Source organism: Scomber scombrus, chromosome 17 (assembly GCF_963691925.1).
Source record: "Scomber scombrus chromosome 17, fScoSco1.1, whole genome shotgun sequence".
Lineage (NCBI taxonomy): Eukaryota > Metazoa > Chordata > Actinopteri > Scombriformes > Scombridae > Scomber > Scomber scombrus.
In genome coordinates this window covers 10,211,392-10,261,890 of record NC_084986.1, presented here as the reverse complement: position 1 = coordinate 10,261,890, position 50,499 = coordinate 10,211,392, and the positions used below count along the sequence as shown (strand labels likewise).

Below are 50,499 nucleotides of genomic sequence, written 5' to 3'. Positions count from 1 at the left end.
TCACATAGACTTACACTGTGAAAGAAACATCTGTAAATCAGCGAATACATTTTTAGAGCGTTCTAGCCCCCGCAAAATGACTTGTTTCACTATCAGAGTTTGATTCATTCAGTCTGATTACATTCAAAAGTCTAGAATAGACACACGATTTAATTGTTTTACGGCCATTTAAGTTAGTCAGAGGGCTAAACTGGAAGTACGCAGTCTCAGCTGGCGGAAAACTCCTCTGAGCATGCTTCATAGACGCCGGATGTTTTTAATTCAGTTATTTATTTACAGCAGGAAGTGGCTTTTTTGGCTTCATGTGCCATTGAGCAACTTTCATAGGCTGTATTCAATTTTCATTACATGTACATGGTGACAACCCCCAAAACTATGAAAAAAGTCATAATGTCAGCAGAACAGAGCAGTGAATTTTCACCCTGTGCATGGAAAAGATGACCATAAAGAAATCTGTCACGAGCTGATGTCAGCTCAAGCTGATAGTTGAAAAAACTGTTATAAACTGAGTGTTCAGAGCAGTGTGAAGACGCTGCTTTTTGCTCACAGGGATTAATTTACTTACAACTACATTGGCCACTTTTTAACATGAACATCCAACATTACATATAACATTATATAGGAATGAAAATAAGGAAAACTATAGTAGGTCCCCTTTAAATTAAAATAGTAACTTAGGCTAACCAGTTAACCTGTTGTAAACCATTGTTTTCTTTTGGTCCCCTTTTGACCTTTAGGTTCATTTATAATGTAGCTGGATACAGAAAACACACTAATACACAAATATGTCGTTTTAGCTGTGCTTAATATATTAGCTTACATCATTGCTATGTTATCATTAAAACACTATAACAAGGGAGTAATATTAAGTAACGTTAAGCAAATATTTAGTATCCTATTGTGAGCTAATTTAGGAGTGAGGCTACTACAGTGTGTGGCATAACAGTGTTAGCAGTACCACCACCTTGGCTTTTGGTTGTTGTCCACTTCCTCTAATGTTCCTCCTCCTCTCCTCTACCTGCCTGAACGTGGGCGTGTTTAACTATCAGAGGAGTCACGTTCGTTTCAACACAGGACATTTCCAGGAATAACTCAACAGCAGGAAACTTTGAGCCAAGGTAAGAGCGGTTTCTTGACTTTCACGCAACTGCGGCGGGAAAACTGATAACGTTACTTTTACCAGCAGGATTTTCGTGTCCCTGATTTTTTTTTTAAAGAAAAAAAGAAAAACACAGCATATGATTGGTGATAATCTAGTTGGGTTATGTGTCTGTGATAGGCCTACACAATATAGAGTTCATCGGTTGTACTTTATTGTATTATCATTGTAAAGCTTTTAGCCTACTGATTAATATCAATTTTAACAGCAATGTTACGTATGACTCAAAAGTAAAGGCCTAGTTCTACACTGAGTTATATCAGTGTCATAGTGTTATATAGTTTTGGCCATTGGCCAATGGTCATACCAACTCAGGACATTTATGATTTGTGCTTTTGGCCACTGTCATGTTGTAGTTGGTTAGGGTTAGGGTTAGAAGTCTTATCTCAGTTCTGCTTGCCTTCTTGAAAGTCCACTCTTTCAGTTCAGGTTTCAATGGAAATAAAGCCTCCTTAACACAATTCACATACCTTTTAAAGATTTGGAGTATCGGGGCTCTGTAAAGCATTTTTAAGAGGGTTAGGGTTAGGTTAGTCTCTATTGGATTTTTCTGTGTACTAATGGCTGTTTGGATTGCAATGAGCCCCAAATTACATCACCGCTCCTTCTATCTTTTTTATGGTGTTTTGTGGAGCTATAGTGTTATTTTGTAATAATTTGTGAGTCAGTTCATCACACTCTAACACATCTCAACAAGCCTTCTTCCCTCAGCAGAAATGCAAGCTCAAACTTTTAACTGCACCCTGCAGCTGCTTGGGAGGGACCAGCACAAAGAAAGCAGAGTGTGTTCATTAAATCTTGCCTCCTGGCACTGCTTCACACAGCATATACTCTTCCACTGTACTACCAGGGACAAGCGATGAGACATATGTAGCCACAGTGTTTCTGTTGACAGCCCCAGTCTAGACTAATCTAGAATGAATTTGCATCTCTTTTTTCGCCAAATTTTCAAATGTTGAATGAAGGGAGATTGGTGCAGTATGTGGAGATTGTTGTCTTAACGTGGGCTCTCCTGCACCAGATTCGTGTCCCTGCTCGTCACACATTCCACAGCTACCACCCCCCTCATCCTACTTATCCTCCTCCTCCCCTCCTCTATCCTTTCCTACCTGACTGATGCCTTTTAATCCCTTCCACTCTTTGTCAAAATTTTAATGCAACAATCCTCCACCGTACCTGTGCCTTTCTGTGAGCCCTACAGCTGTGTCGTGTCTGCTGTGTTTACTGTTTGCTGTGTAGTCCCATCTCTTTTTCCTGCTGGCACCAGCCGGTGCATCTGCTAGCCTGTGTGCTTGCTGATATCTTATTTATAAATGTATTGGCTGAGAGGAGTACTTAGGGGGCTGCAGTATCATTGCAGAGACACTGCAGAGGAAGCAATGTGAAAATGATTTCCATTTGTGGCCACTTACAAAAGAAACATTGAGCAATATGTGTTTGTTAACTGCTGGCCATGTTAATTTGGATGTTCCCACGGGATGTAGATGAGAAGCACTTGATCTGCTGACTCATGTTTTAATCCCAGATGTTTCCTAATCTTCAAAACAAAGGAAAGCAAGAAAGGAATCAACATATTTTAGTGGAATTTCCCCACAATGTGTCTAATTAGAGACAGTAGGTTTTTCTCTCTGATATTGATTGCAGTGTTCCTTTGGGGATGGGGATATCAAAACCTAGTTTTTTTAATCTATCTACTGCCTCACCTCTATTTTTTGTGACAGGGCCATGATCACAGCTGCAGAGTATGGAGACACATCATGGGAGCTGTCCGTGCATGTGGATCAAAAAGATGGAGATGAATCTATGAGATTTAAACTGAGGGTGAAGGGCGATTTGCACATTGGGGGCCTCATGCTTAAGCTGGTGGAGAAGATCAGTAAGTACAAATATTTCCTTGTGCAGCCTGTCTACAGTGTGTATCCTTTCATTTAAGTATCCTTGAGTATGGCACCAAAACTATAAAGCTTACATTAAAAGGAATCCATTACGGTTTGATTACCTGGTAAAAAAAATCTTTAATCTATCTGACTTTGTTTTGTACTTGGAACTCCCTCTGCTGCATAGCGAGTCTGTAATTTAGTCAAGCCACACCCTTGTTTGCCTGGCAGTTTTCTGCACTGCAGTGCCATTGTTTCACTACATGTGTTGCTCCAGGGGCCAAAGTTCAAAAAGTGCCTGATGCAATTCGCCGACAACCTGGAGGAGTTAATCTGAAGGCAGCAAGGACATAATAGATGACTAAATAGCTTGTCATCAACAGACAGATTTCAGCCCAGTATAACAACATGATGTCAGGTAGACTCATAAAACCACACTTGAATCATGCTCAGCCACCCACACAGTGTGTACACAAAGTCTCGGTAGCAGTAGTTGTTGTAGAATTATGAAGAAATATGAATAAGAAAGAATGCTCTAACTTAAGGCCCTTTAAACTTAATATGGGCAATAACATTGGGTGTGAACTACTCTTCAAACTTGCCATATTGCAGTAATATAGTAGTTATATGTTTTACTTAATCTGTCTGTCTGCAGAGGCCCCTCAGGACTGGTCAGATCATGCCCTGTGGTGGGAACAGAGGAAATGCTGGCTGCTGAAGACCCACTGGACATTGGACAAATATGGAGTTCAGGTATTATGGATGCTAAATTGATCATTTCAACATCCAAAACATACACAGTTTCCCATTAAATGTATTCCTAGAAAGATGGAAATTGATTTAAGTTCACATAGCACAGTAGCATTCTCCAGTCAAAGCCATAATAATTAAATTCAGAGTTTAATTCTGGCTGATTGTGTGTGTCACCCTAGCAAGGTGCTATGTAAAATCATATCCTCACCCTAGCAGACTGTTATTTGTTATTTATTAACCTCCTCAGCCCATCCAGAAACATCTATTGTGTCTATCATTCAAATGCAAAAATGCAAGTTGTACAACCAGGCATTGTTCTAGTCTGAAGAACGGTTTTGGGTTTTTTTAAATTCTGCTGAAGATCTCACTGTTACAAACCAAATTCTTTGTGCAGACTAATTAGGGAGACTAAATTAGAGCAATGCAGTTACTATTTAGAGTAGTGGTTCAGCCAGTGTTGACATACTGTTGCCTATTTCCTCATATGAAGAAAACAAATAGCTGTGGGTTGGGTTTACTTTAAATAGAGACACAAGTATTTTAATGTGTCAAAATTCCCCCTGTAAAATAGGCTTACTTCTATTGTAGGTGTACATTATCTACAGCGTATGTGCATTATTGGTAAGACATGATATATCACTTTACACTTCATATACCCTTTGTGCATACATTTCACAAATCATTCCTACATGATACCAAATGAAAAACAACTAGCATAAAGTGACAGGGAAAGCCAGCACAAACCAGCACAATAAAGAAGTGTAGTTCATATGATTTAAAAACAATTTCCTACACAGGCGGACGCTGACCTGCGCTACACACCCCAGCACAAACCCCTGTTGCTGCAGCTCCCCAATATGAAAACCATCAAGATGACTGTCAGCTTCTCCTGTGTCGTCTTCAAGACCGTGGCAGAGATCTGTCAAATACTCAGTAAGTGTCTCCTGTTCCACTTGATTACAGTGCCCCATCTGCCCTTGCTGCTGTTGTTATGACTTTGTGTGAAATATCCTTGATATGTCCATCCTGATCGCTCGCACTTTCTCATATTTGTTCCATCTCAGACATCAGGAGGCCAGAGGAACTGTCCCTACTGAAGCCTCCAGATGATCCCTCCAAGAAGAAGAAGAAGAAAGACAAGAACTCTGTACAGCATGACATATGGGACATCGAATTGCCCGGAGGATCAGGTACTATGAAATACATACCTGTTTCTTAACATGACCACAAAAAAAATTCACAGCACAGCAGCACCTAATAATATGTCAAAAGCAATCTGTGGCATCTCCGAAAAGATTCAGGCTAATACTCAAATGCTGACAAGAAATAATGCATTTGATGGAGCGCAACATGATGAGAAATCCATATCAGTAATAAAAACTAAGGTATCAGTTCTTCTATTACAAGGTAAACTGTCAAATCACAGTTTGCATTGTATTGATTGCTGGATCATAGGCATTGTTAAGGTTATTAGTCCCTCCTGTGCTTCTCCTGCTATGATAAGTCAAATTGTCTGCTGTGAAAATGTTCGAATAATCTAATTCATTTAGAAATACTTTGAAGCTAGCAAGGCTATTGATGTTAAAGCATGATAGAAATGCTTTGGGCTTGACAATATGACCTAACATTTATCTCACAGTACATTTGAATGATAAACTGTTTTTTAATACATCACTGCGTAATATTTCCTTCTTCATGTTGGTTCAGTTCTGATTTCTTTGTGCTGATGAATCACAGTATAATGAGTTAAAGATTCTACTGGACTGGACTGTGGGCTGATTGGGTGTTTAAACTTCTAGCTTAATATAACTGATTGTTGTTGACGTTCTCAGTTTAATTACGTTTTTGTTATTAATGAGATTTGCTGAATTTATTTATTGAAAAGTGTGATGTGAGTAAATCACTGTCAGTAGGAGATTCATAACATCAGTAATTCAGTGAATTCATTTTATTATCCAGCCTTAATGGGTATCCCCATTAGGGCTGGATATAGCAGTTACTTTTGCTGGAGCAGGAGGAGAAGAAATGAGGAGCATCTACATATCATGCTCCTGAGATATGACAGACCAAAGTTTTCATCAATGAGATCTGAAAGAATTGTTCAGTATGCTGCCATGTTCTTAAGGATTTCCCTAACACACTCTTTTGTGCACTCGCACTCACACGCGCACACAACCACATCCACACTTCTTTGCCCTGTGAATATCCAGTGCAAATACCACACCAGCATTTATTCTAATTAAAAATGTGATATCTGCCTTCTTTAATGGCAAGTTATAATTTGGAGCTGTTTGTTTTCAAGAGTTTTAACTTTTCTGTCAAACTTCTCATGTATCTGTTGCCTCTTTTCAGACTCTGACTCCTCCTATGCCATTTTACAGGAGACTTATCTTTGAAATGCATTTCCACTTACAGTATCTTACAATTCCATGTTAATATGAAGATATGCTGAATCTTTTTGGGAAACTCTATTTTAATGACAAATCCTTCATTATTCACAAACAAGCCATGTACAGTAAGACCATGACAGCAACCTACGACCCTGAGAACGGGATGCCAGTGTCTGCCACGAGCCTTTGGTTTGGAGAAAACCCTTTAGCTGAATGCCTGCCCAACTTACCACCTGCTGAGCTGGCCAAGATATACCAGCCGCTGTCACTGGTGGACAAAGCAATCAACAATGCAGGGTAGATGTTGAAATTAACTTTATTTACTCTTGATTAATAGCTGGCAGCTGTATACTTTTTGGATGATATTTCTATCCACAGCTCATCTGTCTGGTTGTGATTTACAGGTGGTTGGACTCATCTCGTTCTCTTATGGAGCAAGACATTCAATATGAAGACAAGCTATTGTTGCGCTTTAAGTACAATGTCTTCTTCGACCTCAACCCTAAAGTAAGACACACAAAATTGATCCTTGACAAAAAAAAATCTTCACTTTAAAGCCTATGAAATAACTGCAGGCCTGGTTGGAAGCTGTTGAACTAAATCTGAGTGTATGTGGACTTTGTTTTGTGTGTTTTAGTATGATGGTGTCAGGATAACCCAGCTGTATGAACAAGCTCGCTGGTCCGTCCTGCTTGAGGAGATAGATTGCACTGATGAAGAAATGCTGATGTTTGCTTCACTACAGGTAAACATCACACTTATGAAAGGCATATAAGGTGCTGTATGTGTTTCAGATGGAGACATGGTTTTCTAGATAATCTGTAGATATATCTGTCTTATAAACAATAGTTCCATACCTTTATATTATGTTTTAAGTGTAACACAAGAACCAGCAGAAGCCACTTCACTTCACTAAGGCCTTCCTGCTATGCTGTGTCAGGGCTAACCACTAACCCACTGTTTCATCTAATCATAACTCTACAAAGTCCATTATAAATGTATAACTGGAGAACTGTTATAAACTGGCCTTTCAGAACGATGAAACTGGTGACACATATGTAAATCATGAATTTACATTTAATACACATTGTGATGAAAGCTAAACAATTTTCAGGACTAAACTTGCTTATGGTACTAATTATAAAAATCCTGATTTAAACTGTCTTGTAATCATGAACCACAATTCTCTGGGGGAAGAGTAATGTGGACCATTTTAGCTTTAAGTATACAGTATCTGTGTCTGGAAGCTCAGAATATTATCCATCCAGGCAAGAAGGTTTGGTGTTTAAATCCATATGAGGACGTGTCAGGACACGAGGAAAATCCCCATGGAGAGGGAGGATGGGGAAGTATAGGCGGAGTCATAGAAAGACAGGTATTAGGAGAAAGACTGACTAGAGGGAAAAGCAGTATTGTAAGAATTCAAGCTCCCCATCTGATAAATTTACCGAAAGGAAGTAATGATAATGGCTGGAAAGTTTCAGCTGAGGCATTTCATCTCTGGACATTCATCTGTTATTTAGCAACCGTTGGGTCAGTGATTCAGAAGTCCCAGTGATTCAAAAGGAGATTAGTGTTACACTCACCTACACATTGGGTGCGATGGCTGGCACACAGGACTGTGCTCAAACCTTCCTGTGACGCATCCCACCCTTGCATAACCTCTTAAGTCATTTTGGAGAACATCATTATGACTTATACTATTTACTTGCAAAACTAAATATTTGATCATTGCTATTAGGAAATTAAGTTGAGAGTTTTCTTTATCATTTTTTTTTTCAGTATCACATTTGTAAACTGACAATGTCAAGTGAGCCACTGGACCACTCTAACGAACCAGAAATAGATGAAGTAGAGGCTGCCCTATCCAACCTGGAGGTGACACTTGAAGGCGGACTCACAGACAGAATTCTGGTAAACATATTTTTTGGACTGAATATTGACTGTAATTTTAAAGGTTTTCAGGCCTGTTACAGTAGAACACCTGTTTTTAAGTTGGAGTTGATAAGTAGGCCTCTGCTGATTGCATGTCTCAACATGGTGATGTCACGAGAGGACATGGGATAATTGACAGTTGTTTGTCCCGCCCCCAGGAAGACATTACAGACATTCCAGAGCTGGCAGATTCCCTCCGGCTGTTTAGGTAAACCCACCTTTGTGCATTATACTGTATCTATCCTATTAAGTCAGAATATGCTATTGTTAATTACAATTGGTGTACAGACACTAAACTTTTGCCTAATTTAGTGGTTTGCGAAATCATTTTAATGATTTATGGGAGAGGGGAGAAACATTCTTCTATACAAATAGATTGTTATTTGTACTGTGTGTCTGGTTTTTGCTTTTTATCTTACTACAGCCTCTAGGCTAGCTGATATTTAATCATAAGAGACAACCCGAAAAGGCAAAATATTCTTGTGTTGAGCAGCTCACACTCTGAATATGTAGCCTGTGCTTTTTTTTCAATTTGCCTCATAACCCCCCTTGTCGCCTGCCCTATACTCAGATAAGATCACAGACTGCATTGCAAACAAAAACAATGATTGTTTTTTTTCCTTTTTTTTCTGTCTTAACTCAGACCGAAAAGACTAACACTCCGGCCTTACAAAGAGTACTGGTTTGTATTCAAGGACACCACCATCTCCTACTACAAGAACAAGGAGGTGTCCAACGGGGAACCCATAGAGCAGTTTCACCTTCGAGGTCAGGGACTGATGTGAAAAACACTGTTTAATGTGTGCTGCATTACTGAAGAATAACACTAAATTTAAGCATTCCCATGATGTTTTATTATGTCTTTGAGCGGCTCAGTGAGCATGAGCCATTCTCTACAAACTACAGAAAACAAGATATTATTGTAATAAAGGGAATGTTATATGAATGTACATTTAGATATGGAGGTGCATATGCAAACTTTAAACATAATACTGTAAATAGGTGAGACAAACTGCTCCCTCGTGTTATTGGTCATTAGGAAAAAGCATTATCCAAACTAGCATCAAATTCAGTTGTGTTCTTGTTTAAGCTACAATATCACAATAATAACTTTCTGTGGTAATACCAGCAGATCTACTGTATCTTGCTGCAGTGCTTCTGATGCTCAAGTCACTTATAGTATTATCCTCCTGTTCACTTGACAGGCTGTGAGGTAGTCCCTGACGTCAATGTCACAGATAAGAAGTTTGGCATCAAGCTCCTGCTCCCAGTTGCTGATGGGATGAATGAGGTGTACATCCGATGTGACAATGTAAGGCCCATCTACTCATCTGCATGCTTATGTGTATTCTCCTGTTCTAACAAGCAATTTTTCCTCCTTTCAATTTCCTCAAATGTATGCGCAGGGCTAATTTCTTACTGCACTGTGATTTTATTTTTCTGCAGGAAACACAGTATGCAAAGTGGAAGGCAGCATGTATCCTAGCCTCCAAAGGTAAAACAATGGCCTACAGCTCCTACAAGTCAGAAGTGAAAAACATCCAGTCGTTCCTGCAAATGAAGAGCTTGGCACCCCCTCCTGGCCAAGCAGCACCCGACCTTGATGCTATGGAGATGAATGCTGAATGTTTTGTTTCTCCACGCTACGCCAAGAAGCACAAGACCAAACAGGTCTGTCGAAAGGCTACGTGCAAACATACTTGACATTGCCAACAGCATCAGTGTTACATCACTAAATATATTCTCTAAATCTGCCCCTGGTGATTTTTTAAAAGCTGACAGCACGAATCCTGGAGGCCCATCAGAACATTGCACGGCTGTCCCTAATGGAGGCCAAGATGCGCTTCATTCAGGCCTGGCAGTCACTCCCAGAGTTTGGTATCAACTACTACATTGTCAGGTATGTTGCATATATTTAAATATAATACATGTACAACTGGTGAATCACCACCATATTATTCATGAATTTTGAGAGGTTCTCTCTTTTTATGTGTTCCAGATTTAAAGGCGGTAAGAAGGATGAGATTCTTGGGATCTCATATAACCGTCTGATTCGTCTTGACATGTCCTCTGGCCTGCCTGTCACCACATGGAGGTTCGCCAATATGAAACAGTGGAACGTCAACTGGGAGATAAGACAGGTGAGGGATTATTGCGCTATATGTTATGATGTCAGCTGTCTTCTCCTTCTTCTTTGTTCAGATATTACGGTGGATTGGATGAGAAACAACATTGTTTCTGTGTTATCTATTACAGTTTTAGTGATTTATCTGTTGTGTTTTATTTCAGGTGACCATAGAGTTCGACCAGAATGTGACAATAGCCTTCTGCTGTTTGAGCTGTGACTGCAAGGTGGTCCATGAGTTCATTGGCGGTTACATCTTTCTCTCCACACGATCTAAAGACCAGAACGAGACGCTAGATGACGAACTTTTCCATAAACTTACTGGAGGCCAAGAATGAGCTAACACATGAGCTTGTGCTTCTTATAGCATTTCTGTCTTTTTTTTTTACATGCATGTTACAATGTGAAAGAACAACATTCATCTACTGTCGCAGGCTTAACCCAAAACACTGAGCAAATCACTGCCGAAGAAAATGTGATGATCCACAATCACAGAAATTCTGCATTATCACTCAAACAACAATATCATCAATATTTTTGTCATTATTTATCTTACTGTAAACCGTTATACCAGTGTAATCTGCACTAAAACCAAAGTCATAGTGTTGATGTAAATATGAAGTCAAGATCTCTCAAAACATGAATCAAATGAACATGTATGAATTTGTAAAAGAATTACACTTTTTTACACAAAAAAGTTTTTTACAATTACACAAGGTGAAAAGATGTCTCACACTGAAAAGCCTTTTGTAAAAAATAAAGGGTGTTTTTATATTTCACACATTGTCTTACATTTGTTCATCTGCTGTAACACAAACAGCACTGAGTTTTAACACATGGTAAAAAAAACTGACTTTAAAGGAGTTTAGCTTTGTTGCTTGCAAGGATGAAATTTAATGTCAAAAATATTATATTCTACGCTTGAAGAACACAAAATTCATGGTAAACATACAGTGTTTATTTATGTGACATGGAAATGTTATACTTGACTGCTACTTTATAGAATTCTTATACAGCCTTTCATACGTTATACAGCACCCTTGAGGATGTCTTGGATTCATGAAGGACTTAAAAAAATACTACTTTAGACAATCTGTGGTTTATACAGTCTGCTTACAGAAACCCTGAAAGCTTCAGAAAATACCTTAAGACTTTCTTAGTGCTGAGAAACCTCTAGATCAGCTGCAATTCTGATACTTTAATTACTATTTCAACTCTTCATGGTGACTGAACTTTTGTATTTGTAATCTCATTGCAAGACATCAGTAAATACTGTTTATATTAAATTACGTCAGTGTATTCATTGCCCTGTACTGAATTGTAGTCATGACATTTGACACATTGAACCCACAATGAACAGGCTGACACTAACACTATAATTTAGCTACTGGGTTTGGATATAATGACTTTTAGCTGAGATTTGCTACTTACTAACTATGTCTCTCAGGTTGCATCATTTATGTCAATTTGTCCAGTTCATTACCTAATTTCTTGTGCAGTGCATGATGTTCTCTGTTTGCTCTTTCAACAGCCACACTGCTATACACTACTGGTGGGCAGGTGGAGTTGGCACACTGTTTAAAAGCAGTTATAAAACACCAGATTGCAGCCCCACAGTGGGACATGAAATGCATCCACCCAAGCAGGATGATGACATAGTCACACATCTGCCATGTATGCACCCTATAAACTGTTAACTGAAATGCAATTCGGCAGTAGCTCCCATGTTGATAGATAAGCATTTAGTGTATTCATTGACATAAAATCCAGTTTACATTCGACATATGGTTCAGAAATGTACCACACAAGAATCTAAAGGCAAGTATTGACAACGAGAAAACCGAGTCAAAATGACTTGACGCTTCATGTACCCCGCACTTTGTTAAAATTTTCAAAATCTTAAATAATTGTATACTTTGCAATACATTTCATTTATTTGACAGATTAATTGTAGAGTAACAGTATATGTGAGATATATTAGGATAATGTGTCCTCTCAGATATCATATATCATATCATGTATACAATAAATCAGTTTAATTGACCCAAACAATGAAAACCCTGGAATGGAAATATACTACATTTCCTCATTTGGATGTTCAACTTCTACTGTTAAGTATGACTTCAGATTTCATATCAGTTAACCAAGAAAAACTTGGCAAATATCCTCTGGATTTTGTATGCAAGATACAGTGACATGTTTACCATGTAACATGGCAAACATGGGATATCCACCACACCTGTGTACCTGTTCCCTCTTTTACCATGCTTCCACCCATGCCTGGTACCCAGTGTGAGTAACTAGTTACTTGTAGTTAAATGTAACTGTAATCTACAGTTACTGGGGAAAAAATATTTAATTAAATTACAGTTACTTATAAACATGTTGATGATTAAAAATGGGGCAATATCTGAAGACAGACCTTAAAGGATTTGCTCAGGAGGAGCAAATCCCCCCCCCCCCCATTTTTAAATATGTAACATTTACTGAATACATATATTACTGTTTTTAATTCTTTGAAATCAATATATATTGTAAATAAATCATGACGTAGACCTTATTTGGAGCACACATGGGCTTAAATGGTGTCACAGTACTAATTAAGCCCACACCAGACTTTTGACTTATTTCATAAAATATCTTTATTTCATATTACAAAATCTACATGAACTAATGCAATTAGTTCATGTATATTTTCAAATTAGAGATAGATATTGCTTTATAAGAAATTATCTCCCTTATAAATCATGTCAGTATCCATGAAAAACACCTGAACTTAGATATTGGCGGGTTAATACCATAGACTGTATATAAGGTTAATACCCTAAGAGTGGATTCATTACAAAATTAGAAAAGTGATCAAAAAGTAATCAATAATTAAGAAGTCACATCACTATGATTCAGTAATTGAAATAGTTACATTATTTATTACATTTAAATAGTACTTTAATTCATAACTATAGATAACTAGTTACATCTCAGTAAAACCATTATCTCCCGTTGGGTAAACTCAAATCTCTGTTCTTAGCGCCCCCTCTCTCTTGTAGATTTATCTAATGCAATGTTTTAAGATTTTGATTGAATTGAAGTCAAGCCCATCGATAACTCTGAAATCTACGCTTTACACTCAGAATCATCGCACTTAGCTTCTATTGGCTAGAAACGCACAGCGCTGCGCTTTCCAGCCAATCACGGACGACTACGGTAACTGTCTCCGCTCTGCTTTCGTTTAGTCGTCCCGGGAAGCTACTGACATGCAAGCTAACACGTGGGAATAGCGATTTATCGTATTTTGCTTTTACTTCAGGGAGGTGAAGTGCCTTTTTTAACCGTGCCTTATCAACGGCGACTCTTGTACACTTTGCTAAAGGTGACAGTCATCTCGCAGTCGACTATTGAGCTGGTTTATCTGCCCTATTATGGCGGACAACGGAGACGAAGAGTACAGAATTAAAGAGGGCGACTACGTTGTATTGAAACGGGGAGATATCTATAAAGCTGTGCAAATACAAACGAGAAAGTAAGTAAAAACATGGTAGAATATGTGTTATGAATAACCAACCCTTCATTCCAGTTATTGTTATTTTATTATACGAGAGCAACAAACAGTTGCTAGCTAAACCTAACCCATCTCACCTGTGATACATTTTGAAGTTGCTAATTGATTTCACTCTCTCTCTCATCGCTTAAGAAACATTAATGTACCTTTTAGAGAGGTTAAATAAGTGTTGCAACGTTTATGTGTTGTTGCATACGTTCATGGTGGCTCTGATATGATAAGGCCCATCACTTTTGGTTTTGTTTGGTGTGGTGAACTCACAGGAAGGTGATCTTTGAGAAGCAGTGGTTCTTCCTGGACAATGCGGTGGGCCATCTGTACAGCACTACCTTTGAGATTGTGTCTGGAGGGACCCTGCAGCCTCAAGCACGCAAGAGCACAGATAGCTCCTCAGGTGTGTAGCCTGCTCCTTAAAGCCACACATCACTCACATTCATTTTTCAGGCTATATGAGGGTCAGTGACAAATAAGGGTTGGCAAGATGAGCAATTAAAAAATATCCTTATATCATTATTATATCATTATATCATTGACCCATGTATGAAAATGTAAAATAATACTTAATCTGTGACTCTCTCATTTTGATAACTCTATTTCTCCTCTTCTTTATAGATGCCAAGGAGGCTGGCACAGACAACAGAAACATTTTAGACGATGGGAAATCCCAGAAACTAACCCGGGATGACATTGAGACGCTCAAAGAGCAAGGTCTGAAGGGTCAGGTACAGCAGTAACCCTTGCAAATTACATACATGAATGGGAAAGTAGAGCAACAATGCCAGGTCAATGCTGTAAACTTACTGGCAATATACTGTATTTCACATAGAAGCATATATTAATTCATTGTTTTTTGGTTTAAAAGTCCATCAGGTGCAGTGGTATTTGCAAAGCTGCTTAAGCTTTAGCTTTTTCTTTAAGATCAAGAGGGATTCTGTTGATTTAATGCAGATTGAATGGAGTTTGGCAACTCTTTCCACTACCGGGGAACTACAGAAGATAAGACTCGTTTGTGACCCGGGGCCCAGTTGTGATGATAGTACCAGGCACCTTTCACAGGTGCAAATGCACCATTTATCCATGTTTTAAAAATGGTCGATAAAATCTGCAGTGCCTTGCTGTTTGAGGAAATTGGGTTGCTTTTTCAAAAATAAAGCAATATATGTGTGGCCAAATTTTTAAGGTGTCCCTTTAAAGTTGTAACTAATAGATTTGGGCCACAGCCTGGATAAGAAAGTTAGAAAATATTTTGAGATGCCTTATTTTTGTTTTTGTTTTGTTTTTGTCTTTCCATTGGTGCCTCATGCTTTAGATAATCTCATTAAATGCTGAGATGTGACAGAAGCTAGATTAGTTGGTAGTGTAGTATTTAATGTGTAAGTATCTTATGATTCATTTTAAGACCTTTTAAGAGAGTATGTGTATGTACTCCACAGGAAATCATTCAGCAGCTAATAGATAACAGCTCAACATTCAGAGACAAGACTGAGTATGCCCAAGATAAGTACATCAAGAAGAAAAAGAAGAAGTGAGTCACCTCCAGTTATTATCCATCAATTCATTTTAGCCTTAAAATAATGTAGCATGCTTTAATCAGTGTGATTTGTTATTCCCATCTTGTGCTGTTGCAGGTATGAAAATACAGTGACCATTCTAAAACCATCCTGTCGCATCCTGGCTATGATGTACCATGGTCGGGAACCAGGGAAGATCTGGTGAGTCAGCACATGGATTAACAGTGTATGTGAAAGATTGTCTTCATACAGCAGAAAGGGATGATTGTGTGACGTATTTGTTTCCGTGTGATGCAGCCACCTGCGCTATGACACACTCTCCCAGATGTTGACTCTGGCTAACATCCACGCTGGCAGCAAAGTTTTGGTGTTTGAGACTTGTGCTGGCCTTGTGCTGGGATCTGTGATGGATAGAATGGGAGGTAAGGTCAATCTGTGAACTGGCTAGCAGTGTTCATTTATTTAACCAAAGTTCAACTTTTTTTCATACAGTGTCTTTTCTTTGTGTGCTTTCTAAATAAAGCCTTTCCCTCTGCCTTTTGTATAATTACCCTCTCCTACCTCCTCATCCAGGCTACGGCTCAGTAATCCAAATGTACCCAGGAGGTGGGCCAGTTCGGGCGGGAGTGGAGAGCTTTGGCTTCCCTGCGCATTTTCACAATATGCTGCACGACTTTCCCATCTGCCATGTCAACGCTCTGCTGGCAGGAACACTGGACACCACTGCCAAAGACATCAGTAGTTCTGGTAGGGCCATCCTTTTTAAAATATACAGTGGGGTGACCACATTAAAAATGTTTTCACACAAACTTGGAAATAAACAAAGTTTGAGAATTCAGAAACATGTAAAAACAAAAGTTATGAAAACGAAGAATATATGTAATATATATTTAGATTCTGTCCAATTTCTAGGTCAGCAATCAAATTTCATCAAAGTTTTGGCATTGACCCACTTAACTCCTTGTACAAAAGGTCAGATTTCCTTGCGTTCAGGTAACACTCAGCTAGATTTGATCTATTCATTTGAGGCTTGTTCAAGTAAGCCTGATGTGCAAATTTGGCTGGTTTCCAGCAGATCATTGCATTGTGCTAAGTTGAAGCGTCAGAAGCCAAATTGTTATACTAAGCGAAGAGTGCCTTTCTCAGTGCCACATCACAGCTAGACTAAAGATTTTCAAGGGGGCAGTGCATGAAAGTCTAAAACGCTTTGCAGATCAGTTGTATCCAAAGCACAATTAAGCAAATAACATGACAACCCCATCAAATGATCAATACATCAAACGTAGTTCCCTGAGAGATAGAAAAGCAAAAGTACAATCAAAAGAAGGCTGTGTTGTAGTGGTCTTAGATTCTCAGTTTCTAAACAACTTGTCAGGCGGGGAAACAAGGCCAAACACTTTGGGTGGGCTAAGAAATACTTTACCATTTTTATAGTTGTTTATTGGGGGGAAAAAGTCCTGTTCATTGATTGATTGATAAATTTGAGATTTAGGCAGTAACAGAAGAGTGTACGTAATGAGACGAACAGGGGAGGGAATGACATCACAGAGTATCAAACTGACAGTGAAACATAGTGGTGGGAATATTCAAGCCTGCCAAATCGACTACACCCTGACAAGGTGTGCTTTGCCAGATTAACTTGAAGAACGAGGAGTCCTGACTGTTATGGACTTTGCTCCATAGCCACTTGACCTCAACCCCATCCAACATTTATGGGGACATTTTTAGACTGAGAAAGCCAAGCAGTCTGTGATATCACAAGAAGCCCTTCGGAACACTGAAGTCATGCTGGGATAACATGGTTCATCAGGTTTTGCACATAATTATGGGGTCCATGCCAGCTCGAGTGCATGTTGCCATTATAGTAGAAGGAAGATATGAAGATACTTTAAAATTCATATAGATTTTTCAAAGATTCAGCTTTTCACTGAAATTGTAAAGCTGATATTATCATTTGTCATGAAATAAATTAGTATTACATTTGAAACAAATGCGAAATGGAAGGGTCTTGACTAGTGGTCTCTGACTTTTAGATCCATTGTATTTATGGACTAAATAATTAAGTCACTTAATTTAGACATTCGTTTGAAATAGATTGTCTCCTCCAACATCACAGATTCAAAGCAGTCTGATGTGGCCGCTGAGGAGGAACAAACCCAGCCTGAGGCAAAGCAGCAGGACAGTCCAGAGGAACAGAGCATGGAGACAAACACCGGTACTGATGATGGCCAGGACCAGGAAAAAGAAGAGAAGGAGAGACGCAAAGAAGCCAAAGTATGTTTGATATTTACTAACCTCACTAAAGACATTCCTCAGAAGTGTTTTTTTGCTTTTATATATTTAATTAACAGGAACCAGACAGAATGTTAGTAACAAACTGTATAAGACAAATTACCCTTTTGAGAGTCAGAATATTACTAACAAAGTTCTCATTTTATTTGAAGAAAGTACAAATAGAAATATCAAACCATCTGGGAGACAATCGATGTCCTGACTTGAATGTTTGTTTTTTTAGGCTCAGGAAAAAAAGGTGAAGCTGGAGGAGAAGCGAAAGAAGCTGGCAGCGGCTGCCGCCCTGCTGGAGGGCAGGAATGCAGACGGGTTGGTATCAGATTTAGCTCCTACTTTCACATCTCTGATAATGTGCACTGCTCTGGTCTCTTCGGCATCAGCCTCTTTTCTTTACAACCCCTGTTTTATCAGTTGTAAATTGTACCATGAAATGAACAACTGCAAATAAAATAGATCTACAGTGATTAAAAAACTGATAACTGATTAAAGTATTAGTGACAGAACATAGTTAAGCACTCTATAAAAGTCACAATAAATCATTTGCCTCTCTCTGAGACTACACCCAATGATTGGCACATTGTACCCCTTTCAAGGTGAACAAAGCGATTGCTTTGCAGTTTCCTGTCATATAAAATGAAGAACTTGCTTTATAGCCTCTTTATGATTGATGGATGAAGTGTTGTGAGGGTGACATCCATGCTAAAAGTACAAGTATTGATCTAGTTAGCTTATTGATTTTCCTCCTGGTCTCCACTATATCACAACAGCTATATAATAAACAAACACCACCACAGAGCACAATTTCCCTGTCTGTCCTAAATCAGCCTCTTTCACAGACTCTCACCCAGCTACATAAAATATGAAATGAATGTCTTCAAAGGGTGCTAAATGTCTAAGCCTTTTGGTCACCAGTCACATACAGCACAGATGAGCTAAATTACAATATTGCCTACCTACACATTTCCAATAACAAAGTGTTCTGTTGACAGTGTTTTTCATACTGGACAAGTTTGCTTGATCATCTGTTTTGTCTCCCATGTGCAGGTTGGTTATAGCCAGTCGCTTTCACCCGTGTCCAGTCCTGATGAGCCTGCTGAAATTCCTCTCACCCTCCAGGCCTTTTGTAGTGTACTCCCAATACAAAGAGGTAAGATCATCATGAGTAATGGTATTTACATGAACCAAAGAAACACTGTTGATGTCCCCTACTGACTGAGGATAATTAGTTATCTCAGATGGATCTCTCATTAGCTGCTTCTGAACACCGGTTTTTACTGCTAAGAACTCCATCGGGAAACATTCTTATTACTTTACTGCAGCAGGCATCACAGTCAGTGTCAAGGAGTTACAATGCCTATCACGTCCCTGCACTTGTTACCTCCGTTGTGCTTATGTTGCTAAACAGATTAATCCCTGTGTGTGACGACTCTTTGACTCCACAGTCCCCTCTCTTAATGTCTCTTTTCCTTCTCTTCCCTCTCGATCTCTGCAGCCTCTTATTGAGTGCTACACCAAACTCAGGGAACAGGGCGGTACCGTCAACCTCAGACTCACAGACACCTGGCTCAGACATTACCAGGTAAACTTTAACCTGTCACGTTTTATGAGTTGTATATTTGAAGCTGCTCTAACTAATAGTGGGTCAAATGACCATGTGTTCTGTGAAATGGGTCTTTTCAGCTTGTTTTTTTTTTTCACAGCCCAAAATTTTACTGTTTTGATGTATTTTTTGGGACATATCAGGCAGCAGTTCTCAGTTAAAAAAAACAAAAAACTGATAAACTCATTGTACACTACATCAAATAGGAGGCCAGCAGCCAGCCTGTGGTCACAGTGGGGAATCTGGCAGCTAAGGAGACAGATATTTGCCTCAGGAGTTGGTGTAGAGAAACAGCTAAAACTAGAGTGAATATTGGAATTACATTCAATAAGTGGACACAAACACAGCTCCAAATAAATATTAATGTTTCTCTATATTTGCTTGATGGGTAAATAAGCCACTGTTATCAATTATGTTCACAAAGATGATAATATGTCATTGTTGTTTACAGCTTGTGTTGCTCCTCAGGCCACATCTCAATCTGTGATATCAATCTTCTTTTGGCAGCATCAGTGGCTTTGCAATCAGATATTTGTTACAGCTCTCAAGTAGTGCTGGTTGAGGCTCTTGCAGTCTTTGCTCTCACTGGCTACCCTGCTTTTCTCCTTTCAGTATTGCGTACCAAGCAGCAACTGCAAACGTGTTTGCTCACTTGAATAAATTGTCAAAGAGCCCTTCCCCCTCAGGAGCAAAGTGTTATTTCTCCATGCCCTTCCTGTAGAATTAATGTCTCCTGACTGCATTTCTGTGTTGTGTCCCTAGGTATTGCCTAACAGGACACATCCTGTGCTACTGATGAGTGGGGGTGGGGGCTACCTCCTCTCAGGGACAACAATTGCCACGGACCGCTCCAAACCTCCAGGCCCGCAGAGAGTTGAGGAACCAGCGCCAAAGAGACCGAAACTGACAGACGCTGTAGTGTAAACAAATGCAGAAGCATCTAATCTTTAAGGGCACATTACCAATGGGCTATAGGGATTCCCTTTCTGCTGAGCTGATTTGACTCTTGTGGAATAAAGGAGACAGAGTGTCTGGTTTGCATTCATCAGAACATTTTCTCCCGTCTAGTCTATTCAGATTGGTGCCAATGAAGGCGTAATGCTGAGGAGTAATCTATAAACCAGTTTAGGCTGTCTTATTTCAGTGTATGCGTTACCTAAGGAAGTGCTGAAATAATCTTTTGTGTGTTCAGAGTAAGTGACAAGTTTGTGTCTCATGCCTTGAAACCATAAATAATATTCTTTGTTGTTAATGCTCTCCAGCTTCTAGGTTGTAACTTTTTTTTTTTTTTTTTTTAATCTTGTTATCCCTCTGCAGAAAGTGCCATTTGTTATATGATCCAGTTGCTAATGCCACATCACTGTGGGCTGCATCTGTATCTGCACAGAATTAAAAAGTAATACTAAAGAGCCTGGTGTGCTTTTGTTTTTCATTGCCGAGAAATCATTTGAGAGATATTTGTTTGGTCCCAGAATAACTCCTTTTATTGAGTGCAGACTGAACAAACTCTTCAAAACAGTTATTTGAATCATTTGTCTTTAGATATGTTATTATTTCAATAATAACTTACTATATATAAACATCAAAACCATTCCCATGCTGATTAATTTGGTAACATCAAAATATCACTAATACAATGATAAACATGTTCATAAAATGTTTTTGGCAAGGCTCCAGGTTTTTTTATATAATTTTTTTTTGGCCTTTTATGACACTGTAAGCACACCAAATTAGTAGACATACAGTTAAACAGCAGCTTCCACTGATAGTTGATGGTGTGTTAAAATGCAGCCCATCCTGGCTTATTCACTGTTGTCATGCACCTTGGCGGCGATTTTCTGCAACTCCATATCCATCGCCACCAGGTTTTCCAGCTCTTTTTCCTGAAAAACAAGTATTTATTGGTCAGAAACTATACAGCATTAATTTTTGTGATGACATCAGAACAGTCCACGCTTGGAGTATAAATCTGGATTAAATGATCATGAACTATCCTGGTTTTCCCATGCCTGCTCCAAAATCTACACAACATGCCTAACTGGTCATTTAGGTTAAATATTCTCTTATCTGTAGAGTTGTGCTAGAACTAATAAATCACTCTGCCTCCTCTTCCCTTTGATTTGATCTATTTCAAAGTATGTGATAAGAATTAGAGATTTCCACAGGCCATAACTCTTTTTAATGACGGTATTATGACTTTGATTGCTCTGGGAGGCTATCATCACGAGGTTCTTGAAGTGATTGCTGCAGCAGTCATAAAACGCTGGTGTGGAGAGAGCATGTAGTGGACAAACAAGCCGAGAGAACATATACTGAGAATAGATGCTGATCTGAGTAAAGCACAGCACACTGTTACACTGTTTATTCCTGTAAGTGTGCTAGAGTTAAAGAGCAAATCACTGTGCATGAATATACTGGTTACAATGAGCCTTCATGTATTCGGGACATGCTCATGAGGGACAGTTTTTGATGTGCATTTGCACAGATGCACATTCAGTGATGCTCTGTAGCTCTGAAGGCTAAACCCTAACATCTCCATGCAGACTAGAGATTTCCATAATGAGCAAGGCTTCTTTTTCTCCCAATGAAACAGTGTGGTGGAGGTTGCTGATGTACTTCATGGCTTTAATAGGTCAGCTGAATATAAGTTGGAATTTTGTTTTAATGACACGCCTGTCGAATGGAAATACAGGCGATATAAAACATACAAATTAAGTGACATATACAATATATGATATACAACATTTTAAAATCACCTGTTTTTTGGTTGAAACCTGGTTGTTAAGTCGTGCTGTCCATGGTTCTGCGTTTTATAGTGAATAACAGCATGTACTGCTGGGTAGTATAGTGTATTTCTCTGAATTCAATGGTCTAGTTAGAGGTTTCATGAAGTGGACATGACAGCAAATATATCCTCAAATCAGTCATAAAGCTCTCTTTCTTCGCTGTTAGTGAATGCAATGTTTACCTCCTGCGGGGTAAGTGCTCTCTGATGTGTGCTTCTCTTTGCCTCCTCTTGATGAGACTGGTAGGCCAGCTGGTTTATCTTATAGTTCAGCAACTTGGCCAGTTCACTCATCTGCCCACATGAAAAGCAGAACTAGATCATGTCTGAACTGCCCAAGGTAGGCCAAAATAATCATCTGCTAGTCAAATCTGCACTGCTTATTAATAATGAAATCAAAATACATGTTTGTTTGTTTTTTAAATTAGGGTAAAATTAGGTTTTATCACATCATGCCTACCTTGTTTGATGTTGCAGCGTGGTCGTCTGAATTCCTTTTACGCCAGGCAGGGTGGTAGAAACCTCTGTAAATCCAGGGATTGCGCTTCTCTGCAATATACCTGAAAAACAACCTCAATTAGACGCTGTACTACCAGTATTTTTCATCTACAAATGCTTAAGGGCTCATATCTTCCCCATTGATTTGTTTTACTGAACTCTGCAATGTTTTATGCTCCAGGATGCAGAATAAAAACTTGCAGAATTAAATAGTAGAAGTTACATCTGATGAAAGATAGAAGTACCTCTGGGCTTCGTCCCTGTCTTTTTCTGCTTCCTCAAAATTGTCAGAATCAGCCTCTTCTTCTGATGAGCCTCCACCACGCTTGTGAAATTTCTTCTTATGGTGGTATCGGTGTGTTGGTTTCCATATACGCTTTTCTATTTCTTCCTCATCTTGTCCATGTCTTTTGTCTAAACCCCAATACTCCTGGCTGCGGTCCCCATCTGGCTCTTCTCTCTCCTCCTCTGAAAGCTCTTCATCACGCTTGTGTCTCCTCTGGTGGTACCTGCCAGTCCTCCAGTCCCGCTTATCTCTTCCGGTGTCAAAATCCCAGTACTCCTGGCTGCGCTCTTCATCGGGTTCTTCCCTGGCTTCTTCTGAAAGCTCTTCATCACGTTTGTGTCTCCTTTGGTGGTACCTGCCAGTCCTCCAGTCCCGCTTATCTCTTCCGGTGTCAAAATCCCAGTACTCCTGGCTGCGCTCTTCATCAGGTTCTTCCCTGGCTTCTTCTGCGAGTTCTTCATCACGTTTGTGTCTCCTTTGGTGGTACCTGCCAGTCCTCCAGTCCCGCTTGTCCCTCTCATCATCAAGACCCCAAGATTCCTGACTGCGTTCTTCGTCGGGTTCTTCCCTGGCTAACTGTGAGAGCTCTTCATCACGTTTGTGTCTTCTCTGGTGGTACCTGCCAGGCTTCCACTCCCGCTTGTCCCTCTCATCATCAAGACCCCAAGATTCCTGACTGCGTTCTTCTTCAGGTTCTTCCCTGGCTTCCTGTGAGAGCTCCTCATCACGTTTGTGTCTCCTCTGGTGGTACCTTCCAGCCCTCCAATCCCGCTTGTCCCTTTGATCATCAAGACCCCAAGATTCCTGGCTGCGATCGTAATCTTCCTCTCCTTCAGATGGGCCATCACCACGTTTGTGGATTTTTTTCTTGTGGTGGTAGCGATGGGTGGGTTTCCATATGCGCTTGTATCGCTCATCCTCATCCTCATTCCCCTGCCTTTTGTCTATGTCCCAGGACTCTTGGCTGCGCTCTTCTTCTGGTTCCTCCCTTTCATCTCCTAAAGGTTCCTCATCTCGTTTGTTTTTTCTTTGGTAGTACCTCCCAGGTCTCCAGTTCGTCTTCTCTCTCTCATCACCCTCTTCTCCTGATCTCTTTTCTTCTAATCCCCAACTGCGCTCGTTGTCTTCTTCTTCCTCTCCTCGTTTGTGTTTACGTTGGTGGTATCTAGGCCTCCAGCTGCTCCTCTTCTCGCGCTCCTCCTCTTGTCTCTTCTCCTTCTCGTCACCTAGACTCCAGGATTCCTGACTGCGCTCGTCTTCTGGGTTTTCCTCTCTCTTTGCCTCCACGGACTTCAGGAGCGCCTCGATGTCTTTCACATCTGCGCCCTTTGCTTCGGGCTCCTCTGAGTGACCTTTGACCAATTCTTCTTTCCCCTCTCCACTCTTCTTGTCCAGTGGGGCATGTTTAACCCCTATGACAGAGTAAAAGGTAGATCAAAAGAGTTGCAAATATCCACTTGGTATATCTCTTAAGGAATAGTTGTGATGGATTTGTCATTTGATTTTAGTACTTATATCAAATCCCCTTATGATTTGGCGACTGGTTGGTTCATGATTATATTCAATCTGATATATTGAGAAGTGTTAACATGAACTGTGAACATGCTTATCTTAATATCTCTATTTATGTCACCAGTTGGTTGCCAAGATATTCTGTGATACAGTTGGTTTGTTTTTTTTAATCCCGTTTAATCTACCATTTTAGTGTCTCAGCAACCTGACTGTTTAAGAGTGCTGCATCAACATGCCTGTTTCCCAATTCCATATACATCTGACTATGTGAATGATTTAGCCTGAGCATACATAATATCAAAATAAGAAAAACAACTATGGTTTGGTTTGTGTTACAAACCTGCTTGGAGAATTTCTTTGCATTCCTGATCCAGCTGAGAGTCCGGTTGGGAGAGAGCTTTGGACAGGACTTCAACCAAACATCTTGTCACCTGCAACAATCAAATAAACTAAATGTCCCGCTCTCTGCTCTTATTCAGGCATACATTTGTGCATTTATTTAAAAAGAAAAAAAACACAAAACACACAAAAAACTGTCATTAGAAGAGCATTAGAAAAACTTACCACATCTTCTCTCTGTCCTTCCTTTCCTACTGGAAGCGCTAGATTTTCTGCATTAGAAAAAAAAAGTATTCATGTTAGACATTACATTGCAAAGAAAAACGGGTTACATGCATGAAAGTGGAAGAGTTGCCGGTGTCTCTGTCCGTGGTCCTGAACTGATCTCACTAAGTTACAGCATTTTGCAAGCCAGAAGTAAACCCATCTCTCTTTCACGTACCTGTCAGCAGAGCCGCGACGATAACAAAAAGAAGCCTCATCTTGGCGAGATGAAGGTAAATCCTGCAAAAAATGTTTAAAACTCTCGTCCCTCCGCAGCGGCTGGAGAGAGCTGCGCTGACTGGGCGCCTGCTGCTCTGAAGGTTGGAGGAGAGGAGCGCCTCAAATAAAAGGAGAGGAGTGGGCTGGAGAAGCGTGGGAGGAAGGCTTTAGGCACTGTTAATGTCATGACTCATTAGACCTGCAAAGAGGGTGATCTTGGAAATTTGACGCATCCACAAATTTCGCGGAAAGGGAATCCAGTAATCCAGTCAGTGTCACGGTTCATTCAGGTGATAGTTTAAACAGATTGGCGAGGCGTTGGAATTAACAGCGTGTGGCGTGTTTGTGTTTAACGTCATGAGATGCCAAATAGCTATAGGGGGTGGACACAGGATCACGAAGAGTCGTGCACTCACGCAATCCGATACAACGACCATGCAACTATTTTGTGAAGATTTATGATGCAGGTTTTGTTTAATTCTGTTTTAGAGAGAAGTTGATTAAGTGGTACGGTTATGCTGCAGTTGTTCTGCTATTGAAACATTGAAGGTATTCATGTTGATTCAACTCATGAAACCAACCTAAATTATAAATCTCTGCATTATAATCAAAGAAAAGTCCTGATAGCTACAGTTTTGGATTGCAGATGTGTTCACAAAATTGCACCCTGTGGATAAGACACTCAAAATCATCTTCCTTCTTCTCCTTTCTTTTCTTTCTTTTCTTTCTTTCTTTCTTTCTTTCTTTCTTTCTTTCTCTCTTTCTTTCTTTCTTTGTCAGGAGGTTTGGTTTACCCTACTCTCTGGCTGAAATTATGTAACACCTCTGTAATCTTTGTATGCTGCAATGTTGGGTAATGTTTTATATATTAAAGTAAGTATAAGCAGACAGGTACAGTGTGTCTGAGTCAGATTTGAGTTCAACTGACTCCTCAGTAATTCATTCAGCCTTCCCATGTCTCCCATGAGACTGCTGTGCTTCAACAGCAGGAGAGGAAAACTAGTTAATGGAGACCTAGATCAATAGTTGTTGTGGTTAACACCCAAGTGACATGGACGGTGTTGTATGCACATATTATTTATACTCAACTACTTTCACTGTTCCAGTGATATAATTAGTTGCAGATACACTGTGTTGCTTTGACAGGTAGTATTATGTAAATGGGAATAGTCTCAAATAATACAGCAGCAGAGAAACAATAGCAGGGGAGAGTAAGGAGAGTAATCTGATCTTGATTTCAGACTCTCAAATGGAGACCCCTTCTTCCCTGTATTTGTCGGCTTCCATGAAAATACACTGTGCACGAACAGTGTTGTAATCTGCGACCGCTGCTGCCTTCATAACAAACCCTAGACCGTGATGAGCTGACATGTGCAGCGACAGAGCTCATACTTAGTAGGCTCAGCTCAGCGAGACTCAGAACATTGAAACTGACAACTGCTGGCATCTTCTTTTTGGCTCTTTGCATGCTTTTGTTCCTTCTTTCTTCCTTGTGAACAGCGATTTGTTCTTCTCCAGTGAATTTTTTTCTTCATTCAGACACAAGAAAAACACAACTCTGAAAGTGACCTGTTTGAAACTTTTGAGAAAGGGCATACATTTGAAATTTTTCACAAGAAAACATCTATATGGGTCTCTGTGGATGCCTAGAAATGCATGATGATAAACATTTTACATGGGATATTTACATAACCAGGACTGACCTTTATGTATGGCACTCAAATTCAATCATGTCTTGGAAACCATAAGCATGGAAACCACAATAGCTGCAAGCAAAATGGGTATCATGCTCCAAAAGTCTGCTCTCTTGCCTGTGCTGGTTGCGCCTTACATGACTGGTTACTGACATCATCTTTGTTACTGCAGACAGGCTTCTTTGTGGTAACTGAAATAATTACTGGCCAGTGCATGAAACTGTAACATCAGACAGTGTATTGAACATCCAAGCAGTGCGCAGTGATCCCAGACAGTCAGTGAACCCAGTCTTTTGTTTGAGTGACAGCAACCACATTTTCAATTTCACATGTTTTGTGTACAGGAGCTGCAACAGTGCTCTGCAGTTTCCTTTACTCTCCCTGGGGAGGAAGTCTGTGACAGAGGCTCAGTACTCTGCAGTGATCCATCCAGCCACATATCAAAAGCAATAAACCACTAAATTATACAAGTCCCACACATTGCTCTGAACAATGTGGGTGCACTCATATGTTTTGCCTGTGTATGTGTTTTTGTGGCCTTACTGCTGTTGCCCGAGGCCTTATTAATATTTTAGTGAGCCATGAAGATATAGGAGCTTGTAGTCAAAGAAGGGGGATTTGAGAGGTGAAAGCTCCATGCGTTCAGGCAGGTTCAGACAGCACGACTCAGATTGGTCCCTGTCTGCAACAACACCGCCCTTTCATCACGACCATTTACATGCATGAACAAAAGACGAGTGGCTCATGAAGAGCACAATTCAGTGCGCCGTATGAAAGCTTCAGCTGGGCTTTGATCTGTGGTGGGGACAAGCTTTATGTTTGGCTCAAAACTACTGAGAGACTTTGATGATATTCCAAGAACAACAGGGGAGTCTGTGTACGTTCATCTGTGGGCATGCATTTACATTTGTTAGCATAGATCTAGTTAATGTATCATTATTATCTGAGATTTTGATGATTTTTATCTTAGAGCCAGTTATTGTTATTCTTTAAGACCAGCTCTTCCCATGTAGTTGTTGGATACTTGACAAACACTGCAGGACAAGAAGCCCAGCGGGTTGTCAGGTGGGGTAGAGTTGGACAATAGAGAGAACAGACAAGAAATAATGGAAAGCGTGTCTCCAAATCATCCTTACAGGTGTCAGTACTAAGCTGCTTGGCATAAACAACCATATTTATGCACTTTTCAAATAGTACAATAAAGGGCTTGTGCTGTATATTTCAACCTGTAACACCATTACCATCACTTTTGTAGCACCAGGGTGCTTTCTCAATAAAACACTCAATATGACTCAACAGGGCTCTGCAAGATTGAAATGGCCCATAAAGAGGATCCAGCTCTGATGTATTGTGTAATACAGAGTTTGAATCATTATAATTACCAGACAAGAAGGTGAAGTCTAATTGCATTATGTAATATTTAATAATCAAATTTCCTTCTCATATCTGTTAGCAGCGTAACTTCTTTTTGTTGTAAATTAGAATAGCATGATTAATCCTGGACATAGCCTGAAATGAACCACAGGACATAAAACACTTGGATATGAAGACACTTTGTCCAATGTTGAGAAGTGAATACTGTTAGCTGCGTACTGCAGGAACTGCATATGTCCTTCTGCTGTCACCCAGGAGTATTTTTTTATTAATGGAGATGACGTTTAAGTAAAATTGTTTCATTTGAGTAATATGAGTGAAGGTGAAGTTCCTAATGAGGTCTTTGGACAAAAAAAGGATAATAAGTACAACTATGGAAGGATAAATCTGAATATAATATGAATGAAACAGGGCGTGCCGATCTTTGTGAATATTACAACTCTAAAAGTGTATTGTTCTCATTACACCAGTTACATCAGCTGCTGAGGTGGCTGGATGTGCTGCTGTTAATTACTGCATGAAAAGTTAAATGAAAGAAAAGGAAGAGGTTTGAGGGGTGAAATGAGACTTTTTTATAGTCTTTATGTAGTCAGTATAGTGATATTACTTCTATGATTACACAATTATATTTACACGTGTTTATATACCACATTCTCCTGCTTCTCTGATGGCTCAATATCCAGAATATAAATCACTTGACAATATCATCACACTGGTTGACATTTTGACAGCCCAGATCAGAGTCATGGAAGATGTCAAAACCCATAAATCCAGCCAGGAAGCTTGGGGCTTGTGTGCTGAGAAGAACCAGCAGCACTTAGACAACTGCAGGACCAGCTCATTTTAAATGTGGTAAGCTGTTTACTGAAATGTGCTCATGAAAGTCACAGGGTTATAGATGATGTAATGTCAACACTGCTCACTACAGTAATAACTCAAGCAGTCTGAGATATAATATATTGAATTTATGGATTAGTTAGACTGAACTTTCAATGAGATCAATGGTTTTGTGTAAATCTGGAGGCTAAATACATTCAGAAAAGGTTTATATTCCAATCAATTATAGTTCATATTGAAGGGAACATGAAAATAATGGCTTCCAAAGGGGTGTGATTTATAATCTGTGTGTGCCGTGTATTGTTTCATTTGTTCTTTCACTATTTTAATTTCAGGTTATATTAAAGTTTAGCTTTATTCATTTGTATGTAATCCAAAGGCAACTGAGGATAGTGTCATGTTTTGTATCAGAATTATATCAGAATTTGCTGATAGCAATTCTGATTTTGGCTAAAGGCCCTTTTTTTAACTGGGAAATTCACTAACTACTACTACTACTACTACATCATTTTTCATTTTTCATTTTTCATTTTATAATGTATGTTTTAATAATGAACACATTAATAAATGTAAATGAATTTAACGTCCTTGCCTTATGTGAGGGGTCAGTTATTTCAAGACTTTTTATGTTTATTATTGTTGGTATTTCATATTGTGAATTTAGAAACCCCCCCTGATTTATTTTTGTGTGTAATTCTGTTCATTTAATGGTTTAATTTACAATGCATTTAGGTCATTTATGAGTTGCGCGCTATTTGAGTTCCACCACCAGGTGATGCTGTTGAGGCAACAAGAGACAATTTGTTTAATGCGCTAAGAGAAGACGAAAACAGTTCAGAGTTGTTGTTGTTGTTGTTGTTGTTGTTGTTGTTGTTGTTGTTGTTGTTGTTGTTGTAGTAACCAGCATGAGAGCTTACATGCTAGTTGCTTTAGCAGCTAAGGACACACAGGTGGACTGGACTGTAAAGTTATTGTTTCCTACTTTATATTGTGGAAAATAAATAAAAGACACTGTGAGAGACAGTCTGGCTTGTGAATTCATCCTGAGCTGCAACACTTACATCATTTTCAGTGTGGTTAAAAGTGTTGTTTTGTATACAACTCATTGTATAAAATATGCTTTATGATGCACTGAGAGCTTCCTGAGCTACAGAGAAGCTCCTCTATGGTACCATGACAATACACGTATACAAGTTTTATTTGTGTGCGTTATATTTACATAAAATTAGATGTAATTTTAGTGAAACTCCAAAAAGCTTTCTGTAATTTCCGCCAAAACCCAAAGCAAAGGATTCCTCATCTCTGTGACTGCACACAACATGTTCGAGACATGCCGGCTGCATGTTTTCTTCTCGTGAAGGCTTGTTATCTGCACAGTAAACTGAAGCTGCTGCTGCTGCTATCATGCTGCTTTCAGCATGCAGCCTGAATAGACACTGTGTAACAGCACCTCTTTTTTCTACTGAGATGCTGCACTACACACTGTATTAAGAAAAGGTATTTATAAATGGTATCCTTTTTTCAACAAGCCATCTATATTCTTAATGTTTATCTGGCCATCTGGAAGGAAGATAAGTAGTTTTAATTAATGTTAAACTAAGCAAAACTAATATAGTGGTCAATTCACAAAGCTATTTTTACTCAATCTACTGCGAATCATTCATATTTCAATTACTCTAAACATAACAAAAGATTGTGGACCACACAACTGAGGATATTTACAAACCTTTTGTACTGAACCTCTGCAGAGAATGAAAATTTAATGGGGCAGTAATGCTGCATGTTCTCTCCTCTCCTGGGTTTTCATCATGAGTATTGATTTTGATCTGTGAGTGCAAACTAGCCTTATTACACAACTCTATCAACTGGGCAGATGCACAATTCTGTGAAGAGTTTCCACAGTGGCCATAAAACAGTTTATTGGCATTTGAGAGGAATTCTAAAATGGTATTCCTATTGAACTGTAATGCATCTCATTGATATGCATAGCCTACTGATGCAGATTGCATTTGGATGTATTTGCTTCCTTTGCTATTCAATGTGTGTAAGTGAACTTTTTGTCACTGACTTCTATAACAGCTGTATTAGTAGCACTATGACAATATGACTCCAATAGGACACATGAAAGACCAGACAAAAGTCTACTTCAATTTTTTGTCAGTTTAGTCTTCACAGGCACAGTGAACAAGGCAGAAATTGTTGACATGAAAAAAGTTTCTACTAGCTTACTGAAAAATCAAAATGCACATTTTTTATGGCTCATTTCGGACTGCACAGGCAGGCCAGTGTCTATCTTAGTCTGAGACACCCTTTTTAAAGAGCTCTCTCATATCACAAATTGCCACAGGCTTTCCATGTCATTGATTTTTTTCCCCCACTAATTGCCCCTAAGGAAAGGCACCCAAGATTACATGTGCTGGAGAACTGCAATGTACAGGTAATCATTTCAGTGGTCTTGGTTTATTTGGCCCTTGGTTTCCAAAAGACAGAGATGTAATATCTTAATAGTCATAAAAGTCTCTCTTATTGACATGATATTGAAGATGATTGAGGCTTCCTTGAATGATCTTTCCTGCTGTGACCTTTAGCTCTTTGGTTAAATTGACACTGATGTTAAGCATTCTTCACAGAGGTGATAACATCAAGTGGTACTGAGTCAGGATTGAGACAGTTGAGAGAGAGACAATTTGATTATTTTGTTCAACGTCTCCCTCAGGGTCAAACGTTGTCAATAACAGTAAAACTGCACTTTTTATAAGTGAAACTGACCTCAGACCGAGCCCTCATGGCCAACTTCTTGTTGACATTCAATAAGGCTCTTTGGTTTGGAAGGTAACATTTGTTTAAGATTTTAACACCAAATCATAATAGGTCAATTAGATCAATATCTGACCACCTTGTATTTATATTTCAATTTCAGTTTTACATTTTTCCTGCCCCTGATGGTGGCAGCTTTTTAAGTAAAACTAAAGCATGCTTTCTGAGGACTGTTTTTGCTGAGTCTGACTACTGAAACTGGATCAACTCCAAATGGACATCTGTCGGGGTTGTTCTGCTTATTTAACAAGGGAGCAAAACATACATGTAGTGTTTGTTGTGCAAATTGATTGCTATTCAAGTGATAGCGCCTCAATTTGTGATCCTGTTTATCAGTTGCTGAATTTCCATTTGTGTTCACTTACAAAACACAAATATGAAAACACACATAGATTCAAAGATGGTGTTTTTTTTTTTGACATGCTAGTTTTTCATATGGACAGTTTTTTATAAAGAGTGTAAAATGTAATTTTGTAGCTCTTTATACAAAGTGTCTCTCACTTGGATTCAAAGGAGGGGGCACAAAAACATACAAAAAGACAGTAAATAAGAATATAAATAAAGAAAGATAAATATTTAAAGTAAGAATGTATGTCATATCAGGGAGTACAGTAACCAATAAAAAACTGTAGAGGACATCTGACTTTCATTAAAGTGAGTTTGTTTTTCTCTTTATTGACAAATTAAAGTGGACGTTTCCTGTCTAAATCAATAGCACTGAACCTCTGTCTATGCGAGGACACTCTCACACATGGTGTCAAAATCAATGGCAGCTCAAGCTAAAGTTGTTGGGGTTTATTTCTCTTGATGTTTCAATGGATTGGTGCTGGCACTTGTTTCCTTAGAATAGGGCTCCAGGCTCTCTACTCGAGACAAGTATTAGACATTGAGCCACTAATCTGATTTTTCTAAGCTGGAGGAGTTTGGGCAAGAAGCATGCTTTATGTAAAACTTGCTGTTTCTCCTCAGGTTGAGTCATGCTCTTTGTTACGCCATGGTATCAAAATACCACAAAAATTATGATAAGATACAACATAGTGAATTCCCCTTGAACACAAATAAAAACATAGTTACACCCTTTAAAAGTTGTGTCCTGAAAGCTGTGCCATAGGTGCATTATCAGCCTTTAAAAAGTTTGCTTACAAGTATGTTAATGAATGAGCTCACTGTTTACTGGAAATAAGTTGTTTATATGTTGCCCTAATATCCATTCAGGACATATTGCACCACATATTTGGACAAAAACAAAAATAAAAATAAAATCTTGTTTACAATTCCTAATACAGAAGTTTGGATCTGATTGTGTCCTCATGATGAAAAGATACATGCAGTATACTGGAGCCACAGTGCCATGTATTACCAAAAAGAGCTTCCTTGGAAAATGTGGAGTCTTTTACTACTTGTTCCCTCAGGCTCTGCTGAGCAACAATGGATTGTTGCTGGATGAACAAATACTTTATGCGCTGTGACATCTGCTGACTGAATGGGCTTTGGTGCTTTCAATCGCTGTGTTTACATATTCTGTGTCCTACCTTTCTTTGTCAGACTTTGTCCAAATCAGTCTGTACTGCTTTGCAAAATGATGTGCATATATCCAACATGAATCTCAGTCATACTACTGTTAGCTAAAGTGCACATGGCAGTGGCATCCTCACTATCAGCTGTCATACTTTAAATAAAGAAATATAATTCAGTGCAGGATAACTGTTGTTTGCTGTAGAGCCACTGTTGATGTGTAACAATTCCTGAGGGAGAATCATTAGTTTTATAAGCACTGTGTCACTTGTGACAGTATTTTTTTTCATGCACAGTTTGCAAGAGCAAAAGCAATTACCTAAACGATTATTCTCACCTGAATACATTAGAAATAACTCATTAAGGGGTACACTTCTTTATTTTAATGAGCAAAGAGCTGAGTAAGAACTCCACCACTCTTTACACTCTATCCCCACAAATTGAATGGATTACTTCACTAAACTCATGACATGAATAATTCACAAAATGACAAAGGGGCATTATCTGTGAAAAAACTTTCAGGGAGTTAATGTGCTACATTGCAGCCAATGACATTAACGTTTGGTGTTCTGCAAAGAGCAGCCTTTAGAGTATTAATTGTTCCTTAAATGCTGAGCCCAGTTGCACTTTTCAAATAAAGCAGTACATATTAGCATTATTGTAAAAAAAAAAAAAATAAAGTATGTCTCAAAGTGCAAAGTCGTGGTTGTGGTGCTGTTGATTGTTCCTACATTTCCTGTTACAGTGAGTTCCTTCTTAAATTGTGGTGGTCAATCAAGGTCAGCGCATGATCACCTCAAGAAGCCGGAATGGATAGCTTGGTTAGCAAACACTAAAACACAAGTTACTGGCAATGAACGCAGGAGATACATAGTTGCAGAGATAGATCAGGACATTCAGTTCTGCAGTTTGATTGCATACAGAGTTAGAAAAACAATTTTCATGACAAGCAGAAAGTGCATCTTGTGATTCTCTTTTTGACGAAGTTAGAGTAGACATACATTTTCCATTACACTAGCACCCAATGTTTTCTTGCAACATTAAAGTGGTGGTTTGATTTATTATTTTTATTTATTTTATTATTTTAATTCACCTACCTATCTAACCTCGTATGTCCAAAATGCCCCAAATTGTTTCAGGCTAACCATTAGTTTTCTAGTTATGTTCAATTGTATTTCCGTAGATCATATTTGGACATATTTAGATAACTGGATCATTTGAATATTTTGATAAAATTGTATTTGTTGTGTGGTTAATATATAGGTCTGGAAGATACATGTAATGTACCTTGGTAATGTCTTCCAGACTATATTTAAATAATAATAATAATCTAATGTATAATCTTTTCTTTGGATTATTTAAATATTTTGGAGCAACTTCTACTGCACCAGGACCATCTTCCTCATCAGCGGACTGCTGCTGAGGGAACGTGGTCAGACTTCAGAGTCATCTCCTAACTCCTCTGATGTGACTGCAGCTCCAGAGATCATAACTGCTGAACCACAGCCTTCTATATACTCTGCTACCCCCCAACATCCAGTACCAGCACTACCTATAGATCCATTACACACATTTTAATAAACTTTTGTTTTCAAATAAAGTCAGAGAGTTGTTGTTAATTCATGTTCCATCTCTAGCATGTGTGTTCATGTCCGTTCAGTTATGAGCAGCGTGTGTGGTTTGGTGGTTGTGTCTGAAGTGTTTTGGGGCCACAAACAGAATTTAGTTTAGGGCCACCAAAATCCTAGGACCGGCCCTGGTGATAGTGTTTCTACTGGTGTCATTCACTCAGTTCTGTGAGAATTGGGCAGATAGTGCGGTCATCCTCCTGATGGATTTTACTGACATAGGGGAGCAAGTAAGTTTGTGTTACTTTGACCTGACATCAAACACCACTCTGAAGTCAAGTGATGAGGAGTGGAAGCATTGCAATGGACCCTTTGGCCATCCCATAATTAAGATCCTTTCTGTAAAAAAGCTGGCGAGCCTCATCATACTGTGTTTTCACATGGCAATATCCCAAGATGCTGTGCTCCACTTGCCTTAACGAATTTGTCAGCATTGTGCAGAGATGATATCAACTCTCGTTCTCCCCCCCCCCCCCCCCCCCCTCTGAGAGGAAAGCGTAATCTCTTTGAAGGCCTAAATCTCTTTATCTAATCATCATCTCAATTTTGTCCTGTCAACTGATTGTGAGGTAAGCGTTAAATGCACACACCATGATCAAAAACCTAATTAAGCTGAAACTGCCAACGTTCTCTCTAAAGCATTTTGGGTTTGGAAAATGTTCTGTTTCTTTTCTTAACTTAATTGGAGTACATTTTTAAAGTACGCAGCCCACTCTTGTATACAAAACCTATCCAAGATTGCGCCAAGTAAGATAACTATCCATCCAACTGCTCACCTATTTATTCATCTACTCTTACATCCTTATAAATATTTCTTGGACGACTATGTGTGTTTATCTATATCTACATATTCTCTCTTTTACGCAAACTGATAAGTTGCCGTGAAATCATCCAGTACTAGTAAAATGTTTTAACATACCTTCACATTCCTTGAATGAGAAAGCGTGTCCAAATGTCTGACTGGTACTGCATGTGTAATAAGTATTGTGAGTCCCCCCCAACTAGGAGTAAGTAATAGTTAACATAAATAGCTGAGCTTTGTCCTGAGGTGAACACAGAGCTCCCGTTGTAAATGTGATTACAAGGACTGAAATGCATGCAATAACAATCATGGCCAGTTAAACACCTTTACAACTCATATTGTCAATGAGTAATATTCCACTTAACTGAAGACTACTCCCTTCTCTTCATTCAGCCAGCCCATTTGTCCATGTGCTCATTGTTTCTCTTCTAAGAAGGACTCAGCCTCAAGAACCCAAAACCAAGTTTTTATTTCATATTGGAGTTGGGATGGCTTCAGGAAAGGAAAGGAATGGCCTCGACAATCTTGCTTTTGATGTGAGTATAATGACTTATTCATGTCAGCTATAACATGTAAAAGCACATTGAGGTATTCTTTTTTTAATGCAGTCAGTGTCACCTTGCTTTTGATTTCATATTGTGTTAAATAGTAAGGACTGCACCACATCGAGATCTGATTAATCCAGAGATTTTGGACAAGTAGGAGTACTTTACCTTGAAATTTTCAAAAAGTTGTGCAACTTTTGATGAAAAGCACACACACAGCTCATATTATATATTTTAATTAAAGTGGCAAAGATTTATGTTTTCCATTTATTTGCTTTATACAGCATCTGTCCATATACTACCAATACCGAAAAACTACAGAAGACAGATGTCAACCTGAGATCTGTTTCATTACTCTTAATAATAACATATTATTCACATACATTCACTGTAGATGTATACAAGTCATAAAAATAATCTGTTGTAACAAGTTGTTACATTAGTGTATATTTGAATGAGCTTTTGTTATCTGTGTTTTTGATCTGCATTTGGGCGGCAGATGGAAGAACAAGTGAATGATCAGGCTGGGGGAAAGGTGGTCAAAACATGTGGAGTCAGCTGTGAATCGGAGGAAGACAGAAATAAACCAACCTATTGTGTGACTGACGTTCCGCCCTGGTACCTTTGTATTTTCCTGGCCATTCAGGTGGGTGTAATCCTACCTGTGCTGTGTGTTGATTTTAGACCTGAGTATTATATAGATTTTAATGAGGATATTTTATACTTGAGACACAATCTTTTTAAATGTCTGTTTCCTGGTTGTTGTGAACAATGACATGTTAAATGTATGTAATACAATATAAGGGTTGTAACCATAGACTGTATATAAAATGGACGTAACATCCGTGACGTCACCCATTGGTTTGTGGACTGCTGCTTGGAAGCGAATAGTTTCGGATGTGGGTAACGCAATCTTGAAAATTTCCGGTGCATGCCGGGTTAAAAAAAAAACACGGATTCTACTTATATGGGCATCAGGAGGGGCAAGAGGCGCCCTCCTGAACCTGTGAATCAATCAACCTGTCAATCACGACGTAGCCACGCCCTAATGCATATCCTGCTTTATCGTCAAATATAAAATCAGGGAGGCCAAACTTTCACAAATTAACATCATACTGCATTGAAGAAGGCTTTAAACTAGCGATTGAGACCATAAACACATTTTGAAAACGTTTACTGAGGTTAGAAATCAAGTGAGAAGTTGGTGAATTCTCCATTGACTTGTATAGAGACGGAAGTCCTTTTTGACACCAAAACTGTCTCCCCTGGTGGCCATTTGATAGAATGCAGTTTTAAGTTACTTCCACGTTGGCATCATTTCAGAGGACTGGAACTCCCCGCCTGGTTGTAACATAGCAATAGTAGCAATAGTATTTATTTCTTCAATTATTCTAAAGGCAATCCTTCTTTGCCTTGTATAAACCCAAAAAGGGAGATAAGATACTTTATATACAGTCCAGCATTCTTAAGATGTGGTGATGTTATCCTTACCATCAGTTATTGACTGTCGGTACTTCTCCTCTCCTCTGCAGCATTACTTGACAGCATTCGGTGGGATCATCTCCATCCCGCTCGTTATAGCGGAGGGGCTGTGTCTGCAGTACGACAGCCTTACCCAGGGTCTCCTCATTAACACCATGTTCTTCGTCTGTGGTCTGTGTACAATTCTGCAGGTCACCTTTGGTGTCAGGTCAGAATGATGCTTCAGGTTCAATCAACCAATCACCATCCTGTATGGCAATATTGTTATGATGAACCATGTTTTCATAGTTCATACGTTCAGACCCAAATTGAGACCCTTGATAAGCTGATAAGTGGTACTATTACTACACTTTTACTTTCTAACCACCCTAAATCATAAAAGCTTCACTAAAAGAATGTTTTCATTGTAACAATGAATTACAGTAGATGACTGTGTGTAAAGAGAGAGTTTGCTCACAGTGGCAAATTATTACCCAACTTTGCAGCTCTATGGATTTTTCTTAGTGTCTTTATAGTTCATTGTTTTGGCTTTATGTCACATTCCCTGTTCCCACATTCCCTGATTCAGCTCTCACCAAAAAAGATCTGATAGACCCACATACTTGCTTAGCACTGGATGATAGAGAGGGTCTCAAGATGTAGTGATTTGTAATAATTCATTTTAGTTATTTATTTAACTTAAAGTGAAAACATGATTTGCCAACACCTGAAAACTTCTTCAGTTTAATTATATGTACCCATATGTGGTTGGAAGACTAGAAAGGCACTATATAAATGGAGTCAATTTACCATTTATATGTTCATGTACTCATGCACTTATTGTTAATGGTTGCTGTAGTTTTGCTGTTGTTAAATTTAATTTCTCAGGTCTGTGTTATAGATTGTGTCATGGACAGTTCGCAATTCCACTCTGACAAAGAGGAATAAGACAAAAATCTCAGCATTGTCACACTTTATTAATATTACAATTCAAAGTTAAAGTAAGCTTGTAGTACTTACGTATTCTCTGATGCACCATTTTAGCCTTGGCCTTTCTAAACAGTTAATAAGTAATTCACTGCAAACACTCCCAAATACAAAGATATCTTTGGTCAGTCACATTCCTTGGACCCTGCCACAACTTTGGTAGTGCTGACATAAGTAAGTCAGGCTAAATTTCTCTCAGTTTAAGATTACAAGATTACAAGATTCGGAATGATGATTTGTCTGACAGGATTATTTCTCTTACTGTCACACTATACAGGCTTCCCATTCTACAGGGGGGTACATTTGCCTTAGTGACTCCCGCCATGGCCATGCTGTCCATGCCAGAGTGGAAGTGTCCAGCTTGGACCCAGAACGCCAGTCTTGTCAACACCTCCTCACCTGTCTTCATAGAAGTGTGGCAGACCCGCATGAGAACAGTGAGCCAACTCAAACACTGAATTCACAGCTTTTGATAAAATCACACCAATGAAGATGGAAAAAATAGATAAAAGCACTTCTTTGGAGCTCATGACTAATTCATGAGTCTCATGTAATTTCTGGTCCGGGAAGTAGCCAATCATGACAGTTGTTGATCTATCACTTAGCCAAAGACAGAGTGGTGACGTTAATGCTAATGATCTGGGTTATTCTGTTCTGGTCCACAGCTGCAGGGCTCTATCATGGTGGCCTCTCTCCTCCAGGTCCTGGTTGGATTCTCTGGCCTCATCGGCCTCCTCATGCGCTTCATTGGCCCTTTAACCATTGCCCCCACAATTTCTCTCATAGGCCTGTCACTGTATGATTCAGCAGGAATCAAGACTGGCAGCCACTGGGGCATCTCTGCTATGTACGTAAGCACTCGCTGTCATGGCGAATGCCTCTTTACCGAGCTTGTGGTGAAATGTTTTTACTGTGTGAACCATCAGCATTGAACTAACCTTCTTCAAGATCTCATTGTCTGAAATAACTACATTCATACTAAATTCTACGTGGTATTGCTGTAGTCTGGAAGTTCTTTCAAAACTAAGGTACAACAAGCCAGTTTTTCCATTACTGTTTTCACTGTTTCTAGCCTCTCTATAATGTGTGCATCAATACGCTACTGACACATCTTCTCATACTCACAGGACCACGGTGCTGATCATCCTGTTCTCCCAGTACCTCCGACTCGTACCAATTCCTGTTCCTGCATACAGCAAGGCCAAGAAACTGCACACCTCAAAATTCTTTATCTTCCAAACAATGCCAGTATGTCCTATGCCTCTATTTTAGACTAAATACTCAATGTTATTTATGGAAATATATATCTACATACACGTGTGTGTGTGTGCGTGTGTGTGTGTGTGAGTGTGTGTGTGTGTGTGTAGTTTAAGTTACACTGCACTGACATCGATACTACTATTACTAATACCCATACTAATATTAGATGTTGATTAGATTCTGCTGGGCATTGCGGTCTCATGGTTAGTATGCTACCTCCTCACCATCTATGATGTCCTACCATCTGATCCAGCCCAGTACGGCTACCTGGCTCGTACTGATGTGAAAGGAGATGTGGTGAATCAGGCATCCTGGTTCACATTTCCTTATCCTGGTAAGCTCACATGAGTACATGTACAACACACCTTTATTTTTTTTTAATCTGTCTTGAATTCCTTATCATTATTATTGTTGTTGTTGTTGTTGTTGTCATTATTCTCTTGTGTTTAATATTTGAAATACATGAAAGCAAGAGGGAGATTAATTGATTTGAACACTGCTGAAAGTACTGAGATGTTTTTATAGACTATTCAGTGATGACTATTTTGAATCCACATTCAGGTCAATGGGGCATGCCAACTGTGAGCCTGGCAGCTGTGTTTGGCATTATGGCTGGAATAATATGCTCCATGGCAGAGTCTGTGGGTGACTACCATGCATGTGCCAAACTGTCAGGGGCACCTCCTCCCCCGAAGCATGCCATCAGCCGAGGCATTGGTGTCGAAGGGATTGGCTGTGTGTTGGCAGGGGCCTTTGGCACCGGCAATGGCACTACCTCATTTAGTGAGAATGTTGCCGCCCTAGGTATAACTAAGGTAATAATTAACCAAAATGTCCCTACTCCTGCATGAGCAAACTTCAGTGATACTGATATTATTTTGAATATTATGAAAAAAGTACTTTTATTATGATTCCAAATTATATAGTACAGTGTTTGTGTAACAACAGGTGGGTAGTCGAACAGTGATTCTACTAAGTGGCATTTTCATGATTCTGATGGGGATGCTGGGTAAAATGGGAGCCATCTTCTCAACCATCCCTACCCCTGTGATCGGAGGGATGTTTTTGATCATGTTTGGAGTCATTACTGCTGCCGGGATTGCTAATCTGCAGGTAAACAGTAGAATTAAAGTTTTAAAAGTCTGACAGATGTACAGTGTCGCTGTAAGCAGTGTTACTCCTCAGAATTTTTCTGAAACGTCTCATTTTGTAGTCAACAGATATGAACTCCTCCAGGAATATCTTTATTTTCGGATTCTCCATGTTTTCTGCACTTGTCATTCCACACTGGATCATGAAGAATCCTGATTTTTTAGTGACAGGTATGATTGACACACAATAAAGGACATTTATGTTATTTCCACTTGCACTTTAACTATCTTTACCTGATGTGGAACTATTAATTTTTTCATTTTGAGAAAAACTGCACTGTGATATATAACTCACTTACATTCCCTCTCATGAGCTGATATTAGGCAGCAGGATCAATATCTATCTAATATCCAGTGATTTTTTTCTTACTCTTGTCCATGGCCTGGCTCAGGTGTGACCGAGCTGGACCAAGTGTTGCAGATATTGTTGACCACTCATATGTTTGTTGGAGGGTTCCTTGGCTTCTTCCTAGATAACACAATTCCTGGTAAGTTCAAGTGAAGGGTTATACATAGCAGATTCTTAGCATGCAATTGGTTTCTGCCTTATTGTACCTCTAAAGACTTTTTGTCATTATGTAAGTTACATATTCATTAATAGAGAGGTTGGTTTTACTTTCTTTTTTAATGCTTGTCATTCCATTATCACTGCCATAGGCACTAAACGTGAGCGTGGCCTGTTAACCTGGGACAAAGTTCATCTTGATGACACTAGCAGCATCTTGGGAGTTGAAGATGTATATAACCTTCCCTTTGGTATTACTTCTTGTCTCTCGTCTCAATCCTGGGTTCGCTACATCCCTTTCTGCCCATGGAGGGGCCATAGATTTCAGCACAAGTCTAAAGACGACGATATGTCTCAGGGCCCGGGAAGTGAGCACCTACCTGAAAACACAAGGGTCATAAATGAATTTGCTCTATAAGTTCACTGTAAGTCACGTTGCTGTTTCTGGTATCTTAACGTCACAAAAGTCTTATCAAGGCAATTTATCTCTACCTCCAGTTTCATATTATTTCTCCAAATTGAACCTTTTCTATTGTTGCACTCTTCATAAGTAGCTATGCATTACAACATAAGTCATGTAACATAAATGCACTATCACAGCTTTTGTTTAACTTGTATTTTTCTTTGTGTTCAGTAAAGAACTACTGCTAGATTATATTTTCACCATGTGAGCTTATCTACAGAAAGAAATAAAGATGTATGAACTGTGGCTTTCAAATTATGTCAACACGAATTAAAAGAGAAGTAAATAATTAAAATTCTGCCATTACTCAATCTTTTCTATAACACAGGTCACACAGACACAGACAACCGATGTGTTCTACACTCTCCTCTTTCAAATTAAATTAAATTTAGCCCGCGGATAAATGTATTATCACAACACCCTGGTTTCACACTGATCCAGGCAGTTGCTTGAAAACCAGCATCAACCCTTGAGCTGCTATTGTGTTTCCTTTTGCCAAAGCAAACAGAGATAAACCATCTCCTCAATCATTCTCTTTCCCTCCCATGCCTTTATCTGTTTCTCCCAATTCATTTCCTCTGTCTCTGTCTTACCAGCTTTGAGAGGCAGGTGAGGTATGGTTTAATGCTTTGATCTGTGGAGCCATGAGTTTTCCCTAAGGCCCTTTTTCGACCACTTGTCAATGGTTGACTGCCCATCCTAATGTGATTACAGTGTTGTAGTAGTGTAATTTACACTTTACAATCTCACCTTTTCTTCTGATGTCTTTTTTGTACCTGTGCTGAGAACACATTACAGAATATTACATTTTGAAATTGGTGTAAGTTGGTGTTCTGGGAGGGGATTTTTTCCGCAGTGATTCACTATAAGGTTTTATGTAACACTGTGGCAGTGATCTGCATTTCAGTGGGAAATGATAATGATAACTCAGAAAGTCGATGCTCATCAGGGAAGGCTCCAAACTTACCAGCACCATATTTTTTTCCTTCTGAAACTTCAGGCTTGAGGAATTGTTTTTATTTTGCCTCTTTGAAATCTACATTATACGATAAATACGCCCAGCTTCCACGCACTTTATGCAAGTCAATTCAGTCCAATGAATCTTTATCATGCCCGGAAGGCATAAAAAACATGGGAGGACAATAAACATGGGAGGAACATACTGTACATACAGGAACAACAAAAACAATGTCAACATACTGTACTGCAATGAAATAAACTATTTAAGCAACAATTAAAGCAAACGTCAAGTTTACAAAGTGCTGTAAGTAAAAACGTGAAAGTAGTACAAATGTGAAGGTGGTACAATGTGCAAAGTGCAACAGAAAAAAAGTGGACTATAGTTGATGATAAATGGCAGCAACTGCCTTAGGAATGAAGGAGCCCTAAGCTCTGGACCCAATACCTCCACCCAGAGGGAAGAAGGTGGAACTCCAGGTGTAAGGGGTGGGATTGGTCAGCCTAGAGGTGGAGATGGTCCTCTGTTAGAAAGAGTGGATAGACTGAGCAAGGACAACCATGTCATTTTAAGGTAACTGTTCACCACACTAACTTTGTCTTACTTTTTACCTTAAGATTCCCAAACCAGCAGATCAGGTCAAAAGTCAATTCAATAAGTTCTATAAAACAAAATAAACCTGTCCACATTCAAAGAGTTTAGCTTCCTTTGTGTATGTCTTATCCTCTCATTGCAGTTTTTGGTTGATAATTGTGCCCAGATATTTGTAGATACTAACAATCTTAACTGTGCTGTCTGCTATGATAGTCTGATATGGAGTGGTTGGGTTTTTGTGTTGATATCTATTGTTTGCTAGCTCTTGAAAGCGTTCATATACCAAGTTTGTCTTTTTGAAATAGAATAAATACTAGCCCAGATGGAGTTAGGAGAACGGGGCGAGAGACTAACAGAAAGAAACAGGAGAAAGAGAGATTGTGTATTAATGGCCAATAGATGGGATCATACTGCAGGGAAATGTGAGGGACTGCTCCACATACTCCTCCTGATGTATTCATTAAAACACACATGGGGTAAAAAAGAAGAAAAAATCCAATGAATGCACACATAAATAAATATTTGCACGCTGATTTCATTTGAGGGACCCAGATTCACTCAGATGAAACGTGTAATCTGGATGGATAACTGTAGCGCCTTCATATTCTCTCCCTGCATTGTGGGCTGGAATTGCAATATTAATGGCTATTTTTCAAGCTTTGCAGGAGAAAAAAAAGTGTTATGTAGAATTTAACCCAAAGCTGACCTCCGAGGACAGCCTGAAGGCAATTATATCCCAGTCATTACCAGCAATGATTCATGCCCTCACACTATGCTAAGTGCAAATACATCATCAGGAAGGATGTATATGGATGTCACATATTTTTATTTAAAAATTTGACTTGACATTTTTACAACATGTTTCTGGGAATATTTATGAATGAACATGGAATATTGATGAGTATCCTATTCCAACCCATATTCAGTAAAAGAGTCCTGGTGATATACTGCAGGAAAAACTATGTAATGCCCTCATGCAGCAACAACATGTGACAATAACAATTGTGCATCATCATAATATAAGTCAGGTAAAGCCTTGAGCTCCTTTAGTGGGCTTTAAGAGTTGTTTTATTTTATGAGCTCATATTTTAATGCTCGGATATGATGGAAAAGTCAGTCCCTAAAAACACACACGCACACGCACACACACACACACACACACACACACACACACACACACACACACACACACACACACACACATACACATACACATACACACACACACACACACACACACATACATACACACACACACACACACACACACACACACTCACACACAGTTAGGCCAATCTACACTTATCACTTATATGATTAGCAAGTTCCACTTGTTATTAGATAAAACCCTCTATGTTTTCAATTACTTGTGACTAAAAATGCTGATAACGTGACATTTGAGATCTGCTATTTTAGAGGCGATGCTAGGACTGCCGGATATTATTGTTGGAATCCTGGGCTGACATCCAGAGTAATGTAACTATTGCTTCTCGAGCTGAGGTGAATCTGACTCATAAATCAAACCTTGTCAAGGAAAATCTAATACTGAAGTAGCAGTAATCCAAACACTTGAACCAACCTTGATATTTCTTGTTTAATTGCTAGGTGTGATGATTTCAATGATTGTCAAAAACATATGATAGCAAAGTAAATGGTCTCTTGCATAGTAAAATCCATCCAAAATACCAATCTCAAATTTGATTTCAATTATATACAGTATATACATAGAGAGTACCCACCATGTCATACTCATTGTACTGTATGTGTGATTTTACTTTCCACATCAAACTAGTTCTGATATTGAATATTTGAACTGTGGAAAGCTGATTTTTTTTCTTTTACTGTATACATGATTTGGTTAGAATATTATATCCACTCTTAATTCAGATTACATTTTTTTTCATATTTTTGAGCATTTATTTTGATCTACTAATTCTTTCATTTATTTTAGGCTTTTATCTTCTGCTGCCATTTTAATAGTCAGTGTAAGTCACACACATACAGTAAAGCATGTTAAACTACACTATGCATATAACTGAAGATGCTAATAACATTTGATTTATTGGTTGGACGTTGCCTAGCAACATCACAGGCACTAAGTTGAGTGATGTTTAATTGTCCTTACCTCCAGCCAAAGATGCTGCATCTGTAGCACCAATCTTGTGACCAAAATTATAGCTTTTACCTCCCCAGCCAGTGCTTTGTCAATAATGAGAGGTAGTAAATGTGGTAGACTTCCAGTTAGCTGAAGTACAGCTTGTTTTGTAAAATACACCAACTCTCTGATTTATCAAATATATAAAGCAACATTATTCTGCATTCAAATGTATTAAAACTATGGTTCATTCCAGTGGCATAATGTTTGTTCTGCCACCCCATTTAGCATCAACTATAACTAAAGAAATGTTATGAGGACATACTCTAAAAAAAAAAACTAAAAAACAAACAAACTACAACAATAAGAAGAAAAGAGCATACAGAAAAAACACACAAATATGCATGTGAATGAAAGAGCTCAGCAGGTTGCCACTGGTAAAAAAAAAAAAAAAAAAAAAAGAAGATCTGAAATGGGAGCCCTGCTCTTGCTGAGAGATAGATTGAAATATTCATCATGCTGCAGTCTCTGATCATGATTTCTCTCTGTCTCCTTTACTCTTTCATCAAGTCCTCGCAAGCTTGTCTCTCTCCGGTCGTCTCTTGCCACATCAGCCGCGTTTTGGGAATTACACCACTGTTACAGAGACACCAAAAGCAATCAGGTCCATGCATTCAGCGAGTAACTATCCAAACTTTTCATGCTGATGAGATAAAACAATTCCAGAGTGGAGATTGTCAGATGGATAACTCTCTACCTGCATCTGCATCTTCAAAGTTACGTCCAGTGGGTGTTCATTAAAAAAGTTGGACAAGAAATGAAGACAGTTCACCCCAAAAACTAAAACTCTCATTCTACCCGATAGTACTCTGCAGCATCTGCCTCACCCAACACAAGAGGAACTTTTTTACTCCCAATTCATCATAAGAAAAGAGTCTTTTTAAACTGCTTTGTTCCCATACGTGTGAAGTTCTATAAAATAAGCCTATTGCATGTCAAAGATCATAACGGAGCTCAAGTCCTTATAGTGTGTTTTTTATGGAATTGCCACTAAATTACGCTGCATTTTGCTCTTTGCTTCAGCATGGTGTCATATTTTCATTTGAACACTAAAGGGGGCTACAGGCTAAACTTTGGGTTTGAGTCTAGAAATTGAACAATGTAGTATCAGCAAATGTATTAATATGCACTTTATCTCAATTCAGTCAAAAGGAGCTTCTTGCATTCTTGTGAGATTAAGATGTTAAATCACACAAACTAAGCATTATTTAACTAGGATAATGTCTAATTTGTCTGTGGTTCATTGATTTAGAAGACTGTGTAGGGTCAAGTAGGGTTGGAGTCACACTAAATTTAAAATATTATAGTTAGATAATATTATACTTATACCGTAATTCAGTAATAGAGAAAACTCTGCATACACAACAGTCCTAAAAGATGCAATTGTTTTTGGTTGTGTTATTTAACTTTAGCTAACAGAGTGCACTTTATCTACATCACAAATCATATATGATGTATCATACATCATTTTATCATGGACTATTAGTGGTTGACAATATAGTGAGAGAGTGTATTTCAATAGCCAAAAGAAGTTTTGAGCAAAGCACTTATCACCATCTGTTCCAGTGGAGCAACTCGCCCATAACTAGATAGGTGGTGTAAATAGCCTATGGGTAACGGTGAAGTAGATAAATAAATCAATCAGTCCTCATGCAGGATTAATCAGCTCTGGGAATCACATGCATTACTCTCTGCACTAACACTGTGCATAAATCAACCATATCCATTGAATATAATACCAGATCATTAATCAGATGCAACCAGGTGCCCTCCATAGAGAGCCAGGTCACCTGATCCCAGTCTGTCCCAGCCAGCCAAACTGTGGGAAACGATTCTCAGCCCATCAGCGTCAAACAGCTGAGTAACATTCTTCAAATATGTACAGGTCAGCCAGGTTATGAAATCGGTTGCTTTCGTGGAATAGGTCTTTACAAACTGGGAACACACGTGTGTGTGTGTGTGTGTGTGTGTGTGTGTGTGTGTGTGTGTGTGTGTGTGTGTGTGTGTGTGTGTGTGTGTGTGTGTGTGTGTGTGTGTGTGTGTGTGTGTGTGTGTTGAAATGTTTGCGGTCACCAGCCAAGGATGCAGTGTCCATTACGTCACGGTTCCCAAAAACACCCCCCCCCCCCCCCCCCCCGCCCCCCCCCACCCCCACCCCCAAGTCTCCTTCCGTTTATAGTCGGACCACATCCTCAAAACAAGTCATGTTTTCCCCCCAAATGAGCAAATGTGTGGATTTCTATTAACGCTTCGTTCACGCTCTCTTGTCATCCTGTTGCAATGCACCGTCAGTGATATTTATAGGAGCCGACATTTCATCCTAAATTACTGCAGTCTGTAGTAAACAAAAAACAGCTGATGCTGCATTATAGGACCTCGTAAAATCCTAGACTGTAGGTTAAGCGACAGGATTAAAACTATAATGTTGTTATTTTTTATCTGGTTGTTATATCAAACCCCATTTAATGACCATATTAAAGAAAATGTGATAGCTGTATTATTTAAGAAACAATATAAAGTTACTTAGTAGCCTACTAGAATGTACTGCAGATTTGAAAAGGGATACCATGCAACTACTTGATGATGTTTGGGTAACTAATCGCTAAAAGTTCTTAATTGTGTCGCTTTTACTATCATTCAGAAAATTGCGAAAAGATACAACTTTCACGTTTGCGTTTAGCACTTTTTTTTAGACCGAACACGGTGCTCTAACTTCAGAGATTAGTGTTTCCGAGGGTACCTGAACGCATCTCGGCTGACAGCGCATAGATCCGGAGCAGGGCGGTATGAACCAGCTTCGTCAAGCAGAGACAGGAAGCACGAGCACAACGCGCCACGTGGAAACGTGCCCTCCAAACAAAAGTGATAAATATTTGTTAGTCTAGACTTCGACCATTTGGGAGAAGTGTTGCATAACTGAGAAATATTGATCATTAAAATAATAGTGAGGCCATCAGCACCAATTCTCAGCAAAGAAATAGTCTTATTAGTTTTTATAAAAAAAAAAACAATTTTTGAATAAATGTATTCAGTTATGCTATCAAATTTTCGAAATTGAATATCTTATGGTCTAGATCAGTGGTATCCAACCCTGCTCCTGGAGAGCTACTGCCCTGCATGTTTTAGGTATCTCCTCACTCTAACACAACTGATTCTAATTATCAACTCGTTATCAAGCCCTTTGACGAGCCTCAGCTGCTTGATAACGAGTCAGAGTGAGGAGATACCTAAAACATGCAGGGCAGTAGCTCCCCAGGAGCAGGGTTGGAGACCACTGGTCTAGATGCTGTTTCAAAGTGGGGGATAATAATACACTCCTCATTTACACTTTATCTCAATATGGTCAAATTTCAAGATAGATAGTCTGTAAATATCAGAACAAGCCTCTAAAATCCAGCATGTGTGTCTGTGTAGGCATAAGCATTCAAACCCCACTTTGGGTCATTCATATCTTAAATTACTACTAATTCATATATTTTAATAGACAATTAGACTTATTACAAATGGAAGTTATGGTCATATAACTGGGAAATTTGGACAGTCACCAAATTGTCCAAGTTTACCAGATTACCACTCAAGATATCTTAGCTCTGAAATAAAAGCAAGCAAGCAATGGTGAAAGTGAGTTAATAGCCTGATCCTAGCTGTAGGCGACCAACGCAGCCACCTAAGGCGTTGATATAACAAACCAATTTCACTAAGTGCTGGAAGGAGCTGTGGTTAACACGAACATGATCACAGCTCCCCTATCGAATGCCCTGGCACTCTGTGTGGTGTCTGACCAGAGCACTGATATTGTTTGTAAATTATGTTATGTCATGTATTTTTTTCAAAATAATCTACACATTTTTAGGCTGTATTTGTATTCATTTTGGCTATTATACATGATTCTTTTACTTTATATGTTTCCAAACAATTTTGTTTCATTTGGATTATATTTATACTTTGTTGTTATGATTCCCTAGTATGAGTTTGGCTTGTATTGCCTGTGTTTTTTTGTTTCTTTTATTTCTGTCTATAAATTCCTCCATGGTCCATGCCCCCACATATATTTCAGAACTTCGCACGAATCGCACCCCTTACAAACACTAAACAGGCCCCTCAGATCCTCCCACCTCAGCATGTTGGCAGTGTCCCACTCATTGAAAAAAAAAGGCCTTTTCTGTTGCGGCCCCTCTGCTCTGGAACAGCCTGCCAGAGGTCATTAGACAGGCTGACACTGTTGATACTTTTAAAATGCATCTGAAAACTCACTTTTATCTTCTGGCTTTGAATTGTGTTTAATCTGTTTCATTTGTTATCTGATTTCTTTGGGGTTTTTAATTTGTTTTATTTTAATGTTGATCCTTTTACATATGCCTGCCTTTGTGAAGCACTTTGTTGCATTGTTTGCTTTTTAACCCTTACATACTGTTCAGGGTCAAATTTGAACAATGTTTTCTTTTTTTTTCTTCTTTTTTTTCTTTTTCTTTTTTTACATTTGAGAGCTGTAGAAACACCATATACACGTTTCTTTTAGCCAGACTTTTCAGTATACAGTATACAAAAAAGGGGAATAAAATTCATATTTTTTAAAATGTTTGTGCGGCTGATACACATTCTTAAATGTGTTTATTTAAAATCAAATCAAAAATCACCATTAAAACTTG

At 39.0% G+C, this 50,499-nt stretch overlaps 4 protein-coding genes across 8 annotated transcripts; 3 read left to right on the top strand and 1 right to left on the bottom strand.

Moving 5' to 3' along the window:
* The first annotated feature begins 2,884 nt into the window (after positions 1 to 2,884).
* On the top strand, positions 2,885 to 10,577 carry fermt1 (FERM domain containing kindlin 1). 5 transcript variants are annotated; one of them, XM_062437207.1, is made up of 15 exons: positions 2,885 to 3,035; positions 3,692 to 3,789; positions 4,587 to 4,722; positions 4,854 to 4,968; positions 6,264 to 6,476; positions 6,584 to 6,686; positions 6,817 to 6,924; positions 7,962 to 8,093; positions 8,273 to 8,322; positions 8,758 to 8,882; positions 9,320 to 9,426; positions 9,561 to 9,785; positions 9,890 to 10,014; positions 10,114 to 10,255; positions 10,404 to 10,577. In XM_062437207.1, the coding sequence occupies exons 1-15, from the start codon at positions 2,885 to 2,887 to the stop codon at positions 10,575 to 10,577; spliced, it is 2,004 nt and encodes a 667-aa protein (XP_062293191.1). The 5 variants fall into 5 exon arrangements, with proteins under 5 accessions (XP_062293191.1, XP_062293193.1, XP_062293192.1 ...); XM_062437209.1 differs by having other exon boundaries at positions 4,854 to 4,979; positions 6,296 to 6,476; XM_062437208.1 differs by having other exon boundaries at positions 4,854 to 4,984; positions 6,289 to 6,476.
* Positions 10,578 to 13,480: 2,903 nt separating this feature from the next.
* trmt6 (tRNA methyltransferase 6 non-catalytic subunit) lies at positions 13,481 to 20,562 on the top strand. The gene is made up of 12 exons (XM_062437187.1): positions 13,481 to 13,759; positions 14,062 to 14,192; positions 14,411 to 14,520; positions 15,232 to 15,323; positions 15,427 to 15,510; positions 15,607 to 15,731; positions 15,883 to 16,056; positions 17,426 to 17,583; positions 17,825 to 17,910; positions 18,646 to 18,748; positions 19,094 to 19,180; positions 19,964 to 20,562. The coding sequence occupies exons 1-12, from the start codon at positions 13,659 to 13,661 to the stop codon at positions 20,123 to 20,125; spliced, it is 1,413 nt and encodes a 470-aa protein (XP_062293171.1). The 5' UTR covers positions 13,481 to 13,658; the 3' UTR covers positions 20,126 to 20,562.
* A 360-nt stretch (positions 20,563 to 20,922) lies between these two features.
* Positions 20,923 to 25,172, bottom strand: chgb (chromogranin B). Its single transcript, XM_062437830.1, has 7 exons — positions 25,064 to 25,172; positions 24,847 to 24,893; positions 24,623 to 24,713; positions 22,730 to 24,182; positions 22,447 to 22,546; positions 22,170 to 22,280; positions 20,923 to 21,084 (listed from the first exon to the last, which is right to left on the bottom strand). The coding sequence occupies exons 1-7, from the start codon at positions 25,101 to 25,103 to the stop codon at positions 21,004 to 21,006; spliced, it is 1,923 nt and encodes a 640-aa protein (XP_062293814.1). The 5' UTR covers positions 25,104 to 25,172; the 3' UTR covers positions 20,923 to 21,003.
* Positions 25,173 to 36,259: 11,087 nt separating this feature from the next.
* On the top strand, positions 36,260 to 42,331 carry LOC133998051 (solute carrier family 23 member 1-like). Its single transcript, XM_062437791.1, has 13 exons — positions 36,260 to 36,307; positions 36,816 to 36,962; positions 37,849 to 38,006; positions 39,042 to 39,201; positions 39,430 to 39,611; positions 39,892 to 40,012; positions 40,202 to 40,358; positions 40,586 to 40,839; positions 40,973 to 41,137; positions 41,238 to 41,346; positions 41,568 to 41,663; positions 41,833 to 42,048; positions 42,315 to 42,331. Exons 1-13 carry the CDS (start codon positions 36,260 to 36,262, stop codon positions 42,329 to 42,331), a joined length of 1,830 nt encoding a protein of 609 aa, XP_062293775.1.
* The last annotated feature ends 8,168 nt before the right edge of the window (positions 42,332 to 50,499 follow it).

Coding starts and splice junctions, on each gene's coding strand:
- LOC133998051 (XM_062437791.1), top strand. CDS start 36,260: ATGGCTTCAGGAAAGGAAAGGAATGGCCTCGACAATCTTGCTTTTGAT. Junction 39,202..39,429: donor GGCAGACCCGCATGAGAACA/GTGAGCCAACTC, acceptor TCTGGTCCACAG/CTGCAGGGCTCTATCATGGT. Junction 40,013..40,201: donor TTATCTTCCAAACAATGCCA/GTATGTCCTATG, acceptor GATGTTGATTAG/ATTCTGCTGGGCATTGCGGT.
- chgb (XM_062437830.1), bottom strand. CDS start 25,103: ATGAGGCTTCTTTTTGTTATCGTCGCGGCTCTGCTGACAG. Junction 24,183..24,622: donor CAAAGAAATTCTCCAAGCAG/GTTTGTAACACA, acceptor ACTCTGTCATAG/GGGTTAAACATGCCCCACTG. Junction 22,281..22,446: donor ACGCTGCAACATCAAACAAG/GTAGGCATGATG, acceptor TCATGTGGGCAG/ATGAGTGAACTGGCCAAGTT.
- trmt6 (XM_062437187.1), top strand. CDS start 13,659: ATGGCGGACAACGGAGACGAAGAGTACAGAATTAAAGAGGGCGACTAC. Junction 15,732..15,882: donor TGTGATGGATAGAATGGGAG/GTAAGGTCAATC, acceptor CTCCTCATCCAG/GCTACGGCTCAGTAATCCAA. Junction 17,584..17,824: donor AGAGACGCAAAGAAGCCAAA/GTATGTTTGATA, acceptor TTGTTTTTTTAG/GCTCAGGAAAAAAAGGTGAA.
- fermt1 (XM_062437205.1), top strand. CDS start 2,885: ATGATCACAGCTGCAGAGTATGGAGACACATCATGGGAGCTGTCCGTG. Junction 3,036..3,691: donor TAAGCTGGTGGAGAAGATCA/GTAAGTACAAAT, acceptor GTCTGTCTGCAG/AGGCCCCTCAGGACTGGTCA. Junction 6,687..6,816: donor TCTTCGACCTCAACCCTAAA/GTAAGACACACA, acceptor TGTGTGTTTTAG/TATGATGGTGTCAGGATAAC.